The 72,089-nt window shown below is 42.2% G+C and overlaps 3 protein-coding genes and 1 long non-coding RNA gene across 4 annotated transcripts; all 4 read left to right on the plus strand.

The window, feature by feature from the left end:
* Positions 1-22,711: 22,711 nt before the first annotated feature.
* On the plus strand, positions 22,712-25,843 carry LOC133782346 (GDP-L-galactose phosphorylase 1-like). Its single transcript, XM_062221615.1, has 7 exons — positions 22,712-23,666; positions 23,817-23,938; positions 24,024-24,083; positions 24,198-24,440; positions 24,533-24,718; positions 24,846-25,094; positions 25,212-25,843. Exons 1-7 carry the CDS (start codon positions 23,549-23,551, stop codon positions 25,566-25,568), a joined length of 1,335 nt encoding a protein of 444 aa, XP_062077599.1. The 5' UTR covers positions 22,712-23,548; the 3' UTR covers positions 25,569-25,843.
* Positions 25,844-30,563: 4,720 nt separating this feature from the next.
* LOC133784101 (uncharacterized) lies at positions 30,564-31,951 on the plus strand. The gene is made up of 2 exons (XM_062223607.1): positions 30,564-31,071; positions 31,159-31,951. The coding sequence occupies exons 1-2, from the start codon at positions 30,613-30,615 to the stop codon at positions 31,684-31,686; spliced, it is 987 nt and encodes a 328-aa protein (XP_062079591.1). The 5' UTR covers positions 30,564-30,612; the 3' UTR covers positions 31,687-31,951.
* Positions 31,952-39,885: 7,934 nt separating this feature from the next.
* LOC133784102 (uncharacterized) lies at positions 39,886-41,766 on the plus strand. Its single transcript, XM_062223608.1, has 2 exons — positions 39,886-41,033; positions 41,117-41,766. The coding sequence occupies exons 1-2, from the start codon at positions 40,179-40,181 to the stop codon at positions 41,564-41,566; spliced, it is 1,305 nt and encodes a 434-aa protein (XP_062079592.1). The 5' UTR covers positions 39,886-40,178; the 3' UTR covers positions 41,567-41,766.
* Positions 41,767-42,585: 819 nt separating this feature from the next.
* LOC133784103 (uncharacterized) lies at positions 42,586-46,159 on the plus strand. Its single transcript, XR_009871132.1, has 4 exons — positions 42,586-42,826; positions 43,478-43,582; positions 44,709-44,978; positions 45,070-46,159. It is a non-coding gene; the product is annotated as an uncharacterized LOC133784103 (long non-coding RNA).
* Positions 46,160-72,089: the final 25,930 nt, after the last annotated feature.

Below are 72,089 nucleotides of genomic sequence, written 5' to 3' on the forward strand. Positions count from 1 at the left end.
TAGTTCATGGAATAGCTGGTCGCTCTTCAAAAATTCATGGACCGCTTGGTCTGGAAACAAGAAGGCGGAGGTTCTGATTCTGAAGAAGAAGAAGAAAAGGAGTCATGCACCAAGCACATACTGGATGTTGTGCTACCATAGGAGTTCAAGATGTCGGACCTACCCGCCTATACTGGGAACATGGACCCCAGAGATCACTTGTCCCGCCACAATCGCCTGATGAATGTAGCTCACGTATGCGACAACAGCAAGTTCCTATGTTTCTCAATCACTCTGGCGGGACTCGCAAAAGAGTGGGGGAAAAGACTTAAGGTGGGATCGATCCAGTCTTGGTCCGGATTGCAGTCAGCATTCCGTAAATAGTTCATGGCTTCCATAAAGCTGGACATTCAAGTTAGTGCGCTGGCTAATGTCAAGCAACATTCCCCAGAAACCCTTAGGGCTTACATCCAGCGCTTCTACAAAGGAAGTCTTGAAAACTAAGGTGGATGACGGACAGCGCCTGGTGGCTCTCCAGTCCGGGATTAGAGTTGGGTCCCCTCTTTGGGATGACATGCGGCGCAGCAAGGCAGCCAATCTTGAAGAATTCATCAGGAGGGCCCAAGGTTTCATCAAATGGGAAGAGGCCCGAATCCAAGCCTTTGGTTCGCAGCCAGCAACCAAGTTGACTACCCAAACCTTCCTTGGATACAGAGCGCAGTATCCAACAAATATATATCCAGCACCCTAAGTAGCGTCTGGTTCTGCTGAGACCCTTGGGATGCCATTCATGACCCCGATGGTCTATGGGCCCACTCCAATGGGGTATGCTCTGGCTCCATCAGTCCCATTTTCTGGGTAAGGAGTGGCACCCATCGAGTACAGTGTCGCTCCCAGCAATGCCCAACCACCTGAGCTAAGACAAGCATAAACCCCTCTCGGGGAAAGAGATCGGGCAAGAGTCAGAACCGATCTGAGCCATCAAAGAAGGGAAAAAAGGGGTATAAGGCCCAATGCATGGAATATACCAACTTGGTGGACACCTGGGAAAATATCTACCTGGCATGGGCAACGTATTCCATTACCGGAAGCCAACCCCTGTGTTTAAAGGGGGAAAGAATTCAAGGGACACCAACAAAAGGTGCGCTTACCACAAGGACGTAGGTCACACGATCGAAGAATGTTGTCAGCTGAAGGATGAGATCGAGAACCTGATCAAGCTGGGGCATCTCCACCAATGGGTCACGATGCCAATAGGGGTTCTGGCACTGCCAGTAGCTCCCGAACAACCTATGGCCCCAAGTGCACCTGGATCATACTGACCTACTCAGAGAGGGTACGCTACAGATTTGGCAGCACAAGCCCCCTAGGGGGCCCCAATAGTGCAAGCACCTGGGCCCAGAATGCCATATCCTCCCGCAATCGCGCCTCCACGGGTAGATAGCCTCATGGCCACTATATCAGGAGGCCCACATCTGGAAGGTACATCCCAAAATGATTAGAAAAGGTACCTCAACGAGCTCAATCACGACCATGAGGTATGCGCTTTGGTCCAAACTCCGGCCCAGTGCCCAAAGTTGATGAACTTGCCCATAACGTTCATGAAAGAGGATGCCCAGAATGTTCATTTTCTGCATCATGACCCCTTGGTCATTGATTCCCAAATCGCCAACAAAAGGGTATCCCAAGTGTTGGTGGATGACGGGAGCTCCGTCAATGTACTATTCAAGCCGGCCTTCACACCAATTGGATTGACACAAACAGATCTAGCTTCATGCCCAACACAGATCTATGACTTCAATGGAGATTCATTGCTCCCAATGCGTAAGATTCAACTACCCATGACGTTGGGGAACAATGTTCAGGGCTCGTTCAAATATTGCACTTTCGTAGTGGTGGACAGCCCCACTACGTACAACGTAATTTTTTGTCGTCCCGCTTTGGTCAATTTCGGCGCCATCACCTCCATCCGCCATCTCTGCACGAAGTTAACATGCGATAATGGATGAGTCGAAATTGTGGAGGGAGATAAAATAAGCACCCAAAAATTCTATCATGTCTCCGCCTGACCAATCTTCATGGTCCACGAAGAGCCTCTTGAAGAGGAAAATGTTGATCCAATCCCACCACCACAGCCAGCATGGCGGGTGGTCCGAGAGGAGGATGAATTGGATCCACGGATAGAAGCGGAGAGGGCATTAGAACCTATGGAGGAGGTGGAAGAGGTGTACATCGATGACACCGATTTGACCAAAGCAATCCAAGTCAGGAGAAACCTGAACTTGGAGGTCAGGGCTGCCATAATCGCCCGGGTGAAAGAGAACTAGGATGTCCTGGCCTGGTCTTATTCGGATATGACCAAGATCGACTGCAACGTCATATGTCAAGCCCTGAACATTGAAGAAAATGCAACTCCCATCTGGCAGAAGCGGAGACCCCTAGGAGCGAAGAGGGCAGAAGCCCTCAAGTTAGAAGTCGAGAAGTTGTCCTCGATCAACTTCATTCGGGAGGCCTTGGATCCCGTTTGGCTGGCCAATTCAATGTTGGTACCAAAGCCAAACAAGACATGGAGGACTTACATCGACTTCACCAATCTTAACAAGGTTTACCCGAAAAATTGCTTCCCACTGCCCCAGATTGACCAGATGGTGGATGCTACATCCAGGTATGAGTTGTTGAGTTTCATGGATGCCTACTCCGGCTACAACTAGATCTCAATTCATGTAGCAGACCAGGAACACACCAGCTTCCAGATGGACAAAGGTGTATACTGCTACATCATTATGCCCTTCGGGCTTAAGAACATTGGGGCCACCTATCAGAGGCTGGTCAATAGGATGTTCCGGAACCAGCTGGGGAAGAGCGCGAAAGTCTATATAGATGACATGTTTGTCAAATCCCAGACCTCGGCCGAACATGCAGATGACCTGACAGAAGCATTTTCCATCATCCAGAAATATGGGATGAAGTTTAACCCCAAAAAGTGCGCCTTTGGCATGGCATCCGGGAAGTTTCTGGGCTTCATAGTAAGCTCGAGGGGAATAGAAGCCAATCCGGACAAGATCAGAGCGTTGATCGAGATGCCTTCACCACGAAAGCACAAAGACATTCAAAGCATGACGGGAAGAATAGCAGCTTTGAGCCGCTTCGTCTCGAAGTCCACTGACAAGTGCATCCCATTCTTCAATATACTTCACAGAAGCCAGAGGTTTGAATGGAGGGTCGAGTGTGAATGGGCCTTCCAAAAATTGAAGGAACACACCAATCTTGTCTAAACCAGTGGAGAGGGAGCCATTATACCTATATTTGGTAGTGTCGAAACACGCCATCAGCGCCGCTTTAGTGCGAGAAGAGAGAAAGGTCCAGCTCCCGGTCTATTACGTAAGCAAAAGGTTGTTGGGCACGAAGTCAATATACCCATTAATTGAGAAGCTGACACTTTGCTTACTGACTGCCTCCAGGAAGTTGAGACCTTACTTTCAGGCCCACGCTATTAAGGTACTGACGAACCACCCCCTATGACAAGTACTACAGAAACCCGAATCGTCGGGGAGACTGTTGAAGTGGGCCATGGAGCTTAGCCAGTTTGACATAGCATATGTCCCTAGGATTTCTATCAATGGACAGGCCCTGGCCGAATTCATCTTAGAATGCACTAGGATAACCGAAGATGAAGAACCCGTCGACCCCATAATGCCTCTGTGGAAAGTCTTCGTAGATGGAGCTTCAAATGAAAATGGGGCCAAGATCATCTTGATATCCCCTCAAGGTCACCAGTTGCAAAGCACCCTACGCTTCCAGTTCGAAGCATTAAACAACGAGGTTGAGCACGAGATCATGTTGGTCAGACTACGCTTGGCCCAAGAGGTAGGAGCAACAAATATAGAAGTCCACAGCGACTCCCAACTGGTGGTCAGGAAGATTTCAGGGGAATACCAAATGAAGGGGGAGAAGATGGCTGCCTACGTGACACTAACTCGGGAGTTACTCCAATCTTTCAAGAAATACTTCATCTGCTAGATCCCCAGGGAACAGAATGTGTTTACAGATACATTGGTAAAATTTGCCACAGATGTTGAAGCAGAACTCTCAGGGGTGGTCCCTATCGACCATCTACCCACGCCTAGTATTCAAGCCCCTGCAATCATCAACGTCGTTGATTACTCTACGTCCTGGATGGGCCCTCTCATCTAGCACCTAACCACTGGGGAATTGCCCATGGATAGGGCTGCTGCCAGGAAACTTCAGTGCCAGGCTTCCAGATACGTCATGCTGGATGGAAAACTCTATCGCAGGGGGTTGTCCATTCCCTATCTTTGATGCGTATCCGGGACAGAAATGAGTGCAAACATGCACGAAGTGCACGAAGGTTTTTGCGGAGATCACACAGGCGGACTCAGTTTGTCCAAGAAAATCCTAAGGCCAGTATATTTCTGGCCAACGATGAAGAAGGATTGTGTTGATTACATCTGCAAATGTGAATAGTGCCAAAGGTATCTGAAGATCCCGCGAGCCCCTCCAATGGAAATAACCCTGATGACTAGTCCTTGGCCTTTCACAGTGTGGGGAATCAATTTAGTAGGATCGCTCTCGACGGGGAAGGGTGGAGTAAAATACGCCATTGTAGTCGTCGACTATTACACCAAGTGGGTCAAAGCAGAACCAATGAGCACCATCACCTCCAGAAAGGCCCTGGACTTCGTCATCAACAACATTGTGTGCCGATACGGCCTCCCTCACAAAATTGTGTCTGACAACGGGAAGCAATTTGATAGCGTCCACTTCATCGACTTTTGTGAAAGACATGGCATCATCAAAAGCTTCACCACAATCTCAAGCCCTTAAGCAAACGGGTAAACAGAGGTGGTGAACAAGATTTGAAGGGGACACTAAATAAAAAGCTACAAGCATGCAAGAGAAAGTGGCCGGAAGAGTTGCCACGCATCCTATGGGCATACCGGACCATAGAAAGAACGTCAACTGGACATACTCCCCATTCAATGGTGTACAGATGCGAAGTGGTCATCCCAACAGAAATGGCGATCCCATCTCACAAATGAGACACATGTGATCCCCTCCGAAACCACACCTTACACCAAGAATCCCTAGACCTCATCGAAGAGATCCAAGAGGAGTCACAGGTGAAACTATAGATGTATCAGGGAAAGATCGCCAGGCACTTTAATTCTAAAGTTAAGAGCTTGAGGTTCGAAACCAGCGATCTAATCCTTAGAAGAGTCTTCCCTACAACTCAAGATCTAGGAGTGGGGATTCTGGGACCAAACTGGGAAGGACCATATGAAATTCAAAACAAAATATGTTTGGGAACGTATCGCTTAAGGTGAGTAGACGTAACGGAGGTCCCAAGGGTCCAGAAGGCAGCACACCTCCATCGGTACTATCAGTAGTTGGGAGGATCCAATTCTGTTCTTTTCTAAAAAAAATTATGTATGCCCCAAGGAGATTTCTTTTTTAATAGAAATGGTGTATACAAAACATCATAAAAAATGTTGTAAGGATAGAAAAGTTCGCGTCCGTCTTCATTTTTTACACAAACAAGTGACCTAAGACTACACTCTTCAGTCACTTGGGGGGTAAGGCCATCTATATAAGTCAAGGAATAAAGACAAAAAAGGATGCAAAGCTCAAAGCTTAGTCCTTGTCCGGACTCGTATATACTGGGGGTGCAAAATCCAACTCCCAATAAAAAAGGATGCAGGGTCAAAGGACAGTCCTAACCAGGACTTGTATGCTCCGGGGGTTAAAAACCCAACCCTTAAAAATTGGTCTAGACCTAACGTGGTCCCAGATAACCAAATCCTTATTCATGTCTTCCTTACAATGGCCCAGAACCATTGAAATGTGAATTTTATGTTTAAATTGGTTAAAGTCAGTCTTATAAATGGCCTAGGATGTTGGAACCTGAACCTCAGTTTTGAAATAAGCTAATCAATTTATCTCTGATTGTCCAGACCATTGAAACCTGAACACCAGAGTCAGGACAAATAAATCAGATGACAGTTATTAACTCCTTAACGATCCAGACCGTTGGGAACTTGAACCTCAGGTTCGGAACAAGTTAATTGACTAGGTCATATCTAAAACAAATCTTTAACGGTCTAGGCCATTGGGACCTGAACCATAGAGTTGGGATAAACCAGTTAAGTTATATTGGTTAAGTCCAAAATAGTCCAGGGTGTCAAGACTCGAATGTGGGTATCAGGACAGGTTAAATACCTTCTCCAATATTCCTCTAGTAGTCCTGGACATTGGAACCAGGACCTAATATTCAACTTGAATTCATGTAGAGTGATAAATCCCTTAGTGAATTTAGAAGAAAAAATAAACGAATATAAAGTGGAAACCATTATGTAGAGAAAAATCAATATATAACAATACGGATGATAAAAATTGTCTTGGACGCATCTGCGTCCATAAATATAATACAACTACAAAAACATAAAGGAAGCCCTAACTAAAATACAGAGGCCCAGGCCTAGGCTTCGTTCTGATCCGGAACATCTAGAGCATTCTCACCCTGTTCATCCCCAGCTAGGAGCACCGCATCAACTTTCTCCTTGCCTTTGAATTCAGCCCTATTTGAAGTCGGATCCAGATAAAGGAGGAGATTCATGTTCTTGTCTTGGAGCTACGCCATGTAAATGGCCTCGTAAAAAGTGACTACCAACATCTCCTATACTTGCTCCTTCTCCAGGTGAGCCTCCTCACTCTGCTTCATCTCCAGTTCAACCATGCCCTCCAAAGCCTGGTTCTGGGACTCAAGGTTTGCCACCTTCTCCCGCTCCTGGCAAAGTTAGACATCAGCCACCTCCAGAAGGGCTTTGATCGAAGCCTCCGAGCCAAAAACACGACATAGCTCCGCCTCCAGGTTGTCCACCAACTTCTTATGTTCGGTGTCCTTCCTGGACAAAGCTTCCTCGTGTTGAGCCCGAACCCGGGCGGCCTCCTCGCACTAAGTCTCAATCTGAGCAGCCTCCTTGGCCAGGGCTTCCCTGGTGGCTTCCTATTGATTAACGACCCCCTCCAACTCCATCTGGTTCATTTCCAACTTCATCGCCATCTCGACCAACAGATATGCGTTCCTATGGGCCAACAAGGCATCCTAGAACAAATCAATGTTAGAAAATTTACAAGGAATCACGATGGTAAAATAAAAGACTAGACGGGCATATGGCTTACCGCGGTGGCCTGATGACGAATGGCCTGGGAGATGAAAAGGGAATCCTGGCTGCCCAAGGTGGCATATCGCTTGAGCTAAAGATTGGTTATTGTAGGCCCTACCTAGGCCAGCAAATCTACAGCAAGCAGAGTCGTGTCCTGCCCAAACTTAGGCCAAAACTCGAACTCAGCTACAAGTTAGTCCGCGATCTATTGGGGAGCATTGAAGGCCTCCGAACGTTCAAAAAACTCCACCTTCCGCCGGATGGTCAGGGCCCAGTACACCTCGTCCCGTTTGTCTCGGCTGTCGTCCCAAGCCCGGGACACCATTTTCATCCTCTCCTCCTGGAGGACCAAGTCCCCTTCCTCGGGAAGGACTGGGTTGACAGGAATCCCTGGAGCCTCCTAGACCTCTTGCGTAACAATGAAGCTTTCCCCAGAGGAATGCTCTTCAGCTAGGGCTGGATCCTTGGTCTTGTTCCTCTTGGCCTGCTTTGAAGACCCCGCGGCAATTGAGTCCATTTTCCTCTTGGCCATTCCTCCTCCTTCGAAAAGCTCATGCTCTAAATTAATAACTTGGGGAGGAGCAAGCTGGGGTAGGACTGTTTTGGCGTGTGCCACCGGGATGGAACTTGCAGCTGGACCCCTTTCAAAAGCTTCCCGGACTAGCTTTGAATCCCCAAGGATTAGCTCCATAATTTTATTTTTGGTCTGGCCCTTGGCAGCCCTCTTCACCAAAGCCTTGGCTGCAGCCGCCTTGGCCTCGATCATCTCCTTCATCTTGGCCACAGGGTTGGACATCTCCGGATCACCTGAGATAGATAGAAAAAGAAAACTGATCAGTAAAATACATGAATGGGGATAAAAATAAAAAAATAAAAGAAACATTTAAGTCTAAAGTCCTTCAGAATGAACCTTCATCTATGGAATGGAAAACATTTAAGTCTAAACAGCCCACTCGAGTACCCAATAAGCCTTTTTCGTACAGACAGAACGTCTCAAGAATTGCGTTGACACCCATCGGTCACCTGGGAAATCAAAAGATTTCTTCCAGATCTTTAGAGCACGAGTGGCGCAGACACACCATCAACCTGAAGACACATGATTGAAATGTTGAGAATTTGAAAGGAGGGGGATCACCCAAATGGCCCCTAAGTAAAAGAACCCAACTCTTTGTAAATGAACCGGGATATTTGAGATTGATCTGGGAGAGCGAGGCAAGTCTCCACCATGCGAACACGGATGAAGACTTGGGGGGTACATGTTATCCCTGTTTTCCACCCATGACACGTGGCATGACACAATGGGTCCGTGGGCCCTCTTAAGAGGTCCGGGCCCATCCTAAACCTGGTAAACAGGGAAGGATGAAACCTCAGATAGCCCAAGCACCATCGAGCCCAACAACATTCAATGGGCATGGACATAGCAAAGGAACCGGGACTAAGGTGCAGGCCCGACTCCTTTTCCCGGCCCCGACCAACCTACATCCTCCGAGATGCCAATTAAGGTGGTAGACTAACTAGTCAATGGAGATAGACCTTATCAAGAATCCAGGGGATATACCCAGTGTCATGATGTCCATCTTGGAAAATGAACCTGAGTCCTAGTGAACGAACTAGGACTCTGGTAAGTGAACCGGGACATTAGTAAACGAACCCGACCAGACGTCCAGATAGGACAAGCCTAGCTTTCCCCAATGCTGACCTGTCCCTGTGAAATTCGGCAGTTGGTCTCCTCAACTAACCTATAGAAGAGGGTACGCACAGAACGTACAATGTTCCTAGGAAACAGTACTGCCACTACTCTAACAGATCATGTCCCTAGGATCCCCTTAGAAGCCCACGCGGACAAGTCTGTGCTAACATACAATGGGCAGTTATAAGGCTTGGCCACGCCTAAGCCAGCCCAATGGGTCCAAATCAACTACATCTGATCATGTAACATTCTTTGTATTATGGCTCCATTAGCGAGCAAACTGTAATTGCATCCCTATTGGGCCCGGATTAATCCAACCCAAGCCCACTACGCTTGACTGCCTATAAATAGGACCAGTTGTGCACTGTAGCAGGGATCCTAGATTTTCTTTTGTAAGCAATTACTTTGGTAAAACTTGTAGAAAACTCCATTGTCAAAAACTCTCTTAGGCTTAATTCAACTAACTCGTTGACTAAGGCTCATTAATGCCCCAACCACATAAAACTTTGATTGTTCATCTCTAATTCTTTCTTTTCAGCTCTTACTTTTTAATATATTTCTAGTTTCCAAAAAAACTCGGTAAACACCAACGATTTTAATAATTGCCCAACCTCCAAAAATCATCCCAACACCTGATTTTACTCACAATTAACCATGAAAATGGTCTCAGTAACTCATAAACATCAAAACTAACCTTAAAACTCAATCAAAACTCCATTAAACTTCGAATTCAATAAAACTATAAAAAAAAAACTTTAAAACCAAACCTAAACTCAACAAAACTTGAATTTTTACCTCTGTTACACGATTTCCCCACCTGGTTCCTAAGCTTTAGAGCTTTTAAACTTTCCCCAAAATCTCCTAAATCCCTTAACAAGTGTGCTCCCAAGCTTAGAATAAAGAATTATCTTCCAAATACAAATAGAGCTAGAGAGAGAGAGAGAGAGTTTGTTGTTTTGTTTTTGGAAAGAATCTGAGTTGATAAACTCAGCTAGTCAAGATAAACCCATGGTCCCTGTAATGCCCCAAAATTCCTAATGAGGTTTAATGGTCAGATTAGTAGGCTGGGAGGGTCATAATTGATTTATTATGCTATTAAATGATTATATGCATGTTTATGTGAATAATATTATTATATGATGATAAATGCATGCATGTGGGTCCACTTTTCATTATAAGGGCATTTTGGTAATTTGGCTCTTTGAGGGCGTAATTGTATATTTTCATGCATGTTGGTGAATTATTGATGAGGCCACATTATAATGTGGATTTGTTCGAGCTATTCGGCATGAGACGATCTTTTAATGCAAGTTAGCAGTTTGATCATAACGGGGTTAATTTCGGGGGTCGGGGTGAGTCTCGGGGTAATTTGATGATTAGTACATTACCGAGAATTAAAGGGTAATGGGATATGATTTATTAGAATTGGAGAATATTGTGAATAACGGGAATTGGAGAACGTTAATTATAATTAACGAGATAGACGGGAAATGATGATTTTTCCCTTGGTGGTTGTTAAGGGTTTTACTTAAGCTTGGGGGTATTTTGGTCTTTAGACCAAGGGATTATATCAACTTGAGAAGGTTGTAGAAAGCTTAAGAAAAACAGAGCATCTTACTCTTCTTCTCCCGGTCGTTTTTTCCCTTCTTCTTTCTTTGGAATTTTTGAACTCTATTTGAGGAATCAAGCTAGGGAACCAAGCCTTGAGGGTCTAGGGTTGTGTTCTACCATTGAAGAGGGTGTAATTTTGAGCTTGAGGTAAGATTTTAACCATAGAAACTCTGGTTTATACTCTGTTTTCCTATTGATTTTTAGCTGGAACTTTGGATTGGATAGTTGAGACCTGATGGAAGTTTTTGGCAAAGATTGATTGGGTTATGATGCCTAGGACTTGTATAATGGGTATGTGGGTTCATTTGTGAGTTTGTTTGAAGTTTGGAATCAAGTTTTGAAGGTTGGAAAGTGGAGAAGTCGAAGGGGAAAAACAAGGGTTGAATCTCCCTGGTTCTAGCGCTACAGCGCCCAAGGGAGGGCGCTACAGCGTTGTCCAAGGCAAAACATCCCTGCTTGTAGCGCATAGGCGCTAGGGGGGCAGCACTACAGTGCTAACCTATTTTTCCAGGGTCCTATTTTGGGCACTTTTGAGGGTTTTTGGCTCGGGGTTTCAATTCCTAAGGCTCGGGATCGAATCTACTAACCATTTTGGTACAATTCGAGGTCTCGAGAGTGAGGTTTAGGTCAAGAACCTTTTATTGCTCATTTTCATTGATGGGAGTTATATTTGGTTATGTCTAGGTGACCACTAAGGAATCAAAGGATCGATCGTTCTCAAGGGTTTCTCTTTAATCTTGTTTCACGCTCAAACCAGAGGTAAGAAAACTGCACCCAGCATGTGACATGCATGATTTTTGATGTAGCATGTTGAATGCTCTATTTGTATATCTAGAATGCATATCAAATGCTTAGCAGGTTGCTTATCGGTGTATGGCACTGACCTATGAGTCAGGAATCAGCAATGGTGTCAGTATTGACTGTGAAGCTGTGACTCATTAGTCAATTTCGGCAGTAGTACTGAGCACTGGTCGTATGGTATTGGCTTATGAGTCAAGAACGGTATTAGCGTGTTTAACGCAAGCCAAAAAGATTAGATCTAATAGATATAAGCATTATCGTCATAAGCATGAAATGCTTGACCGACCTTAAGTTTGATGAAACAAAAGCGCTTGTCTAGTCTAAAGGCTAGTTACTTAGAGCTAGCCAGAAGGCCCAAGTGATTGCATTGTCACATGGCTATGGGTGCGTTGCCCAAGTTTGTGACTCACTCATCAGTCACTTATCTGATTCAAGTTTGTGACTCCATAGTCACTCATCTGATTTAAGTTCGCGACTTACTCATCGGTCACTTACCTGATTGAGGCTATACGCCCCAGCATGATTATTAGAATCTCGATATTATCTGATTAGGGCTACAAGACCCAGCATGGTTACTAGAATCTTGAAGTGATATTCACTTATCTATTTAGGGCTATAAGCCCAGTATGATTATCATAATCATCAATTGATATTGTATACATGTAGTAATGAGTTTTCTTGTTGAGTCTTGGCTCACAGGTGCTATGTGGTGCAGGTAAAGGGAAAGAAAAACTCACCCAGCCTTGAGTGGAAAGCTTAGGTGGCGATGTGTACGCCGCTTGACCACCACGACCAAGGTATTTCTGAGAGGAACTAGGGGTTAACCCTATTTTTGCCGCTTAGGTCGGCGGGTTGTAATTTTTACATTGTAATGACCATTTTGGATTGTAAATAACTTGTAAACGCTTTTATGGGCCCATGTACAGTTTTATGTTTTAAATAAAATATATCCTTTCCTTTTGATCGAGATTTTTCACCTTAGCCTATTAATAACACCTAGATGCATGTTTATAACCAAATGACTCATTTAGCGAGTTAAGCACGGTTTAAAGTTCACAGTAATGGTCTTGGAGTAACGAGGCCTTTACAGTCCCAATGACCAAAATACCCACTCACCTAAATCTCTCTCAAAGCCCTTCAAGGGCAAAAACATCATTTTACTCTCCCGTCTCACATTACACTTATGCTTTAAAAGAAACGCATAGGTCTATCTACTAAAATCAAGTAAGAACATATCATTTACCACCTCTAGTGAAAACACAATTTAATTAACAAAGATTAAGTAAATTAGATGATCTTTCTACATTAGGAAATGGTTTCTTTATCATTTTTGCTTTAACATATGTTTCACATTTTCCATAGCTTTTAATGTTGCATGCAATCATACCACATTTTACTGCTCTTTTCATGGTTGAAAAACCTATATGAGATAGTCTAAGATGCCATAAAAATAAAGAATCATACTCAACAATATAAGCAAAATCAGCATCTTTATTGATAACATTGAAACTTACATCATTGGTGCACAACTTAACCATACCCTCACAAGAGTACCCCTTTCCCCAAAATACATTGGACTTGTTAAGAATAAGTTTACCTGACTCAAAAACGATCTTAATGCTGGGCTTGCCAAGCAAAACTCCACTTACCAAAATTCTACTCATTTCGGGAACATAAAGCACATTCACTAATGTGACCTTGCTGAAGGTGAAAAAGACTTCAATGATACCTTTGCCAAGTACCTTGGATTTGCCCTCATTGCCCATTTGAATCTCATGGTTGCCCTTTGACTGTTCAAAGGTATTGAACAATGATTTGTTATAGGTGACATGGACGGTGGCACATGTGCCATACAACCACCCCTTCACCTTGCCTTGGACCGCATTCACCTCACTAAGAGTAGCAACTATATTATCCTCTTGAGTTGCATTCACCTTAGGTCCTTGTTGGTCTTTTCTATGCCTAGATTCTCTAGCATAGTGACCATTTTCCCACACACAAAGCCATGACCTTTTTTGCCCTTAAACTTGTTTGGGTTGGTTTTTGGACCCAAAGGTTTCTCATTACCCTTCTTGCATTTCCCTTTATTTTTGGGATGTTTTGGTTGTGACACTGCATTTGCTTTGGAAGTCTCTCCATTAGACCATTCCACAAGTTTATCTCTACATATCGATTCCTCCTCGATTCGAATATGTTTTTGGATTTCCTCCAAAGAAAAATCTTCATTTTTATGAAGGATTCTTTTCCTATAGCTCCTCCAAGTTGGTGGTAATTTTGCCACTATTGCACCAACTTGAAAGGCCCCGATAAGCTCAATCTTCAAAACTTTCAATTTGTTAACAATTATTTGATGCTCATGAATTTGAGGAAGAATAGGTTTATCACCCAAAAATTTGAAATTAATGTATTGAGAAATCAAAAACTTTTTGGTACCTTCCTCTTTTGCCTTGAATTTTGTCTCAAGTGCATCCCAAATCTCCTTTACTGACTTGGTCTTGTTATAAAGGTCATAGAGCCTATCGGATAGGGCGTTGAGGATATGACCCCTACAAAGAATATTTTCCTCCTCCCTCTTCCTTCTTTTCTCCACCACCTCGGGAGTGTCTTTGTCAGATGGCATTGAAAGAGGTTCAAGGGTGGACTCTAGGATGCAGGTGATCTTGAGAGTGGTCAAGAGGAATCTCACCTTGTCTTGCTACCTGGTGAAATTGGATCCATCAAACCTATCCAACCTCACTAGGTCTTGGTTCATGATCTTGATGGTCTCACCTTCCATTATAACAAACAAGGGATAAGCTTTTGAATGTTAGAGATAATTATATTGTCTCAATGGAAAATAGTAAGACTCTTACAACTCTAAACAAAATAATACAAATGACAAAGTGATTGATTAAATAAGTTACAGCTCTATTGCAAAAATCACATGTAAATATAGAAAGATGTAGATGAACAAAGTAATAGAAAATACAACTCTATAACAAAAGGAAACAAATAGACTAAAGGATGAAGAACAAGAGATATAGATGGAAGTACAAATCTATAGCATAAAGATACAACTAAATATGTAAATAGATAAATAAATAGAATATGATAAAAAGCAATTGAAGAAAAAAAGAACAAGAACAATAAACAAACACTATCACTCACACAACCAAAGTGAAGAGCATTGGGGATCACCAACTTGAACAAGGTTTACAACCTTTGTCCAAAAGCTTAATTTCCCCTGTCTCAAGCACTAAGGGATCCTCTCAAATGGAAATAGCTCTCTCGAATGAGCAAGCCTCTAGGTGATTTTCTAGCTAAGTGCTTTAGTGGATAGAGAATAGTGTGTCTTACAAGTGAGCAATAGGCTCTTATTTATAGAGTTTTGAGAAATCTTTTGAATTTCAAATTCTACCAACCCCCATGGATATTACCAATGTTTAATTGGATGTTTATGAAATTAAAAAGGAGTTTTGGGAGTTACATGAGTTGTTAGAACCATTCAAAGTGGAAAAAGGTAATTGGGTTTGGCTGTTAGCTTCTCTGGCCGTGGCCAGAGCTATTCCTGGGCATGACCGTGAGTCTCTGTTCCCAACACTTGTGGCAGCGGCCACAGTCCAATTTCACCACATTATTTTTATGCAATTTTCCAAACGACTCTATACTCTTCCCACATGACTTTGTAACCTATAAACACATTATGGGGTTTAAAATCATGTTTTCAACATCCATATCTCTTATGGTTTTGACAAACTCAAATCAAAATATATAACATCAAATCTACACATTATTGGGTAATATTTGAGGTTACAAACTTATAACTAAATTTGTAACTCCAAATATGTTACATATTTGAATATTCACATGTATCCAAATATTGTAACTCTATTTTATATGTTACAATATGCGACACTCATTGTAACATTATTTAATCTAAATATCATATTAGAAAATAATATAACACATAGAATAAAGGAAGAGCTTGGAGTGATGTTAGAGTTAAACATTCTCGTTGCACAAAGTACGAGTAAAGACTTGTAGGGCAATTGTTGTGCATGGTTTTAGCATATCCAAAATGGCACATAACATGGTCCAGAATTCGAGTACATGAAGAACGCGTAAGGAAAGGAGAAGATAGATCTGTAGATATTCTTTTGCTCGGGTAAAGTTGTGATTAAGAAGTAAAAATGAATGCTTGTGGCTAGCATACATAGATGATGTACTTGGATAAAAGATAGTCCTTGAATATATAGTTTATATTTCCATAAAGATGCATAATTGAGTGAGAATTGATATTTAATTAATTCAATAATGATTTTGTTCATTTGAACTAGATATTAAAAATTGATTTGTCAAACTCCTATAAATTGGGATATTTATTTGTAAATTAGTTAGTTTCCTTTTTCTTTTTCTTTAAATTAATTATGTTTAGAACAAATGAGTACCTACTCAAAGTTAGAGAAATTAGTTGTAAAGACTCATTGTAATAGGTAAGGATCTTTTTGTATGTCAAAAGGTTGTAAAAATCTTGACTTTAAAGAAAGAAAAACAATAAAATATTTCAATAAACTTAAGCGAGCGTATTTAGGACTAAAACATATTAAATGTGAAAAAGTCACACATGGAAAATATATAGGAACAACATTATCCTTATAAAGGAAATTGTTACTCCACTTAACACCAATTGATTTTAAGATGGAACTTCAATCCTAGTTCTAGTGGTCTTTTCCCCCTCAAATTGTAATATGGTATCAGAGCCAGGTTCGACTTCCGCTGCACTTCACTCTTGACCTCGGTTTGAGACCTTTTCAATGTATGTCGATTCATGTTGGATTCTATGACGGCGTGTATACCCACAAATTTCTCAACCCGCCTTGTGATGTCCTATATTCCAACAAATTTCCTGAGTCGACCTTGTGGCATTCTATCAAATATTCACGTTCGATCTTGTTGTATCTAATGTCGTTCATAATGTCCAAACTTTCAGACCCAAACGTAAGGGGCATATTAAATATAAAAAAAGTTCCACATGGAAAATATATAGAAACAACAATATTCTTATAAAGGAAATAGATACTCTACTTAATACCAATTAATTTTAAGATAGAACCTCAATCTAGTCAAACAAGCTTCTTTTTCTTCAATATGTAATTTACAATCACAATTTAATCTATTATTGCTTTCACAAAACTTTGTTAAGTCGTCGATATTTATTGATTAAGAAACAATTATAAAATCATATTTGTATCATGCAACTATAAACTAGACTTGTTTATATCAATCTAAATCCTTTTCAAACATTTACCAACCAACGGAGGTATATTCCTATTACAATTTGAATACTTTTAGTTTTATAATATTATATTTAGATGTAAAACTACTGAAATATAGAAATATGTAAGTGAACCACCTGTTTTAGTTTTTAAAAATGATAAATGGTCTGAACATTAAATTAATAAACTAGATAAATCATTTAAAATTTTTGATAAATAACACTAATAAAAATAATAATTAATAGTTTGTCTGATAAGCACATGTATTTATGAGATAAATGTCGAATTTGATGGAGAAGCTGGTCCCGAGACCATGCAAATGCGGTGTAGCTAATAATAACTTTTATTACTTATGTGACTCTCATTTATTTACTCCATGTGTAACGCCCAAGGGTCTCATGAGCTAGCGTTTCATGAGCATCTAGTAATTTAGTCAGTTCCTTACAATACTCATTTTGTTTACTAAATTAGAAACTTATTATACTAAGAGTACAATAACTAAATATGTAAAATTATATCAAAATGTACTAAAATAAGTCTCCAATGAATGTTTTATCCTTTAAAAAATCTTACCTTCATTTATAGTACATAATTATATTTATAACACACTATTTATCTATGTAAACATATAATATTAATTTTTTATATTCTCTTACATTATTTACAAATACATAAAAAGCTATATATATTTATGCTCTTCTCCCTTTTTCTTTTTATATATTTATATATATATGGAAGACTTCTTAATGATTACTACCCATAATTAAATATCTAGTAAATGAGTTTTATTTATATTTTATAATATTATTATATTTCATTTTTCAATAAATTTTTATTTTTATTGTATTTTAGCACAACATTACATATATATTATATTAATATTTTTTTTTATATAAAAAATGTGTAGATAATAGAAATTTTTGGTTTTAACCATTTGTAACTATAATAAAATATTATAAATATTTAATGAAATATACTTTTAAAACTAACTAAAAATAGATATTTATTAATTATATTAATATAAATTCAAATAATATACAATACAAGATTAGATATTTAATACTTATATTAATATAAATTTAAATATTATAAAAATTCTTTATAATAATATATAATACATAACCTGATTTTTTTTTTAAGAAATTATCATTTATGTTTGAAAAGGTTATCATGTTATATATATTTTAAAAAAAATTATAAAAATGTTTTGGTTTAATTTTTCATTCAATATGTTTATGTCATTCATTTAGATATAATATTTTTTTTATTTATATGACAGCTGTTGACTCGGTTCTTCGCCAACAGGTAATTAAGAAATGAAAAGAAATGGATTAGTGCTAAGTGTGAACCGAAACAGATATAAGATTTTAGAAAAGGAAAGAGGTGACACAAGACACGTTTTTGAGTGGTTCAAAGGTTAAAATCCTTCTACTCCACTAGTCAATATTATTGCTATATTCTGAGTATACGATTACAGGGTATTTCTTACAAGAGAGAATCCAACCCTTATTAAGTCACATGGTCTCCATATTTATAGGAGAAGACACCTGGGAGTTGGTAAGAAGGTCATCACGTGACTCTCTTATCTATCACATCAACTCTGTGACATTCATGATTAATTCCTAAACCTGACACATTAGTATGGTCAAATCGATAGGTAAGGAGATAATGGGCCGCACGGCCCAACCCAGTCGTGGGTGTCTGAATGCGCACGTTCCTGCTGCGTGTCCGAGAAGTCAGGGGCATATCAGACACGTGATGTCTGATATATGCACGTTTACCTTGCGTGTGTTGACTTTACAAAGGGTCGCAACCTTCATACTTAGTTCGTACTGCGAGCTGGATACTTAACTCGACCATAGGCCTTTAGAATCCGGGGTCAAGTCTTGTGCAATCTTGGCGAACCCTTGAGTTTCCTCGAGCTAAGTAGGTACGACCTAATGACAGAAGCTCCGGTCTGCGGGACGTCCACGAGATAACTATGATTAGGCCGCAGCTCGGCTCGCTAATCAGCCCGTGGGAAAAACAGGGCATACAACAGTGATACAAATTTAATAAAATAATTAATAAATTCTATAAATAAAATTAAGCAAACGTGCATTGTATGTTGCTTGTATATAATATTATAATATACTTATGTGATATGATATATGAGTAGATATTGTAAATATTAAAAAATATAAGGATATTATTAATAGTTAAAGAAAATATTTAAAATGAATAGAAAATATTTTAAAATATAATATTTAAATAATATAAAAAAATCTATAAAAATTAATATATAGTATAATATAAAAATTAGAAGTAAAATAGTAAAATAAGTTCCGGACAAATCCTTTAAAAATTGGACAATTCTGATACCATGTGGGTACAACTCACACAAATAGGATTGAGTTGTGTGTATTGTTAGTCCTATCTTCTGATTTTATCTAAATTTAACTTTTCCTTTGGTAAAAAAAAAAATATATCTTTATAGATTTGGTCGCTAATTTTAATTTTCTCTAAGAGGACTTCCTTTATTAATTTTTTTTACTTTAATAAATAACCCAATTTTTTTTTAAAGAAGCCTGCAAATCACCATGTGGCTCTGCTGCTCCATAAAGTAGGAATCAAAATGAGAAGGTGTAGGATTTGAAGATGGATCGACATCATACTAACTCAAATGATTCCCTCAAAACAAAATAAAAAATAAACTCAAATGATCCTGAATCTGGTTCTATATTTTTCTAATACCCACTTTTGTCTACATGCCCCTGTCATTATTTCAGTCCCAATTTCTTCCCAATTAAAATACATTTTTCAATTAAAGACCATTGACTTGACTCATTGTCATTATTTTCATCACTTTCCAATTATCGATGGCGTATTACTATATTAACGGCCAAACGTGTTACATTTGAAGATGCATAAATAGAGGTAAAAGAACAATCCAAGACCAAAAGGCATGGGCAGGTGGGGCCCACTTTTTAAGGGAATTATCTTTCATAATCACACATCACTATTTAGTATTTATATATTTATTATTTTCTTTTATGTGAGCCAATGGAAGAGTGCCATGCAAGTGGTTGGGACTTGGGATTGTTTGTGGGGTGACTTGGCCGAAGGCTGACCCCTTGGAAGTGATGGGCTTGGGGCTTGGGCCTTCGTGGGAAATTTCCGGACTTGGACTCTTCTGTTTTGTACCACAGAAAAAGGTCAGATCATGTTGATGCAGAAGAATTTGATTGGTCAATTCCAAAGCTTTCATGGATTTAATATCCATATTAATGACATATTTAATGTCTATCTTTTTCCTTTTTGGGTTGCTTACCTAGCAAAAGACATTTTTTTTGGTCTTTTACAAGAAAGTTAGTGAAAAGTACAGCTCGTTTAGCTACTAATCCAGTAAAAGTAATACAAAATAATTTAAAAAACAAATATATATTTTTTATAAAAGAGTAATGATACATAAAAACTTGAAAACTTATACGACACTAATATCTATAATTTAAATTTCTCCCCCGAAAGAGAATAACGTAAACGCATGGTTTATTGAGTAATGATAAATAGCAAAATCATAATTAGAATTAGTTATTTTCTAAATAGAATTCAAAACTTGTAGAAATTGAGATGTTATTTAACCCATCGGCATGTTTGTCCAGCCGTATCATATATACATCAATGCTTTAAAAAATAAAGTAATTTGAACTTTAAATACTTCATATTTTGAAAATATTATACTTTTATACATTTGGTTTTTTAGCAATAAATATATTTAATATTTTCAAAATATTACACTTTTATATTTTTTTTTGCTATACCTACTTTTATATTATTTGAGAAATAATAAGAGAATTGAGAGAAAATATAGGTATTTCATTATTTTTTAAATTTTAAATTATTTTCTCTTTTTTATTATTCCTCAAAATAACTATTTTAAATTAAAAGATAATAAATATTTAATTAAAATTAATAAAAATGATTTAAAATAATTAAAAAATAAATTTCCATCAATTTAAAATATAAGTTTTTTTTAAAAGTGTACAAAAAATATAAGTTTAATTATTTTGATTAATTTTAAATTCTTAAATGATTTTTTAAAAGAATAAGAAAATGAAAATAATTTAAAATATAATTAAAACCCTATGTTTTTCTTTCACTTTCCTATTATTTCTCAAAATAATAAAAAAAATAAGTATTAAAGCGCAATATTTTAAAAATATTGAGTATATTTACAAAAAAAAACGTTTGGGTATTGAAGTACAACATTTTGAAGATATTGAGTATATTTACTGCCAAAAAAAATATTGGGTATAAAAAGTACAATATTTTGAAAACATTTATTATTTTAGCCGCAATTTCTCAAAAAAAAATATAATCACATCATAAAGGATCTTAAAATTTAATAATTATAATTTTTTTATTTTTTATTTAGTTAATAGGTTGAAAGTGCGTGGGAAAAAATATAATTTTATTGTTAAATAAGTATTAAGAATATTTGTGTAAATTTATAACAAAGATATATTCAAAAATAAATAATTCATTAAGAATTGTGTATAAAGAGAAAAGAATGATACCATATATATTTATATTATTTATTCACCAATCATTTATCAATGTTGTTGTTTATTCTATGAGTAATGATATGTGCACACAAAATATATACTCAAATATTACCTATAGTGACATGATAGTACAATCTAGTCAATTACATTCATCAAAATTGGGACCTACTATTTTTAAAAATAGTGTCACATCACGGTGTGTAATGTTTGTGACCTACTATTCTTCGTATTCATATCATTTGATTATAATTTCATAAGACATATATATGTTGATTATGATTCATACAACAAATCAATGTTAATGTATGCTCTTTTTTAAAATTATAATAATTAACGAAAATATTGCATGCTAATTTTTGCAAACAAATTCTCTAAAACAAAAACTCTTCTAATGAAAACAATTATATAATTAACTAATATTCGAATTAGATATTTCTTTTTTGTAATTGTATAAATATCAATACACCTAAATTTTAATTAATAAATATGGTTTATACAGTGTCTTCAAAAAAATTTAATATTAATTTGGACTTTTATTTTCAAACAATTACAAATATGATTTTCTGTTTTTCAAAAACTTAACATTTTGGACTCTCCATTCTTACTCTTTTTTTTCTTTTTCCTATTATGAACTCAGCTTTATAAGAGACCAACAACGAAAATATATACCATTTTTAGTTCATTCTTAACTAAATTTATGTTTTTAGAATTCTTTTTATTTAAAAAAAAGTACCAGTGTAAATCCTCATAAATATTTTAGTAGGTAAATATTACTTGTAATACCAAACCACTTTTCCATATTAAAAAACATATACGTTTTACAAACATTAAATGTCTTATCATAATAGTTTAATGTGATACAAAAGAAAGCAATATTCATTTTTTTTTTACTTAAAGCACCTAATGATACTAAACAAGCCACCATTATATGATATTATAAAATATTTTGTATAATTAAATTTAAAATGTAGTCCTACTTATTATAATTTAATAGATAACTTCGACCATCCTAAATTAGGGATAAAATATTACCTAATAATATGTTGAAAAGCTCAAAGAACAATACTAAAATTTAGGAAAAAAAATACGTAAAGCATCCATGGTTCACACTTCACACTTCATCGAAAGCTTTCAAATTTAAAACAATAATGATAAAAACAAGTAAGCACTAGTGAAAAAGCAGCCACCTTTGACAAACATTTATAAGAAAAACAACTCTTTCTAGTTTTTTATTCATTTTTCCTAGGAAAGAAAAATATATTTGCAACACATCATTAGATAGAATCATTAAGTACAATAAATACAATTGGTGGTGGAATATACTCCAACCAAAAAAAAAAACTATTCTTATATTGTTTTTCTATATATTTATTCTTTAATAATTTGATCGAAAGATGTCCAAATAATGAGGGTAATATAATATATCCAAGTTGAGGAAGAATCATAATTGAGGGAATAACAATAGGTATCTTCTCTGATCCATACGTTCTTTTGTTCTCCCTCTTCCCAAACCAAAGGCCAAAACACCGAACCCACTAAACCCACAAGCCATAGACACAAAGCTTTTTGGGACTCGCAACTCGCAACTCGCAACCTCGACTTTCTTAAAAATATTGGGTTTTTTTTTTTTTTTTAGTTTGGTTCAATAATTGTCTTCTTCACAAACCAAGGCCACGAAAACTGTACAAGAGACCCTAGGCTGAACTACAGCCACAACAACTCACCAATCATTCACACGTCCCCAAACATCTTATCTCTATCTATATAAGGTATCCTTCTCTACCTCGACTTTCTCCACCACACCAACCATTTCTCAGACATTACCCATTTGCCAAATTTGCCTCCTTTTTCACAATCTCCTAAGATTCCCATCTGGGTACCTTCCAATTCAACCTGAATCTCTTTAACGAGGTGTGAAAGAAGCATTTTTGGGAATTTTGTCATCTGGGTTTGTCCTATTTTGTCTAGAGAAAAAAGTTTTGTTGTTGGGTTGAGAAAGAGTTTTATTTGGGATTCGTTGGAAGATAAAGAGAAGATAGATTTTAAATCTTTGAGAGGGGTAAGACCCAGGATAGACAAGTTGTAGACATCACGGCTATACACAGAGTTTCTCGGCCTCTCATTCATGTCCGCGCTGTACGACGCAGGGGTTGTATAGTTGAGAGCAACCCTTCGCCGCACGGCGGGCGTGGCGCTTTGCCATCCGAAGGCGGTAGTCCTTCTGACCTTCTGTTCCTTGCGGGTGGTGGTTCTTCATCTTTCTCGACTTACTTAGTATTTTAGATTAGATTGTCTTTTTTCCTTTGTTTAGATTTAAGACTAGTAAGAAGAAAAAAAATCTTATTTAGAGCAAATAAACTTTATCTTCTTTGATTTCATTAAGCCAAGTCTCTGTGTTTTTTTGGGGTTTGAGTTGAGTTGAGTTGGGTTGGGTTGTGTATAATCTACTGATATATATAAACCAAAAAGAGAAAATAAGCCAAGATGATGCTAAGGATCAAGAGGGTTCCTACTGTTGTTTCGAATTATCAAAAGGATGAGAACGAAGAGGCCCGCGTAGGAGGCTGTGGTAGAAACTGCCTCAGAAGCTGTTGCCTGCCAGGTATTTTTTTTCCTCCATTTTGAAACTCCTTTTCACAGTCTTTCTTGAAAAAGGGTTTTTTTATTATTATTTTTTTAATAAAATCAAATCTTTGTCCTTGTAACTTGGTCTAGGATTGAACTATAGCTGTGTTTGCTGTATGTTTAATAGGGTCAAAACTTCCTTTGTATGCTTACAAGAAGCTAGACAAGGTTGCTTGTGCTAAGGCCTCACCGGAGCAGGAGAGCGAAGAGGCTTCCATTGCCTTTCTTGACTCACTTGTTCTTGGGCAGGTAAATTAGTTAAAAGTAGATGAAGACTGAATTTTCAAAACTCTTGATTGTTGTGTGTTAATATTAGTTGTGTGCTTCCTTGCAGTGGGAGGAACGTGTGCAGAGGGGTCTGTTTCGATACGATGTCACTGCCTGTGAAACCAAGGTTTATTCTGGATTCCTTATCTTTTCTCCTCAGTTTTGTTACCATTGGATCAATATCCGAGCTGCATAAACTCCATATGAACTTAATGAATTGATTCTGTTTTCTTTTGTTCAGGTGATTCCAGGTCAATATGGTTTCATTGCCCAACTGAACGAGGGCCGCCATCTGAAGAAGAGGCCAACTGAGTTTCGGGTTGATAAGGTCCTTCAGCCCTTTGATGAGAGCAAGTTCAACTTTACTAAAGTTGGGCAAGAGGAGGTGCTCTTCCAATTTGAAGCAAGCGAAGATGGTGAAGTCCAGTTCATACCAAGCGCACCCATTTATGCTGAGAATTCTCCAAGTGTTGTTGCCATCAATGTATGTTAGTTTTCTTGGTCAATTATTGGATTATGAGAAATATCATGAACATGATTTTGATGAGTTACTGCTTGTTTTCTTTACCCTAACAGGTCAGTCCTATTGAATATGGGCATGTGCTATTGATTCCTCGCATTCTTGATTGTTTGCCACAAAAGATTGACCGAGAAAGCTTGTTACTTGCAATTCACATGGCTGCTGAAGCTGGGAATCCTTACTTCCGGCTGGGTTACAACAGCTTAGGTGCTTTTGCCACAATCAATCACCTTCATTTCCAGGTTTTCAACTTACTGCTTTGGTCATAGCTTCTCGAATTTTATATCTGACATTGATCCTCATTTCGTATGTTACAACCTGTTAAACTTGATTATAAGGGACTTAAATGCCATTTTGATTACTGAACAGGCTTACTACTTGGCCGTACCCTTTCCCATCGAGAAGGCTCCCACCAAGAAAACAACCACTCTAGATGGTGGTGTGAAAATCTCTGAGTTAGTGAACTATCCAGTTAGGGGGCTTGTCTTTGAGGGTGGAAATACTGTGGAACATTTGTCCAACTCAGTCTCTGATGCCTGCATTTGTCTTCAAGACAACAACATACCATACAATGTCCTTATCGCCGATTGTGGAAACCGGATCTTTCTCTTGCCACAGGTAATTAGTTCAAAAACCTTGAACATTTTATATGACTTCAAGTCTGTTATATTCAATATTAGTTTTGATCGCATAATTGGTGCAATACTCATACTCATGGTTTCTATTAACGTGCAGTGTTATGCTGAGAAACAAGCTCTTGGGGAAGTGAGTGCTGAGCTTCTGGACACTCAAGTCAATCCTGCTGTGTGGGAAATTAGCGGGCACATGGTGCTAAAGAGGAAGAAGGACTATGAAGAGGCATCTGAGGAAAATGCTTGGAGGCTGCTCGCTGAGGTCTCCCTCTCGGAAGAAAGGTTTGAAGAAGTCAAGGCCCTCATATTTGAAGCCATTGCTTCTGTTGGCCATGGGAGTGAAGATGCAACTCAGGAGCAGGAAGCTAAACCTGAAGCTATTGAAGAAGTGGCTACCACCAACAATAGCTCTCGCCCTGATGTGGTTGCTGGGACACAAGAATGCCTGGTTCTGCAGTAAAATTACACTTAGAATAGTGGATTAGTACCAATCCTATTCTAGACTTCTGGTATTTGCTCTTAGTCATATGGGTTTTGCCTCTGTACCTTCACATGATGCAAAACCAGTATCTAAATAAGCAAACAGTGTTTGCAGTTTGCATTGTAATTGTAATCTTGTTTGTGTTTTCTGCATATTTGGCCTTTTGGCTTGTTCCCACGTACTTTAGTGGGTGTTCATGTAAAATATTTGCAGATTGTTTGCTCGTCTAATTGATTTAATGCTTTGATGTATAATGTGTTTGAATATTCTTGCAAATTATTGTTACTGTGGTAGTTTGTTTCATTTCTTAGATACTAAGCCGGGGTGAGAAATGAAGGGAAATAGTACCATAGTTTGTCAATCACGTTCAATATCTTATTAACCATGTTTCACCACCCTCAATATCACGCATTATCACTTTCCAGGGTCTTTCTCAAATTTTGATATCTTGTTACTATCTCACGCTTTCTCACATTCACACTTGGTTAATTCTTGTTACTATCTCACCCTCAATAAAGGTACCAAAAAGAATGTACAGGAGACCTAATAATTGGTTAATTCTCTTTCCGAACACCAAGGGACTGTCAGTTTGCAATAATTTGTTATATGTTACTGTTAATGCAGATAAATGTTTCATGTTGAAAACATGCTTTACACATTTATTCAAATATCTTTGGTAAAACATAGGTACTATTTTTTTAAAATGTCAATAATACCTTCTGTATATAAATATATATATATACATATATATATAGGGAAATTTCACTTTTTATCTCTAATAATACCTAATATTACCAAAAAATCCCAACATTAATAATATTTTCAAATTAATGCTAAGCTTTTCCCTCCTACCGAAAATACCCTTCCCATTCAATCTCACCCTTCTCTCTCTCAGTCTCGGTTTCTCTCTCTTTCAGTCTCACAAAAATCCCCCAAAAACCATCGAACCCCCACCTCCGTCGAGCCGCCATCTCCGTCGAGCCGTCGAGCCCGCATCTCTGTCGAGCTCCCACCTTCTCCGTCGAGCCCCCACCTTCTCCCATTTCTCCGGCGATCTCGAGCCCACTGCAAACTCCCATTTTTCTGTCAAACCCGAGACCCACGGAGCATATTTCCTTCAAAGTTTAAAAAACTAAGGTAAAATCTTGAACCCAAGTCCATATTTGCTTTATATCGTTGTTGAATCTGTGATTTGTGGAATGGGTTGTCCGATTTTGTGGGAAATTTTTTCTGGGTTTGAACCAGTGGCTCGATAGGTTCGATTATGGTTCGATAGTAGGCTCGATAAGGTAGTTTGAACAGTTCGATGATGGATCGATTATGGCTCGATATGAGCTCGACATGGAGCTCGACATGAGCTCGATAGGAGCTCGATAAGAGCTCAGTAGGATATGTTGTATTATATTACAAGGGCTCGATAGGTTCGATAATGGTTCGATATGAGACTAGACTGTAGCTCGATGGTTATTTATCTAGACAGACAGCTTTTTCCTAGCTCGATAGGTTCGATAATGGTTCGATATGAGACTAGACTGTAGCTCGATGGTTATTTATCTAGACAGACAGATTTTTCTTAGCTCGATAGGCTCGATGCTGGCTCGATAGGCTCGATAAATTTAGGTTGTTGATATTTCTCGATGGAACTCGATAGTTTTTCGATAGTGCTCGATAGGTGTTGACGCGGTTCTTCGGCAACAGGTAATTAAGATAAGAAGAGAAAGAGATTAGTACTTAAAAGTAGAACCGCCGCAGATATGAAATCTTTGTGAAAAGAACTAGGTGACCTTAAACACGTTTTTAAGTGGTTCGAAGGTTAAAAATCCTTCTACTCCACTAGTCAATATTATTGATCTTTTCTGGGTAATTGGTTTACCAAATATATAGTTCTTACAAGACTCTTTTTTCCAACCCCTATCAATTCCCAGGGTCTCCATATTTATAGGAGAAGGCACCTGGAAATTGGTAGGGAGGTCATCCCGTGACCTTACCATTTGTCATATCAAGTCTGTGATATTCATGATTACTTCCTAAACCTGACACACAAGTGTGGTCTAATCAGTATGGAAGGAGATAATGGGCCGCACGGCCCAACCCGTCCGTGGGTGTCTGAATACGCACGTTCCTGCGGCGTGTCCGAGAAGTCAGGGGGATATCGGACACGTGATGGCAGGATTATGCACGTTTATCTTGCGTGTTGACTTCCCATAGGGTCAGAGCTTCCTGAGAAGCTCGCTACCGGAGCAATCCATAACCCGAGCTGATCCGTCAGTGGTCGCCGGATGTTGTTCCCAGCTCCTGGAACAACAAGAGGGAGCAGGAAACTCCATCCCCTCGAGCTAGAAAGGGCCCGTCCTGAAGAGAAAGCCTCTGGCCTGTGGGAGCCTCGGGCTAAATCATGTTTAGTCCGAGGATCGTCCTGCTAAACAGCCCGTGGGAAATCCAGGGCGTACATCTGCCCCCCAAGCTCCTGCTCGTGGTCCATGACGTCAGACATGGGAGACCACAGTAGGAGCTTTTAGACTTCTCCCACAACCCTTCGCATTCCCTGCTTTTCGCATGCGTCTGATACGTGGAACGCCGTGGGTGGCGACGGTACACTCTACGAGAACCGCATTAAATGGCCTAGCCTACTGTCCAGCCGTCGTTTCACATTTCGAGTGGAGGGTCTCCCAGGAGCCTTTTACACGTGATCCCCCCTTGTATAAAAAGGGGGTGGTCATCCCACGCACGGACCACCTTACCACTCAGAACCTCTCAAATTTCCTTCTTTTCTCTCTGACCTTCCGAAGAACAAAACCCTCATTTCCATTGCTCTCATCTTCTCCGTTCACGAAGCTTAAGCGTGCGAGTTCCTTCAAGGCCTTGGAGACTACTGTGCCAACGAAGCTCCTACCAGCGCAGCAACCTCGCTCACCATCCAACCCTATACTGTAAGTCTTCTGTCCCTGTTTATTTTTGAAAGCATGCCACTGTAGCCTAGGTAAAAATTTTTACTGTAGCCACATGCAGAGGTTTTCTGGGTCGCGCGGATATGGAGGGTGATGGCCCTTCTTTGATTAGGGCACACTTGCCATGGGACATTGCCTTAGAACATGGGTTCCATGATTCTCTCTTAGGAACAATTTCTGGGTAGGATCCGTAGGAACTTTGGGTGCAAAAACCGGGTAGCTTAGGGAATACGCCTTAAAAGCGGTTTTGCCACGCCTTGCCTGTTGAAACTTTCCCCCCAAGGCAAATTTTTTTCTTACTCTGAGCCATCTGACACACGAATTCCGAGTAATCTGGGATCTGTTGAGGGCATAGGCGCGTGTTCCTTGGAACGCGTGGCACCACTCTCCACGGGCTGGGCTTACCCCAGCTCGTGTACTTAATGCTTGCCTCACTCTCCTGCTTGGGTCGCCTTTTCTAAAGTGTTTTCTTTTGTTCGATAGGCGACCAGATGGCTCCAAAGAGAAATTTGCCACAGAAGAATGTGGGAAGTTCGGCCTCCCAGAAGGATAAAGGAAAGGCGGTGGTGACCAGCTCGCCAATTCCTCACTTTGGACCGGCGGTGGAGAAGCAGGCCGAGGTGGCTCCTGACGCGTTTTTCGAGGCGGAGAGAATCGTCTCGAAGATAACCAGCCAGGCAAAGATCACCAAAATCTTCCTTAACCACAACATTCCTCTGGGGAAGACCTCCGTGATCGCCCGACCTGCTGCGGATGGGGAGAGGAGCTGCACGCCGCTCGACGAGTCGTTCGCGGCCTGGAGCGGGGAACACTTCAAGGCAGGGGCCTTCCTCCCCCTAGATCAGTATTTTGCTGATTTTCTGAACTATGTGGGGTTGGCCCCATTTCAGCTCCCCCCCAATTCCTACCGTCTGCTGGCGGGACTGAGGTATTTGTTCCAAAAGCATGAGTGGGAGGTCCCCACTCCTGCTGATATCTTATATTTCTTCTGCCTCAAAGCCAGCCCGGACCAGCGGGGGCGAGGCGACGGGTTCTATTACTTAACCCACTTCCCTAACACAGCAGCAGTGATCGAGCTGCCGAGCCATCCAAACGACTTCAAAGACCAGTTTTTTATGTCTACTGGGTTCCGAAACTGCGATCATCATTATTTCAACCGCCCTCGTAAGTAATCCTCCATTTAGCTCGCCTTTTAACGGTTATCTTATTTTAGCTCGTCCCTTATTCCAATTCTGATTTCAACCAACCTTGCAGCCATCTACTCGAGGACCAAAAAGTCCGTGACCCTCGGGGGTCAATACGACACACTGGCGAACCTGCCTCCCAGTGAGAAAGACTACCGCGTGCTCGTGACAGACGAGGCGATGGTATTCTGCAAGCTGATTTTCCCAAATCAGACTTTGAATTTGAAAAGGCCCCGGGGTCCTCCCCCAGCCCGCGACAACAGGCCGACCGTCGCGGAGGAGGTCGCAGATGACGAAGGCGAGGAAGAAGGTGAGGAAGTTCCTCTGGTGAGGAACAGGAAGAGGAGCTTGGAGGTTGCCCAGGGGATGATCGAGGAGAGGGCCCAATCCGGAGCAGCCGCGGGTCCTTCCGGTCAAGGTAACTTTTACTTATTTAAGAACGTAGATAGGGCCACTGCAGACCCCCGGCTGGTTAGGTTCAACCCTAGGCAGCTCGTCCATCGTCACCCAAGGAATCCGAACCTGGACACGCTTCTGCTCCACTGCGTTGACCAGCTCGTGCTGGACAACCAAGAGAGTCGGCCCAAGGGTACCGTAGTAGTAGATAATACCCTAGCCTTTAGGTCGGCCATTTTTGAGGAGTACGGGACCAATTTACGCACGTGGCCTGCGCTCCAGAGGGGCGTCTACGCTCCGGGGATTAGGCAGTACGTAGAAGAGTCCAGCCCCGATTCAGAACCGGACCTAGAACCTTCGCCAGTTCGTGAGATAATCGTCCTAGGCTCTTCCAGCTCGGGGGGTAAGGCTCCCTTAGTATTTGCTTTCTTATTGCCTTTATTTCTGTATGATTGCTGATAACCGTGTTTTTTTTTTTGCTCTTTGGCAGAAGAGATGTCTCAGCCCGGGAATAGTCTGCGGGGCGTTGTGTTTGGTGGGAATCCCCCAGCGGGGCCGAGGTTAAAGAGGCTTCGCGAGTCCAAGAGCTCGACCGGGGTCTCCACCAAATCCCCAGCTACGGAGAAGGAGAGAGAGCCGTCATCCCAGGTCGCGGGGGCGAACCTCCCTGTCGCCAGGACAGGACTCATGCATCCGCCACCCCAACGATCTCCACTGGCCGCCCAGGACGGGGTAATAGAGGTCGGGAATCTGGCCGCGGCAGCCCCGGACGTGCGTATCCCGGTCGACCCCCGGGCTCTGGAGAAGATGCCCGAAGCATCCCGGGGTACGGTGTACGAGTCGGCCAGCTACGCCGTCAGCCACTATTACAATATCAGGGAGAAGGAGCTCCGGGCCATCGAAACAACGAGCCCGGTCCGAGTTATAGAGTCCGCTATGGACATGACTTTAACGGTAAAGTGCCCCCTTCTTCTAAGGCTTTGACACTCACACGCCGCCTTTCTCCTTCCAGTTTGCTAATTTATCACTCTTTTCTTGCAGGGCATGGCTGCCGCCTATAGAGGCATCGTTAGGACCAAGGCCCAGCTCGAGGGTTTGGAAGCAGATCGCCAGACTTCCCTCCAGGAGTCTCAGGAGGCGAGGGACACCTTGGCGGCCTCAAAAGCCGAGTTAGAGAAGGTCCGCTCGGAGAACCAAGAGCTTAAACGCTCCCTGGCCGCATCCGAGCTAGAGAAGCTTCGCTCCGAGAACCTAGAGCTTAAAAACTCCCTGGCCGCATCGCGGGCAGACCTTGAGGTGGCGAAGGCCGAAGTCCAGACCTCCCAGGACGCCCTGAAAGATGAGCGGGTCGTGTCGGAGCAGTCCTTACAGGACCTATTCTATCACTGCTGGTCCCACAATCCGGACGCGGACTTCTCCTTCATGCCGCCGGACCTCTGGGCATTCCTGTTGCCGCGGCTTCAAGCCCGCCTGAATAAGGAGGCTCCTCCATCGGAGACTGGAGAGGCCTCTGCCGCGGCGGAGCAGGGTGAGACCGCGACCTCCAAAGGGCCAGCTGATGGGGCTTAGGATGCTTCTTGTTTTCGTATTTTGAACACTTTTTTTTTTTTTATTGTAATTCTCTTTTTTATGTGAGGCGTTTCCGCCTCGAGACAATTTGCTCAACCAGTTTTACATATGTATTTTTATGCATTTGGTCATAATTTATCTCTTTATTTTTATGAACGTAGTTCGAGTTAACTTTATCCGTATCCCGGGCTCTTTAAATAAGATCCGCGTTCAACAAATTTTTAGTTCACTCCTAAGTTTTCTGACCTGGTTAAGACCAGGAACTTATTTTGAAAAAACTTAGTTCGCGTCAACTTTTATCCGTATCCCGGGCTCTTTAAAGAAGAACCTCGGTCAACAAATTTTAGCTAACTTCTAAGTTTTATGACCTGGTTAAGACCAGGAACTTATTTTGAAAAAACTCAGATCGCGTCAACTTTTATCCGTATCCCGGGCTCTTTAAAGAAGAACCTCGGTCAACAAACTTTAGCTAACTTCTAAGTTTTATGACCTGGTTAAGACCAGGAACTTATTTTGAAAAAACTCAGATCGCGTCAACTTTTATCCGTATCCCGGGCTCTTTAAAGAAGAACCTCGGTCAACAAATTTTAGCTAACTTCTAAGTTTTATGACCTGGTTAAGACCAGGAACTTATTTTGAAAAAACTCAGATCGCGTCAACTTTTATCCGTATCCCGGGCTCTTTAAAGCAGAACCACGGTCAACAAATTTTTGTTAACTTCCAAGTTTTATGACCTGGTTAAGACCAGGAACTTATTTTGAAAAAACTCAAATCGCGTCAACTTTTATCCGTATCCCGGGCTCTTTAAAGAAGAACCTCGGTCAACAAATTTTAGCTAACTTCTAAGTTTTATGACCTGGTTAAGACCAGGAGCTTATTTTGAAAAAACTCAGATCGCGTCAACTTTTATCCGTATCCCGGGCTCTTTAAAGCAGAACCACGGTCAACAAATTTTTGTTAACTTCCAAGTTTTATGACCTGGTTAAGACCAGGATAGGACTTAGTTTGTGATAACTCTTATCCATAGATAAAAATTAACACCTAAGTCGTTAAGGAGACCTGGATATATTCGGGTACCATATGCCCCCCAAGTAACTGGGAAAGGGTCTTTCGTTGTTACTTTAAAATTACCCTTGCAAATAACGAGAAACATTTGATTTTTATTTATACATGGAAGGTGACCTTCTAGGTCTTACAAATGTTTATTGATAATATTTCTTTAGGTGGATTGCATTCCAAGTCCGCGGGACCGCCCCTCCACCAAGTCGAGCTAATTTATACGTCCCTTCTTTGATGACTTCGATGACCTGGTATGGTCCTTCCCAGCTTGGTCCCAAAACCCCATCTTTGGGATCTTTCCCGGCCAGGAAAACTCTCCTCAAGACCAAATCGCCGACGCTAAAGGCACGTCTTTTGACCTTAGTGTTGAAGTAGCGAGTGATTTTCTGTTGATAATGGGCGAGCTGGAGTTGTGAATCCTCTCGCCTCTCATCCATCAAGTCTAAGGAGTGGCATAGGAGCTCGTGGTTCTTGTCTTGTTCGTAGGACCGGACCCTGTGCGACAGGACCTTTACCTCCACGGGGAGGACCGCTTCACTTCCAAAGGTTAGGGAGAAAGGAGTGTGACCCGTGGGAGTCCGATGTGAGGTCCTATAGGCCCACAGAACTTGGGGGAGCTGTTCTGGCCAGATCCCCTTTGCCTCACCTAACCTCTTCTTGAGGCTTGCCTTCAGAGTTTTATTGACAGCTTCGACCTGGCCGTTCGCCTGGGGATAGGCCACGGATGAGAAACTTTTCACAATTCCGTTCTTTTCGCAAAATTCGGTGAACAGGTCGCTGTCAAATTGAGTGCCATTGTCGGAAACGATCTTTTTGGGTAGGCCGAATCGACAAACGATGCTTTTAACGACGAAGTCTAGCACCTTTTTCGATGTTATTGTCGCCAACGGCTCTGCTTCGGCCCACTTTGTGAAGTAGTCAATGGCTACCACGGCGTAACGGACCCCGCCCTTTCCGGTGGGCAGGGCGCCTATTAGATCTATGCCCCAAATGGCGAAGGGCGAGGGAGACGATATCATTTTTAGCTCGGCCGGGGGTGCTCGTGCAATCGAGGCGAACCGCTGACATATGTCGCACTTTTTTACGTATGAGATCGAGTCTTTGGACAGAGTCGGCCAGTAAAAACCCTGCCGAAGGATTTTCAAGGCCAGGCTTTGCCCCCCAGTGTGATCTCCGCAGAATCCGTCATGAACTTCCTGCAGGATGGCCTTCGCCTCACTTGGAAGAACACACCGGAGGAGAGGTAATGAATGCCCACGTCGGTACAACACCCCCTCGACTAGCGTATATCTCGGAGCTTGATAAAGGACTCGCCGTACGTCGTTGCGCCCTTCGGGTAACTTGCCCTCGACGAGGTACTCAACAATGGGAGTCATCCAGGTCGGCCTGATGTCAATCATCTCAATATCCGCTCGATCTCCGTCTATGCTTGGTTTGTCCAAGAACTCAATTGGCACCAACCCCAGGGTTTCTGCCTCCCCCGAGGTGGCGAGCTTGGTGAGAGCATCTGCATTGGCGTTCTGCTCCCGAGGTATCTGCTCGATCGACCCTTGCCCAAACGTAGACAATTCGGATTTTACCTTAGCCAAATAAGAGGCCATCTTGGGACCCCGCGCCTGATACTCGCCTAGGACCTGATTCACCACGAGCTGGGAGTCGCTGAAGCACTGGACAGAGCTTGCCTTTAGCTCGCTAGCTATCCTAAGTCCGGCTAACAAGGCCTCGTACTCTGCCTCGTTGTTGGACGCCTTGAACCCGAACCTCAGCGCCGAATGGAATCTATGTCCTTCTAGGGATATCAGAATGATTCCGGCCCCGGAGCCGTTCTCGTTAGATGAGCCATCAACGAAGATCCTCCACGATGAGCCTGAGGATGTGAGCTGCTGTGAATCTTCCGATGGGATTTCACGGAATCTCGCGCATTCTGCCACGAAGTCGGCCAAGGCTTGACTTTTTATGGTAGTTCGGGGAGTATAGAAAATCTCGAACTGACTGAGTTCGACCGCCCACTTTAGCAAGCGTCCCGAGGCTTCAGGCTTTTGCAAAACCTGCCTTAGAGGCTGATCGGTCATGACGTGTACCGAGTGGGACTGGAAGTATGGCCTGAGTTTTCGCGAGGCCGTGATTAGGCAGAACGCCAGCTTTTCCATCAACGGGTACCTTGACTCAGCTCCGAGGAGTCTCTTGCTGATGTAATAAACCGGTTTCTGAGCCTGGTCCTCTTCTCGCACCAGAACGGCACTAGCTGCGTCCTCCATCACGACCATGTAGAGGAAAAGAGGTTCTCCTACCCTGGGCTTTGATAGCACAGGTGGCTCAGCCAGGTGCGTTTTTAGGTCGAGGAATGCGCCCTCGCACTCTACTGTCCATTCGAACTTCTTGTTTCCGCGGAGCAGGTTGTAGAAAGGCAGGCACTTTTCGGTCGATTTGGAAATGAACCGGTTCAGTGCCGCCACCCTTCCTGTGAGTCCTTGGACATCTTTCCGCGACCTGGGGGATGGAAGCTCGAGCAGTGACCTGATCTTGTCGGGATTTGCCTCGATTCCTCGGGTATTGACTATGAAACCCAAGAACTTCCCCGATGCGACACCGAAAGTGCATTTCTGAGGATTGAGCCTCATGCCATATTCTCGCAGTATGTTAAAACATTCTTCCAGGTCGGCAACGTGGTTGGTGGCAGTCTTTGACTTGACAAGCATATCATCGACGTACACTTCCATGTTCTTCCCGATCTGATTCGCGAACATTCTATTTACCAGCCTTTGGTAGGTTGCCCCGGCATTCTTAAGACCGAACGGCATGACCTTATAACAATAGACATTAGTCGGGGTCATAAAGCTGGTATGATCCTGGTCTGCTGGATTCATCGCGATCTGATTGTAGCCCGAGTACGCGTCCATGAAGGACATGAGCTCGTGCCCCGCCGTGGCATCCACCAGTTGATCGATCCTCGGCAACGGAAAGCAATCCTTGGGGCAGGCTTTATTCAGGTTGGAAAAATCAATACAGGTCCGCCACTTGCCATTGGGCTTTAGAACTAACACGGGATTGGCAACCCAAATGGGAAATCTGACTTCGCGGATAAAGCCACATTTTTTGAGCCGGGCCACTTCTTCTTCAAGGGCCTCGGCTCGGGTTGTCCCTAAACGCCTCTGCTTTTGAGACTTTGCAGGGACGCTTTTGTCTAGGTGGAGCGTGTGCATGATTACGCTCGGACTGATCCCTATCATGTCCTCGTGCGACCATGCGAATACGTCTAGGTTCTTTTTCAGAAACGCGGTCAGATCCGCCTTTCTTCTATCGCAGAGGTTCTTTCCAAGCTTCACCGTCCGTGAAGGATTTTGTTCATCGATGCCTACCTCCTCGAGATCTTCAATAGCTTGGAGCTCGGACCTGTCCTCGCCTACTCGGGGGTCAATGTCCTCGCTTAAGGCGAGCTTTTCGTCTTCGGAAACCCGAGGTTCTTTAATCTCAGGGGCCGCCTTGGGTCCCTGCGATTCCTCTTCATCCTGAATGGCCATCGCCACCTGCCCGGGTTTAGATTTTCCCTTCATGGAAATGCTGTAGCATTCCCTGGCAGCAAGCTGATCGCCCTTGATAGTGCAGACCCCTGTCAAAGTAGGGAACTTCATGGCGAGGTGCCGGACGGATGTGATAGCTTCGAAAGCAACGAGCGTTGGTCGGCCCAAAATTGCATTGTAGGCAGCGGAGCAGTCAATGACTACGAATTCGAGCAGTTTGGACACTGTTCGGGACTCGTCGCCTAGGGTGATCACCAGCTCGATCGTTCCTATCGCTGCTGACCCTTCGCCTGAAAAACCATATAGCATCATCGAGGTTGCCTTTAGCTCGGAGACGGTCAGACCCATTTTTTCTAAGGTTGAACGGAATAGGAGATTCACCGAGCTCCCATTGTCCACTAACACCCTCCTTACTCTCCGGTTGGCGAGCTGGACTGCTACAACCAAGGGATCGTTATGAGGGAATTGGACATGGCCCGCGTCCTCCTCCGTGAAAGTGACTGGTTGTTTCTCTAATTTTTGTTGTTTTGATTGACGCTGTTCCGGGACGAACTCCCCTCCATTGTGGGCCTTCAACTCATTTATGTACCTCTTCTGGGCGCCTCTGCTCGTGCCAGCCATGTGTGGCCCTCCAGAGATGGTGGAAATCTCTCCCTCGATCACGGGGGGAGGGACGTCCTGATCTACTCGGGGTCCAGGTTGACTGGCTGGGATCTCCGGAGCGGGTCGACCTGTGGGGACCCTGTTCCGCGAGTATTGCGCCAACGGACCTGCTCGGATGAGAGTCTCGATTTCATCTTTGAGGTGCCTGCAATCGTCGGTATTGTGCCCGACGTCGTTATGAAAACGGCAGAATTTGGAAGCGTCTCTCTTTCCCTTAGGGTGCTTTATTGGCTCCGGTCTTCTCCAGGGGACTCGCGTAGCGTTGGCCAGGAAAATATTCTCTCTGGTTTGGGTGAGCTCAGTATACGCTGTGAACACGGGCTTGAATTTATCCACGGACTTATTCTTCTTTTGACCGTGCTGGACGTTTTCACCATTTCCTTTTCTTTTGCCGCCACCGGGCTGGTTGCTCTGCGTGACGTCGGGAGTCGCTACTACGATCTCTGTTCCCGCCCCAGCGGGCTTCTCGAGGACCTGGCTGGTCCCCGCGGCTGAAGCTTCAGCTTCCTCCAAGTTTATCCATTCTTGGGCTCTGTTAAGGAATTCACTAACTGAGCTGACCCCCCTCCTTTGAATATCCTTCCATAGATCTCCGCCTACTAGGATTCCGGTCCTCATAGCCATGAGTTTGGAGCTGTCGTCGGCGTCTCTGGCTCGAGCAGCGACATTTGCAAATCTGCTCAAGTAGGCTTTTAGCGTTTCTCCAGGTTGCTGTCTCACGTTAGCTAGGGAGTCGGCCTGGACCCTGGCGGCCTGAGAGGCGCGGAATGCCCTCTTGAAGTCAGCCGAAAAGGTCTTCCAGGAGCTGATTGACTGCCTTTTACTTTGTTTGAACCACTGCCTGGCAGGTCCAGTTAGGGTGGAAGGAAAGATCAAGCAACGAAGCTCTGGCCCGATGTTATGAGCCATCATTAGGGTGTTGAACATCCCTAAGTGGTCAGATGGGTCTCCATCCCCGTTGAACTTTGACAAGTGAGGCATACAAAAGCCAGAAGGGTATGCCGTTGCTGCTATGTTGGGGGCGAAGAGCTCCATCTCATCCCCTGAATCATATTCGTCTTTTTCTTTCTCTGACAGGAGCTTCTTCATCAGCTCCTCCATTTGAGTTAAGCGCTCTAGGGTTTTGTCCTGAGATCCTGGGTTATTCCGGGGCTGTTCAACAGCTCCGGACCCGTTGTACATATTAGGCGGGTTATTGCCCCTCCTATCTGGAGATAGGTCATTTGGGGCATTCCCGCCATTACGTACTTCGGATCGGACCCCAACTGAGCGGGCCTGGCTACCATCCCTAACTCGATCCTCTCTGTGAGAGTTGAGGCGATCTCGAAGGTCGCCTCCATGGGTATTATGGTGACTTTGTGCTGAACTTAGTCGCTGTCGCAGGTCTCCTCCCGAAAGATCACTCCGTGCACTACCGGTCCAGTGACTCCTGCTGGACAGGCTCGATGTGCGTCTTTGGCGGCTCCGACCTGATCCTTCCCCCGGCACCGTGCTGCGCCGGGAAGGCCCGGCCGATGGCGGGTCTCTCCTACTATTTATGTAGGTCGGGATGTCTCGGACGGGCTGAGGAGACGGGTATCTGATGGGAGAAGGAGGATGCCTGACCGGGGAGGCGATCCTAGTGCCGTCTGGACGGACTAAATTTGGTGGGGGCCTCTCGGCCCTGCCAGCTTGATGGTTTCGCGCTGGGCGATCTGGACGAGGAACTGGACGCTCTTCGGGGACGGGCTGACGTCTCCGGATCTCCTCGGCCCTCCTTTGGGAATTTCCCCTATCTCTTCTGGGTGTCCTCGAGGAAGGCTGAGAGCTAGGGGTTGATGTCCTAACCAAACGGCTGTACTGCTGCGGTTCGGTCTGAGGCATTTCCCTGAAGTTCGCCTCTTGATGGCGTGATGAAGGGGTGGAGTTGGCTGCAGGGAGTCTACCCGAACGGCTATGCCTGGATCGATTACTCCGGCGAGACTTAGGAGCCTCGCCTTGCCTCTCTCCAACGTTACCGTTGGTTGTGAGAGGGGGTAGTCGACTCAGAATATCCTGGATTTGCTGACCAGCTGCTGCTAGCTGGCTCCTCAGTTGAGCATTCTCCATCTCCACCGCAGTATAATAACCTGGATTCGGATTAGGCGGCCGGGGCGTCGAACTACCAGTGTCGTCTTGGCCGGCCGGCTGCTTTCCTGGCCTTTGCTGGACTTCAGGAACTTGCTCCTCGGGGAGGGCAACATGGCGGGCCTCCTGCCCATCATGCTGTTCTGTCTCGTTGCCATGTTTGGATCGAGTGGTCACCATAGTTGTATGTTTGTGGTAGTACTAATTGGATTCGCTCTCAATGAAAGCACCAAACTGTTGACGCGGTTCTTCGGCAACAGGTAATTAAGATAAGAAGAGAAAGAGATTAGTACTTAAAAGTAGAACCGCCGCAGATATGAAATCTTTGTGAAAAGAACTAGGTGACCTTAAACACGTTTTTAAGTGGTTCGAAGGTTAAAAATCCTTCTACTCCACTAGTCAATATTATTGATCTTTTCTGGGTAATTGGTTTACCAAATATATAGTTCTTACAAGACTCTTTTTTCCAACCCCTATCAATTCCCAGGGTCTCCATATTTATAGGAGAAGGCACCTGGAAATTGGTAGGGAGGTCATCCCGTGACCTTACCATTTGTCATATCAAGTCTGTGATATTCATGATTACTTCCTAAACCTGACACACAAGTGTGGTCTAATCAGTATGGAAGGAGATAATGGGCCGCACGGCCCAACCCGTCCGTGGGTGTCTGAATACGCACGTTCCTGCGGCGTGTCCGAGAAGTCAGGGGGATATCGGACACGTGATGGCAGGATTATGCACGTTTATCTTGCGTGTTGACTTCCCATAGGGTCAGAGCTTCCTGAGAAGCTCGCTACCGGAGCAATCCATAACCCGAGCTGATCCGTCAGTGGTCGCCGGATGTTGTTCCCAGCTCCTGGAACAACAAGAGGGAGCAGGAAACTCCATCCCCTCGAGCTAGAAAGGGCCCGTCCTGAAGAGAAAGCCTCTGGCCTGTGGGAGCCTCGGGCTAAATCATGTTTAGTCCGAGGATCGTCCTGCTAAACAGCCCGTGGGAAATCCAGGGCGTACAATAGGGTATGTTGCAGCTCGATGATAGCTCGATAGAGATCGATAGAGCTCGATGACAACTTATTTCAGTGTTTTTTTGAAATTTTTTTTATTCTGTTTTCTTACAAATTTTTTTTCATGTGTTGTTACAGATGCCTAAGTTGCTTGTTCCGTTCAGTGATCACTTTCTTGGTCGAGTGACATATCGGGGTAGTAGTACTTTAAATCACATCAAGACCAGGTTTTTGGAGCTCGGGCTGCTTGAAAGGGCTAAGGAATCCCCTTTTAAGCAATTCTTTTTGGCTTCGGAGTTTAATTTCTCCGGAGTCTTGGTGCATCAACTGTTGCTGAGGAAAATCGCCAGCAACAACGAAGATGAGGTGCATTTTTTCTTGGGGTCGAAGTCTTGTAGATTCGGCATGGGAAAGTTTGCCCTGGTGACGGGGTTGGATTTCAGTGCCTTCCCGTCACCAGAAGAGTTGGAAGGGCGTAATCTCAGCGATCGGTTGATAAAGGAGTATTTCAACGATGCTGAGAAAGTAAAGCTGTCACAGGTGGACCATGCTTTCAAGACTTGTACGGTTGTGGAAGATGTGTACAAGCTTGGTCTATGTCTGTTTGTTGAGGGGGTTCTGAATGCCATTGAGGGCAAACTGCACATTTGGCGAGATATTCTAAAAATTGTTGAGAATGTAGAGTACTTCTTCAGCTATCCATGGGGGAAGTACTCTTATAGGAGGCTATTGCATTCTTGTAAGAAGGACATGGTGAAGCAAAAGGCCAACTATGATGCCAAGAAGGATGCCAAGGTGCAGCAAGAGTCCAAATACAGTATGTATGGTTATGCCCCCGCCTTACAGTACTGGGCATATGAGGCTATCCAACAGCTTGCGGTGGAGCTTGTTGTGAGCTCGGGAAACATGTTCCCGAGGATGCTTAGCTGGTCGCATCGGAGGAACAAGGATTTCACCAAGTCCGTCATCGCACCGATATTATTGAAGAAGAATGTAAGTTATGTTGTTTTTTTTTTATCTATATGCTTATCTTTTATCATTATTTGAGTTAACCAAATGTTTTATGTTGTTTGCAGTTAATTGTTCTTCCGATGTTGAAGCCTCGGCCAGCAGAAAAAGACTATTACTTGTCTTTGACTGAGGGAGATCTTCCCCTTTATCCTGGGCTTGGCCAGGATCCCTCGGAGACTGATGAGGAGGAGGATGCGACTTTTGAGAAAATGGCAGAGAAAGTTTCTCAGGCTGCCGAGGCAGCCAAGATATTTGTTGATGCTGCCCCGGGGGAGGAGGTTGCAGGTCCCACCCCTCCTATTCCCCCAGCCTCAGCCCCAGCCTCAACCTGTGCCCCAACATCAGCCCCAGCCTCAGCCCCAGCATCAACCTGTGCCCCAACATCAGCCCCAGCCTCAGTGTCAGCCCCAACACCAACCCCACCACCAGCCTCAGCCTCAGCCCCTGAGCTGGCCGACTTGATTGGGCGGTTGGACAGAGTCGAGGGTCGACAGGAGACCCTCTTGAAGAACTAGTCAGTGATCTTGGACGTACTCAGTCAGATCCTGACATTTGTTAAGGAGAAACCGAGGGGGTCCAATGAAGATTCAGAGTCAGAGTCATTGGATATTCCGAACCTATCGAGCCCTTGTAATATAATACAACATATCCTACCGAGCTCTTATCGAGCTCCTATCGAGCTCATGTCGAGCTCCATGTCGAGCTCATATCGAGCCATAATCGATCCATCATCGAACTGTTCAAACTACCTTATCGAGCCTACTATCGAACCATAATCGAACCTATCGAGCCACTGGTTCAAACCCAGAAAAAATTTCCCACAAAATCGGACAACCCATTCCACAAATCACAGATTCAACAACGATATAAAGCAAATATGGACTTGGGTTCAAGATTTTACCTTAGTTTTTTAAACTTTGAAGGAAATATGCTCCGTGGGTCTCGGGTTTGACAGAAAAATGGGAGTTTGCAGTGGGCTCGAGATCGCCGGAGAAATGGGAGAAGGTGGGGGCTCGACGGAGAAGGTGGGAGCTCGACGGAGATGCGGGCTCGACGGCTCGACGGAGATGGCGGCTCGACGGAGATGGCGGCTCGACGGAGGTGGGGGTTCGATGGTTTTTGGGGGATTTTTGTGAGACTGAAAGAGAGAGAAACCGAGACTGAGAGAGAGAAGGGTGAGATTGAATGGGAAGGGTATTTTCGGTAGGAGGGAAAAGCTTAGCATTAATTTGAAAATATTATTAACGTTGGAATTTTTTGGTAATATTAGATATTATTAGAGATAAAAAGTGAAATTTCCCTATATATATTTATAAAGGGACCCAATGTTGTCCCGCCCGGTACTGAGGCGGGACGGATCTCTTATTGGTGCCACTGCTGAAGGATGGTTTATTACTAATCCAACGGTTCGCAACATATGTTAATGAATATAGATCTTGGCCATTGAGATTTTTAATAGTAATCAATTTGCCATCGTGTGGTTGGAGTAAACTGACACAGGAAAGACAGTTGCCAGGCTATACTCATAGGGCAACCTAAAATTTTTGAGTGCTCTTATTACTCTCTACCAGTTACACTCAAACTATGGGGTATTGTTTTTCATTCTTAAAAAAAAAAGTGAGATTTTAAAGTTTATTAGTTTTATTATTTCAATCTGCTGTTGATAGAAGCTCACATCACAGGTATTGTAACTGGGGTGAGACATTTCTTGGGGAGGCCCTTGGAAAGTATAGCTCCGACATCATCTCACCGGTGGAGGCTTTCAGAGGTTCTTGGTAAGATGTTCTTCGCCTTGTTAAGTTTTGATTTTGTGGAAGCTTACTTCAACCTTTGAGAAAAAATGTCTTTACCTATGGGTTGTCGATCATGGTCCAAAGTTGAAGCTTACAAAATATTACTTTTTATTATTATTTCTTTTAAACTGTTTAGGGTGTGTAGAACATTTTTATTTTAGACTTAATAATTTTGTCTTTAGGTTGCATGAGTAGTATTCGATTTATTTTAAAACTACTATCGGATTTGTGATCAACTCAACATTAAGTTTGTAATTTCTTCTAGAAATTTACCAACACTTTCATCATCTACTGTCTCTATTATTAACATGATGCACTTAAAAAAGTTGGGCCTATTGAAATCGTTTGATTCAAACAGAGCTTCTATACCATTTGCAGTGTAATCAGTTTGTTTTACCTTGAAAGGGACAAAAGTTACCATCTTAATGTTGTCAATAGTTGAATACTCATCCTCTAAATAGAATACTTAGTTGAATGTGTCATGGACGTATATTGATTACATGTTCTTTTAGTGATTGTTTCTCATTCTTTAGTGACTCGAAATTAAAATTTAAAAAAATTGTAATGTATAAGTATATTTCCTCTGTTTCATTTCACCTTTCTTATGGAGAAACATTTGTATGTATTTTGCAGCCAATTGAAATATATTTGGCCAAAGAATTTTGTTAGAATCAAATTGAGATAATCACTATGGGTGAATGGTGATCAATTTCTTCAATCTTGTTCTGGATAAGAAGGGTAAACTCTTGAACTTTTCTTAATAGTTTTCTATCAAGATATGAGAGTTTATCATGTTTAATTTTATTATGTGTGCTCATTAGTTGCTCCCAAACTCCTATATGTAGAACCACGATCTTCCTTGCCTAGATTAGAATTAAAAAGTAGATTTTGAGAAAACTTTGAGTAGGTTTATGCCCACTCATCAAACTCCTAGGATAGAAGAGTCATAGCCAATGGGTCAACTTTCTTTATTCATTGTTGGGTAGTGATTGTAATCTTTTTAGTGTTAGTATTTTTTTTGCTATTTGTTTCACTGAAGGCTTTAATATTAAGCTATCATAAAGTTGAGTGAAATCTGCCATGTTTGCTCTGTAATTTAGAACTGCATATAGATTGTTTGATGACATGTCCCTGTTTACACCTAAGCTTTTTATTTAGTTTTGGATTGTAAAATTTATCACATTTGATTTTGGCAAAGTTTTTTCGTTTACTCTCCTAGCTTTCAATAAGTTTTAGTACTAGAACATGCTGTCTTTTAAAATTAAGTAAATTTTAGATTACAAAATATCTTGTTTTGAATTTTAATCCATTAATTTCAATGCACTGAATCAATTCATTGATGCTCTATTTATATTAAAGGATTGGTGGCTTGGGAAACTTCGAAACCATTTACCTTAACAATTCATGACTGCTTGACAGATGGTATACCTATTATAATTCCTACAACATTGTGAAAATCGTCATTAGGAAGTATAGCTACGATATGCTTTATTGTTACTTTTTTAAAAAAAAAAAAGTTTGGTGTTTACATTTGTCTATTCAAGGCTTAAATGGACAAGTATGTCTAGTTTTCAATATAAGCACACACATAAGTTTTTTGTTTTTTTAGTTTCTTTAATTTTCTTATTATTATCTTTGTGAATGATTTGCAGGGGGAATATAGCATTGGTACTCGAATAGAACTATATCTCATTCTTTGTGAAGTAGCTTTATTGTTAGACAATGAAATAGCATGTGTCTAGTTATACTGTTCTGTATGTCAAATTAGCTACTTATATTTCTTAGAGGATATTGAGATACTAGTTTGGGCTCAATTTTAAAAAGAATACTCTAAAATTTGTTGTTTTTTTAATTTGTTTTCTAGGGAAATGACGGTTAAACGAAAACGCAAAGCTGCAGCCAAAAAGGATGATAAAAAAGATGATGTGACTAAATTCATGTGAGTTTTCTTTGAGGATTTTTGGTTAATTTGTTTGTGGACACTGAATTTTGAAGTGATTGGGTTTTTTTTAACTATTACCTATTGTTAATCTATTTTATGTTTTCCATGAAAGAAACTATGGTTCAAATTCAATTTGAAAGAGGTTGAATTGAGACTTTATTAAGAGAGCAAAATAGGCTACAAAATGCTGAGGTATGGTTTCGTATTTAGTATTTGGAAAATTTTCACACCATACCAATTACATAGGATGAACAATTCATTGCCGTTTTGTTTTTGTTCTTAGATGGAGAAGGTTCTTGTTGGAAAGTGGAATGCCACTTTCAATTTGGGTTCGACAAGTAAGTCTCAGAAGAAGAAGGAGATTGCACCTTATGATTTGGACGAGAGTGATGGAAATGCAGAGGAGGACAACAATGAAGGCGATGAAAGGGGGTTTTGATGTAGATTTAGGCGAAATGATCAATCGATGCTGATCGTGAGGATAGTGGATACACTATTGGATGAGCGAAAGACAATGGTACGAGGGCCAAATTTGGGGCATATCTGAGGGCAGATTGTTATGATTGATTAAATACATAAAGATAAACATTAAAATAGAAGCAAGGTATAAACATTTAGTGAATTTCACATAGTAAAGAAGTGAAATTTGAGTTCAATTGTATGCACTTTAAAAATGTGTTTTTGGATCCAAAGTGATGCATGAAGGTATCTAAGGGTCCCCAAAAAGTTTGGTAGCATTTGGATTATTTTTAGGACCCTTGAAGAGGTCCAAAATCAGAGAGGGTGGCGATGCAAGTGGCTTAGCATCACCTATTGCTTAGGGTTTCAAAAACCCTAGCAGGAGATGAGGCGATGCGTCCCCTACGAAGTCCGTACGACTTACGTAAATTAGCTCCAAATGACGTGTTTTACAAGTCTAATCTTATTGGTTAGACCTAATGACAGTGCCTACTCTATATAGTGTCAAAATAGAGTTTTAGAAAACTTGATCACTCTCTCCAATCCCTCTTTAACCTTTCTCTCTCTCTAGCTCCAAGAATCTCAAGTTTTGTCCAATAACTCATAAAGAAAGTGCTTAACTTTGTGAGTTTAAGGCTTGTTCAATCTCAATCCTCATTTCCTTTTAAAAAATACTAAGCATCAATGGTGGCTAGGAATAGAGTATTAGGAGAGCGTTAAGAAACGTGTATAAGCTTTGGAATTGTGTTTTGCTTTTGTTCTAAGGATTTTCTCAAAGTGGTGGTTCTATATGGGTTTTCAAGGTTCATCAAGGTTGAAGAAGCTCATTCACCAACTTGGGTTTGCATAATCTTTCTCAATCTTTATTTAGTCTATGTCAATCCAATTTTTATGTAGATTCTAAATTTATAGGTGGTGTTTGTAAGCCTTGATTTTCCCACGGGCTGATTAACGAGCTGAGATGCGGCCTAATCATGACTACCACGTGGACATCCCCAAGACTGAAGCTGCCATCCTACCTCTTTAGCTCGAGGTAGCCCAAGGGTTCGCCAAGATTGCTTAAGGACTGAGTCTGGACTCTGAAGGCCGCAGGTCGAGGGAAGCATCCAGCTCGTGGTACGAGCTAGAGTTGGAGCTGTGACCTTTTGTAAAGTCAGCTACGCAAGGTAAACGTGCATATATCAGACATCACGTATCTGATATATCCCTGACTTCTCGGACACGCAGCGTGAACGTGCGTATTCAAATACCCACGACTGGGTTGGGCCGTGTGGCCCATTATCCTCTTACCTATTGATTTGACCACACTTATGTGTCAGGTTTAGGAATTAATCATGAATGTCACAGAGTTGACATGATAGGTAAGAAGGTCACGGGATGACATTCTTGCCAACTCCCAGGTGCCTTCTCCTATAAATATAGAGACCCTGGGAGTTACAAAGGGTTGGATTCTATATTGTAAAAAATACCCCGTAAAAGAATACCCATTATATAGCAATAATACTGACTGGTGGAGTAGAAGGATTTTAACCTTTGAACCACCTAAAAATCGTATTTTGTGTCGCCATTCCATTTCCAAGATCATTCATCTATTTCGGTTTAACATAAGCACTAATCCCTTTCTCTTTCTTTTCTTAATTACCTGTTGGCGAAGAACCGCGTCAACAGTTTGGTGCTTTCATTGAGAGCAAGTTCGAATGGTGTTGTCACAAACATCCAACCATGGTGACTACTCGATCCAGACACGGTAACGAGACGGAACAACATGATGGGCAGGAGGCTCATCATGTCGCCATCCCCGACGAACAAATTCCTGAAGTCCAACAGCGGCCAGGAAAACAGGCGGCAGACCAAGATGACACTGGAAGTTCGGCGCCCCGGCCACCTAATCCAAACCCATGTTATTACACTGCTATGGAAATGGAGAATGCTCAGCTGAGGAGCCTGATCAGCAGATCAAGGATGTGTTGGCCCAACTACCCCCTCTTACAACCGACGCTAACGTTGGAAAGAGGCAAGGCGAGACTCGTAAGTCCCGCCAGGGTAATCGGTCCAGACATAGCCATTCGGACAGACCTCCGACAACCAACTCCATTCGTTCATCGCACCATCGAGAGGCAAACTTTGGAGAAATGCCTAGAGCCGGACAACAGCAGTACAGCCGTTCGGTCAGAACTTCAACTCCTAGCTCCCAACCAGCCTCGAGCGCGCCCAGGAGAGCTCGAGGAAATTCCAGAAGGAGATACGGGGAGAGCTCGCAGCATCAGCCTGTCCCCAACAGCCGTCCTGCGCCTCGCCCTGATCGCTAGGCGCGGGACCCGCAGGTTGGCAGGGCCGAGAGGCCCCCACCTAACCTCATCCGTCCTGACGGAACCAGGATCGCCTCTCCGGTCAGGCATCCTCCCTCTCCAATAAGATATCCATCTCCTTCTCGGCTCGTTCGAAATATTCCTGCCTATGGAAGTAGCAGGAGAGACTCGCCTTCTGCAGGGCCTTCCCGACGTAGCAGGGCGCCGAGAGGAAGCTCGGATCTTCACCACCAAAGGCGGACTCCGAGCCTCTCTAACGGAAGCTACTGGACCGGCAGTCGCCGGAGTGACCTCTCTGGCGGAGACCTGCGCCAGCATTTAAGTTCGGCACAAAGCCCTCGAGCCACCCAAGGGGGCAACCTGCGAGATCGCCTTAACTCTCATAGAGGGGAGCCAGCAGGAGGCGACAACCATGCTCGCTCAGGGGGGCCCTGTCCGAAGTACGTAACGGCGGGAATGCCCCAAATAACCTATCTCAAGATAGGAGGGGCTATAACCCACCAAATATGTACAATGGATCCGGAGCTGTTGAACAGCCTCGGAATAACCAAGGAAATCAGGACCAAACCCTCGAGCGCCTGGCTCAGATGGAGGAGCTGATGAGGAAGCTCCTGTCGGAGAAAGAGAAAGATGAGTACGATTCAGGGGATGAGATGGAGCTCTTCACCCTCAGCATAGCAGCAACGGCGTACCCACCTGGTTTCCGTATGCCGCACCTGTCTAAGTTCAATGGAGACGGAGATCCGTCAGATCATCTGGGGATGTTCAACACCCTGATGATGGCCCACAACATTGGCCCCGAGCTGAGGTGTTTAATCTTTCCTTCCACACTGATTGGACCAGCCAGGCAGTGGTTCAAGCAAAGCAAAAGGAAATCAATCAGCTCCTGGAAAACATTCTCGGCTGATTTCAAAAGAGTATTCCGAGCCTCCCAGGCCGCCCACGTCAAAGCCGATTCTCTGGCTAACGTGAGGCAACAACCCGACGAAACTCTGAAGGCTTACCTGAGCAGGTTCGCGAACGTCGCTGCTCGGGCTAGAGACACGGATGACAGCTCCAAGCTCATAGCCCTGAGAAATGGAATCCTCGTCGGAGGGGAGCTCTGGAAAGATATACAAAGGAAGGGAGTTAGTTCGGTGAACGAATTCCTTAATAGGGCCCAGGAATGGATCAACTTGGAGGAGGCTGAAGCCTCAGCTGCAGGAACCAGCCAGGTCCCTGAGCAGCTCGCTGGAGTGGGGACAGAGGTCGTGGCAGCGATCCAAAATGTCGCACAGAATAACCAGCTCGGTGGAGGCAAAAGAAAAGGGAACGGCGAGAATGGCCAGCACGACCCAAAGAAGAATAAGTCCGTAGAGAAGTTTAAGCTCGTCTACGCGACTTATACTGAGCTCACCCAATCGAGGGAGAATATCTTCCTAGCTAACTCTACTCGCCTCCCCTAGAAGAGGCCTGAGCCGTTGAAGCACCAAAAGGGGAAGAGAGACACCTCCAAGTTTTGCCGTTTTCACAACGATGTTGGCCATAATACTGATGATTGTAGGCATTTGAAAGATGAGATCGAGACTCTCATCCGAGTCGGCCCCTTGGCCCAGTACGCGCGGAACAGGGTTCCAGCAAGTCGACCTGCTCCAGAAGTCCCGGTCAGTCAGCCCGGGTCTCGGGTAGATCAGGACGTCCCTGCTCCCGTGATAGGAGGGGAGATATCCACCATCTCTGGAGGTCCGCATATGGCTGGCACGAGCAGGGGCGCCCAGAAGAGGTACGTAAACGAACTTAAAGCGCATAATGGAGTAGAGTTCGTCCCGGAGCAGCGCCTGCCAAAGCAGCAGCGATTGGAGAAGCAACCGATCATTTTTACAGAGGAAGATGAGAACCATGTCCAGTTCCCTCATAACGACCCTCTGGTCGTAGCAGTTCAGCTCGCTAACCGGAGGGTTAGGAGGGTGCTGATCGATAATGGGAGCTCGGTCAACCTTCTATTCTGATCCACGCTGGAGAAGATGGGTTTGACTGTCGCCGAGCTGAAGGCGACCTCCATGATGCTGTATGGTTTTTCGGGAGAAGGATCAGCGGATTTAGGGACTATCGAGCTAGTGATCACCCTAGGAGAAGGACCTCGGACAGTCTCCAAACTCCTCGAGTTCGTGGTCATCGACTGCTCCGCCGCATACAACGCAATTTTGGGACGACCTACGCTCATAGCCTTTGAGGCCGTCACTTCCATTTGCCACCTCGCGATGAAATTACCTACTTCCACGGGAATATGCACTGTCCATGGCGATCAGCTCGCTGCCAGGGAATGCTACAACATTTCCATGAAGGGAAAATCGAAACCCGGGCAGCTAGCAATGGCCATCCAAGATGGTGGAGAGGAATCTCAGGAACCCTTAGCTGATCCTGAGATTGAAAAACCTCAAAGCTCCGAAAGGGAAAATACCGTCTTAAGTGAGGATATTGACCCCCGAATAGGTGAGGACAAGTCCGAGCTCCAGGCTATTGAGGAGCTCGAAGAAGTGAGCGTCGACCCGCAGAACCCTTCACGGATGGTCAAGCTCGGGAAAAACCTCTGTAGCAAGAGGAAGGCGGAGCTGACTAAATTTCTACAGGACAACCTGGATGTGTTTGCATGGTCGCACGAAGACATGGTGAGAATCAGCCCGAGTGTCATCATGCACACCTTTCATCTGGATAAAAGTGTTCCTTCAAAGGCCCAGAAGCAGAGACGCCTAGGAACAACCCGGGCTGAAGCCTTAGAGGAAGAAGTAGTCCGGCTCAAGAAATGCGGCTTTATCCGTGAAGCCAAGTTTCCGATTTGGGTCGCCAACCCCGTGCTGGTCCCGAAACCTAACGGGAAGTGGCGGACCTGCATCGACTTCTCCGACCTGAATAAAGCCTGCCCTAAGGATTGTTTTCCATTGCCAAGGATTGACCAATTGGTGGATGCCACGGCGGGGCACGAGCTCATGTCCTTTATGGATGCGTACTCAGGCTACAATCAGATCGCCATGAATCTGGCGAACCAGGAGCACACCAGCTTCATGACCCCGACTAACGTCTATTGTTACAAGGTCATGCCATTCGGCTAAAGAACGCCGGTGCTACATACCAAAGCTTAGCAAATAGAATGTTCACAAACCAGATTGGGAAGAACATGGAAGTGTACGTTGATGACATGCTAGTCAAGTAAAAAACTGCCGATAACCATGTTTCCGACCTGGAAGAATGCTTCAAGATACTACGGGAGTATGTCACGAGGCTTAATCCACAGAAGTGTACTTTTGGAGTCGTGTCGGGAAAATTCCTGGGTTTCATCGTCAATACCTGAGGAATCGAGGCAAACCCCGACAAGATCCGGTCGTTGCTCGAGCTTCCCTCACCCAGGTCGCGCAAAGATGTCCAAGGCCTGATAGGAAGGGTGGTAGCCCTCAATCGGTTTATTTCAAAATCCACCAATAAGTGCTTGCCATTCTACAACCTGCTTCGAGGAAATAAGAAGTTCGAATGGACAGAAGAGTGCGAAAGCGCTTTCCTCGACCTGAAGGCACATCTGGCCGAGCCACCCGTATTATCCAAACCAAAAGCAGGAGAACCTCTTTTTCTCTACCTAGCTGTCATAGATGATGCAGCTAGTGCCGTATTGGTCCGAGAAGAAGGCCGGATTCAGAGTCCAGTCTACTACATCAGCAAGAGACTTCTCGGAGCTGAATCTCGGTACCCGTTGATGGAGAAATTGGCGTTCTGCCTTATCGAGGCCGTACTTCCAGTCCCACTCAATACACGTCATGACCGATCAGCCTTTAAGACAGGTTTTGCAAAAACCTGAAGCATCGGGACGTCTGTTAAAGTGGGCCATCGAACTCAGTCAGTTCGAGATTTTGTACACCCCACGAACTGCCATAAAAAGTCAGTTCTCAACTTCGTGGTTAAGAGCATTATCTGCCGATTCGGGCTGCCCAAGAAAATCGTTTCCGACAATGGGACTCAGTTTGACAGCGACCTCTTCACCGAATTTTGCGAAAGGTACGGAATTGTGAAAAGTTTCTCCTCTGTGGCCTATCCTCAGGCGAATGGTCAGGTCGAAGCTGTCAACAAGACTCTAAAGGCAAACCTCAAGAAGAGACAAGACGAAGCGAAGGGGGTCTGGCCGGAACAGCTCCCCCAGGTTCTCTGGGCATACCGGACCTTGCATCGGACTCCTACGGGTCATACTCCTTTTTCCTTGACCTTTGGGAGTGAGGCAGTCCTCCCCGTGGAGATTAAGGTACTTTCGCATAGGGTCCAGTCATACGACCAGGATCGCAACCACGAGCTACTTTGCACTTCCTTAGACTTGATTGATGAAAGACGAGAAGATTCGCAACTCCAGCTCGCCCATTATCAGCAGAAGATCACTCGCTATTTCAACTCAAAAGTCAAGAAGCGCGCCTTTAGCGTTGGCGACCTGGTCCTCAGAAGAGTTTTCTTAGCCAGGAAGGATCCCAAAGATGGAGTATTGGGACCGAACTGGGAAGGACCATATCAAGTCATCGAGGTCATCAAAGAGGGAACTTATAAATTAGCTCGGCTTGATGGAGGGGCAGTCCCACGGACTTGGAACGCCATCCATTTGAAGATATATTACCAATGATTTCCTTGTAAGGCCTTAAAGGCCATTTTCTATGTATTACGCAATGAGAATTAACTTTTCGTTTATGATTGTACATATTTACGAGTGTGATCTTAAGTAACGACGAAAGACCCTTTCCCAGTTACTTGGGGGGCATATGGTGCCTAGATATAACCAGGTCGCCTTAAAAGGCTTGGAAGTTAATTTAAATTGATTGATCGTTGTTCTTCTTAAAGAGCACGAGATATTGATGAAAATTAACGCGAACTAAGCTGTACCCTGGATACAACCAGGTCATAAAACTTAGAAGTTAATTTAAATTGATTGATCGTTGTTCTTCTTAAAGAGCACGAGATATTGATAAAAGTTAACACGAACTAAGTTTTCAAATTAAGTCCCTGGATACAACCAAGTCATAAAACTTAGAAGTTAGTTTAAATCTATTGATCGTTGTTCTTCCTAAAGAGCACGAAATATTGATAAAAATTAATACGAACTAAGTTTTCAAATTAAGTTCCTGGATATAACCAGGTCATAAAACTTAGAAGTTAATTTAAATCTATTGATCGTTGTTCTTCCTAAAGAGCACGAGATATTGATAAAAATTAACACGAACTAAGTTTTCAAATTAAGTTCCTGGATACAACCAGGTCATAAAACTTAGAAGTTAAATTAAATTGATTGATCGTTGTTCTTCTTAAAGAGCACGAGATATTGATAAAAGTTAACACGAACTAAGTTTTCAAATTAAGTCCCTGGATATAACCAGGTCATAAAACTTGGAGGTTAATTTGAATCGATTGATTGTTGTTCTTCTTAAAGAGCACGAGATATTGATAAAAATTAGCGCGAGCTTTTTTATAAAATAGTAACTAAAGTGCACAAAGGCAAGGAAATAAGTCAATTAAAAATAAAATTGATAAGTGAATTGTCTCGAGGTAGAAACACCTCGTGCAAAAGTTACACAAAAAAATAATAATAAGAATAAAAGAGTGGGGAGCAAAAAAAAGGAAGGCCCTAAGCTCCGCCAGGCTGCCCGGTGGAGGTCGCGGTCTCGCCCTCCTGCTCAGCTGCGTCGGAGATTTCCCCGGCCTCGGAAGGTGCCTCTTTCTCGAGGCGAGCTTTAAATCCTTCCAGCAAGGACTCCCAAACATCCGTTGCCAAGAAGGAGAAGTCGCCGTCCAGGTTATAGGCCCAGCAGTTATGGAGCATGTCCTCCAGGGCGGTGCCGGAGGCCGCCTGCTCGGCTTCCAGGGCGGTTTTGGCCCCAGCCTTCGTAACATCTAGCTCCGCCCAAGCAGCGGCGAGGGCAGCCTTGGCCTCCTCGGCCCCAGCCTTCGCGGCGTCTAGCTCCGCCTGCACGGCGGCAAGGGCAGCCTTGGTTGCCTCGACCTCCTGAAGCTTGGGACGGGCTTCTTCCAGCTCGGCCTACGTGGCCGCCAGGGCGTCCTTAACCACCTAGTGCTCGCCCCGCATATCTTCGAGCTGAGCCTTGGTCCTGGCTATGCTCCGATGGAGGGCAACGACGCTCTGCGAAAACGGAGAGGCAACTGCCTTAAAAAAAAAAGAGAAGGGAGAAAGGAAAAACAGGGCAAGGCATGATAATTAAAAACCATAAAAGGATGAGGTCAGCTTACTGTTAGGGCCATGCCCAGTGAAGATTCCAGCACGCCCACCGGGCTCCTTGTTTCGATGGCCCTGAGCTCCTTCTCATTGAATTTGTAGATGTGGCTGACGGCGTAGTTTGCCGTCTTATACACCGTGTAACGCCCTACTTCCTTAGAGCCGTTACTAAGTGAGTTTTTAAGATAAAACAGTGTGCAATGAACTCGCTAACCGAGGTTTTGAAACAAAAGTGTGATTAATTAAAAGTTAAGGCTGTAATCTTTGAAAATGCGTCGTTTCATCAATACTTCTATTATTAAACTGTTGGGATCCCAAAATAAGGTTTGAAAACTAATTACATCTTGAAATAAGGTTACAGTTGAGAAATTATAAAATTATAGATTATTACAGCCATTTTCAAATAAACCCCCAACCAAAGCAGTCGGGCAGGCCAAACATGTACACGTCGCTTCACGCTCTCCGTACTCATGGTTGGTTGACTCAGTCATTGCCCTTACCTGCAACACAGAGCACCCGTGAGCCGAAGCCCAGAAAGAAAACTCATGCAGGACATAACATATGCGTTTATACAATTTATCATAACAGATAATCCACATATAAACAAGTCAACCATTAGACTAAGCAAACACGGCCATGCCGCCCCAGAGACCTTACCAAAGCCTTGGGGTATCGGTTCTCACCGCGAGGATAACTCATGTATCCCTTGGGTCCCACCCTGAATATAGCATAATACATGTATCCACCGGGCCCCGCCCTGATTATAGCATCCCATGTGCTAGGTGTTACTTTCGGCCCACGGCCGCCCCGGCCTACGCCGTACTCGGCCCTTGCCGTTCATTTCATCATAATCACACATATAGTACGTTCGAAATAATCATTCACACACATCATGATTCACTTAAGGTTAAACATTTGCAAATAATACAATCTGGGGCCATGCCCTACAATCACACAGTGGGGCCATACCTTAACCTCGGGTGTTACGGTTTTCTTACCTGCATTCCGAGCCTCCTGATGCACTAAAGCCACGAGCACGGTCCTCTAGCACGAGCCTCACCAACAACCTAGTCACAACACACAAGAAACATCCCTCATTACTAATCAACCCAAAACCACTTCCCGGGACCAATCCCGCACTCTCGGGACTCCCAAATCCCTAAAACAATTCGCCGGAAACATCCCCCGAACCCCCGGAGAAAAAGCTCAAAAATGCAACTTTCAAGTCCTGAAAATGGCCTAGCGCCGCGGCGCTATCTAAGAGGGCCACGGCGCCCTGCCCAATAGGGCTGCGGTGCCCAGCAAGTCAGAAGCCTCCCTCTGCCCAGAAATAGCCTTGCGCCGCGGCGCCCAAGAACAGGGCCGCGACGCTCCTACGCGAAACCCAGATTTCTGGGTTTTTCCCTGCGTTTTCCCCGAGCTAACTCCACTCCAAATCATCCCAAGCAGGTACCCAAGCCCCAAAACCAAATCAAAACCCCACATAGACCATCTAGTAACCCATAAACACTAGATTCAAGCTCAACACACAAACATATCCAACAATCCACCCTTTGATTCCTATTTTCAGCAACTCAAACCAAAAACTCAAACACACTAACTCAAGCTCTAGATTTTACAAATCAAAACAGAAATCAAAACTTAGATGTGCACAAGATCCTTACCTCAAATGGAGAATCCACTTAAAAAGCTCCCTTGATCCTCCTCCCAAGCTCCTACTTCAGCCCTTCACCTTCTTCTTCTTCTCTTTTCACTTGCCCTAGCTCTTCTTTCTCCCCCTCTTTCTTCTCTTCAATTTCTATCAATGCCACAAGTGACCCCAAATGCCCAAACCGTACCCCCTTAGATCACAGCTGAAATTTTCATAATCCCCTTGCCAAAAGACCAAATTACCCCTTCCTATTAACCTTTCCAAACTAAACCTTCAAGGGCACTTAAGTCATTACTCTTCTATTTCATTTCTACCATTTTCTTTCTAAAACTTGTTACTCTCAGCAGTAACTAATGGTTACCCAGGTTACTAAATCTCCAATAACCATTACCCGCTAAATCTCAATTTAACTATAAAATTCCCGAGGTACCCCTAGGCTCCTCCCGAGCCGGGTACGGAATCCCGTTGTGACTCTTAAGTTAACTAGCTCTCTAGGACCGTCTCGGCACGTGCATCACAACAATAACACAACACTCACGTGCTACAAATCACGGAATACAATTATCACATATCAATGCAGTTATGCCCAACAAGGCCAAAATTACAGTTATGCCCTTCTAACACGATCCGGGCCTACATGCATACTAATATACATAGTCATGCATCTCAGATAAACAAATAATCATATAACATGCTTTAAATCATAATCATGCATTTAATTCATAAAAATCACACATAATTCCCATCATGCCCTCTTGGCACGCTAATCAAGGCCCTTAAGCCTTATTAGCAAATTTGGGTCGTTACACACCGTCCCCCGGAAGGCCTCTGGAATCTTCTTCAGGTCCTGGGGGTCGACCGGGATGTGCACCTCGGAGGTTGAGACTGCCAAAGTCCCGAGCTCCGCCCCTATGTCTCGGACGAAGGCCGGAGCTCGCGGAGGGGGTGGGAGCATGCTGCTCCCCCCTGCAGCAGGAGGAACAGTTCCCACGACCTGAGCGGCTGGAGGCTGCTCTTTCTCCTTGGCAGGAGACTTGGATGGGGTCCCGGCGCCTTTCTTCAGCGTCCGGAGCTTCTTCATTTTGGGCCCAGAGGCCCCAGCTGAGCAGTTCCCCCTAATGAGCGCAGCCCGCAGACTTTGTCCCTCGGATTGAGACATCTCTTCTGTCAAAACAAAGATATGGTTAGTACAGAAGTTAGCAGTCATACAAAAACAAAGGAAAGAAAAGAAAAAATGCAAAATTCAAGTATAAATATGTACTAAGGGGGAATCCTACCCCCCGAGCTAGAGGAAGAGTCTACGGTTACGACCATCGGCCACGGAGCTTCTTCAGGGGAATCTAAGACAATCACTTCTCGAGCTGGCGCGGGTTCTGGATCCGAGGCCGGCTCAGGACTAGACTCTTCTACATATTGCCTAAGTCCCGGAGCTACGGCACCCCTCCGGAGTGATGGCCATGACCGAAGGTTGGTCCCATACTCCTCGAATAGGATCGACCTAAAGGCTAGGGTGTTATCTACGACTACGGTACCCCTAGGGCGGCTATCTTGGTAATCCAGCACGAGCTGGTCGACACAGTGGAGCAGGGTTATATCCAGGCCCGAATCACGCCGGTGGCGTTGGACGACCTGTTTGGGATTATACCTAGCTAGCGGGGGATCAGCAGTGGCCCTATCTACATTCCTAAACATATAAGGGTTGCCTTGGCCTGAAGGACCCGCGGCTGCTTCGGACCGGATCCTCTCCTCGTCCGTTCTTTGGGCGACCTCCAGCGCCCGCTTCCTCGTCCTCACGAGGGGCACTTCGTCCTCCTCATCTTCATCCCCCGCGACCTCCTCCACAATGATAGGCCTGGTGTCACGAGCTGGGGGAAGCGCCTGGAGCCTCCTTAGGTTCAGAGTCCGACCTGGGAAGATCAGCTTACAGGCCACCATCGTCTCGTCTCTCACGAGCAGACGATAATCCTTTTCACTGGGGGCAAGCCCGCCAGTGTCTCGTACTGGGCCCCGAGGGTCACAAATTTCTCTGTCCTCGTGAAGATAGTTGCAGAATTAATCTAAGTCAGAAAGGGATACAGGAGGAGCTAAATGGTACTTAACTTACGAGCTAAGGTCGAAAAGCACTTACGAGCTAAGGTCGTAGTTTCGGAACCCCATCGACATAAAGAATTGATCTTTGAAGTCGTTGGGGTGGCTGGGCAGCTCGATGACCGCAGCCGTGTTGGGGAACCTGGTTAAGTAGTAAAACCCGTCACCTCGCCCCCGCTGCTCCGGGTTGGCCTTGAGGCAGAAGAAGTACAAGATGTCCGCAGGAGTGGGGACCTCCCACTCCTGTTTCAGGAACAAGTATCTCAACCCCGCCAATAAACGATAAGAGTTGGGGGGAGCTGGAATGGGGCCAACCACACGTAATTGAGGAAATCAGTGAAATACTGATCCAACGGGAGGAAGGCCCCCGCTTTGAAATGCTCGTCGCTCCAGGCCGAGAACGCCTCATCAAGCGGCGCACAGCTCCGCTCGCCTTCTAAAGGAGGATGGGTGACCACGGATCCTCTCCCCAGCCCGATGTTATTGGAGAGGAATATTTTGTTGACCCTCGCCCGGTCAGTAATCTTTGAGACGATCCTCTTCGCCTCAAAGAATGTGTCGGGAGCCACCTCGAGCTCCTGTTCCACTGCTGGCCCGAAGTTGGGGATCGGAGATTCGGCCATCACCTCCTTTCCTTTGTCTTGTCGGGAGGACGAGCTGCGTACAAGCTTCTTGGGAGCATTCTTCTTGGGTCCCATCTGGTCGCCTAGCGAACAAAAAGAAGAAATTTTAGAAGAAGGCGACTTAAAAATGGAGGACGATCTGTTTCCTTGACACGAGCTGAGGTAAGCCCAACCCGTGGAGAGTGAGACCACGTGGTTCTATGAACACGCGCTTGTGCTCCCAACAGATCCCCGATTACTCGGAATTCGTGTGTCAGGAGGGTCAGGATAGAATTTTGCCTTGGAGGGAAAGTTCCAGTACGCAAGAGAGGAAAAACCGCCTGTGAAGCGTGTCCCCTAAGCTACCCGGTTTTGCACCCAAAATATTATATACTTTAAACTAGTATCCCAAAAATCCTACCCAGAAATTTTTCCTAGAAAATGCATCATGTAAACCATGCTTCTAAACGGTTTTCTACTACAAACAATACCCTAACCTAAAAGGCTTTCACCCTTCATGCCCACAAAAAACCAGCAAACCCTTGCATGCGGCTATAGTAAATATTTACCTAAGCTACAGTGAAAAATAATTTCAACACATGCACGGTCAGAAGACTTACTGAGTGTTCTGGTTGAGAAGAGGATGAAGGAATCGCCTGGGTTGGGGCTTCGTCGGAGCTGTTGGTTCCAAAGCTTTGAAGGAGCCCTTGCACCTGAGTTTTTGGAACACCGAAGATGGTAATCGGAAAGAGAAAAAGGGAGGGATTTTTTAGAGCAAGAAGAAGAAGAAAATTTATGGAAAATTTCAAATGAACGGGTGGCCCATGCGTAAGGTGGCTACCCCTTTTATATACATGAAGGGCCACGTGGGGAGGACCGTTGGATTACCCTAATGTGGGATCCAAGGCCCTCCACTCGAAAGACGAGACGACGGCTGGGCATAGGCTAGGCCATTAATTGCGGTTCTCGGAAGACGTACCGTCACCAACCACGATGTTCCACGTATTCGGCGCCTGCGTAGAATGTGGAATATGAAGAGTTCACGGGGAAGCCTAAAAGCCCCTACTGTGGCCCTACACGACGTCGTGTACTACGAGCAGAGGCTTGGGGGGCAGATGTACGCCCTGATTTTCCCACGGGCTGATTAACGAGCTGAGATGCGACCTAATCATGACTACCACGTGGACATCCCCAAGACTGGAGCTGCCATCCTACCTCTTTAGCTCGAGGTAGCCCAAGGGTTTGCCAAGATTTCTTAAGGACCGAGTCTGGACTCTGAAGGCTGCAGGTCGAGGGAAGCATCCAGCTCGTGGTACGAGCTAGAGTTGGAGCTGTGACCTTTTGTAAAGTCAGCCACACAAGGTAAACGTGCATATATCAGACATCATGTGTCTGATATATCCCTGACTTCTCGGACACGCAGCGTGAACGTGCGTATTCAGATACCCACGACTGAGTTGGGCCGTGCGGCCCATTATCCCCTTACCTATTGATTTGACCACACTTATGTGTCAGGTTTAGGAATTAATCATGAATGTCACAGAGTTGACATGATAGGTAAGAAGGTCATGGGATGACCTTCTTACCAACTCCCAGGTGCCTTCTCCTATAAATATGGAGACCCTGGGAGTTACAAAGGGTTGAATTCTATATTGTAAAAAATATCCTGTAAAAGAATACCAAGAATACCCAGTATATAGCAATAATACTGACTGGTGGAGTAGAAGGATTTTAACCTTTGAACTACCTAAAAAACGTATTTTGTGTCACTATTTCATTTCCAAGATCATTCATCTATTTCGATTCAACATAAGCACTAATCTCTTTCTCTTTCTTTTCTTAATTACCTGTTGGCGAAGAACCGCGTCAACAGTGTTATCTCACTCTCCCCCAACAATCTTATACTCTATTTTATGAGATAGTATATCATGGAAGAATCTCTAGTTCTAATTATTTTCATTTTGTGTATTTGCATAATCAACAATGAGAGAAATTTGTTCATTTTCTACAACCTTCAAATCCTTGTTTCAAGATTTTGTTTGTGTTGAACACATAATCATGACAGATCAAATAAATTTCTATTTGGAAATGCTCTACATGAATGTGGAATGAATTCACAGTCTTCATCAACAAAGGATGAGACAACTTAATGAGATTACATGCTTAATGAAATTGGTATCATCAAATTCCTTATTTCTAAATGTGTAGATCTCAAGAATTTGAATGAAATGTGTTTACTGCTATATTTTTGTGAGTTTGAGATTATTGTTTATGTTAAGAGTACAATGGTGAATGTTAATAAACAATTCAAGGGTTATTGTTATACTTGTTTTGTTTGTAAAGTTATTTATCATGTGAGTTATGGTAATTGTAAAATTAACCAAAATGAGATTAGGGTTAAGGAAATTGATGTTGAGATCATTGCACTTCTAAGTAAATTTAATTTGGTCACTTTATTTGATGATGTGATTTTTGTGACTTTGATTAAATTTAATGATTTAACGAGGAATGAATTGTAACCCTAATTGAGAATAATACATTCGATGAGGAATGTATGATAACCCTAAAGAGAATTGACATAGTTCATGAATGTAATAATGAGACCATTGCCAAAAGAAGGTGAACATGTCAATGTAATTGATGATGAGATCATTGCAAAGAAAGTGAAGATACTAAGGTCAATGCATTTGATGTTGAGATCATTGCAAACCTAAGTAAAAATACCAATGTTAATGCATTTGATGTTGAGATCATTGCAACCTTGAGTGAAGTTAATGCAACCCAAGGAAAGGGGAAATGATGGTGGTATGATACTTGTGCCACCATTCATGCAACCTATGATAAAACTATGTTAAAAAACATTTGAAAGTACAAAGGTGGGACTTGAAGTCCAAATGGGAAATGAAAAGAGATCCAAGGTGTAACGACAATGTACACCTCGCCCCCAGAACTCTCCAACTCATGGTTGATTCAGTCTACCCTTGCCTTTACCTGCACCACGTAGCACCCGTGAGCCGAGGCCCAGCAAGAAAGCATGATAACATAGCAAGATCAACATCATTTATCAAATATTTCACAGTGCACAACCAGGAATTTAGCATTTCATAACATTTACCCAATCAGTGATATCACACGACAGATTAACAGTTTGTTATCCAAACAGCCAACAAATCATGTTCATAACGCAATATTCACGATCATAATCAAATGATATTCAGGGTCAGCGCCCTTAATCGCACCCTCTATTTAATACACTGTCTTCGGCTCACTTGGGCTGCCCCCAGTGTAATACTCACTGACTCCGGCCAGCTTAACCGAGCTTAAGCTGCCTCAGCTACCAGTGGCCGAGCCGCGCCCTGTGCGTAAATATTGATTCCGACACTCTTAGGCCGGTTATCGCATGTCCCATGGCATAATAATACCACCTCATGACATGATATACAAGTGTAGGGAGCTCTTAGTCCCATCGTGTCCACATGGTTAATCACATTCACATAACAATGCAGACAAACATAGGGAACACTTAGTCCCAACCTAGCCACATAATCAGGTGCAGCTTTCTTACATTTGGCTTTCAAACGAGCTAGTTATAAGCGATGCTCCTTGAGCGCGATCCGATCCCCGAGCCCCAGCTTAGCGCCTAGTCACAACCAAGATAACAGATACCATTAACAATCTTAAATGAGCTTCTAAACCAAGTTCTAGTCCTCGGAACATTGAACTTCACCAAATATGGTAAAAGACTCAACCCTGAGCACCCTAGGTTAAATTCCCAAGCCTAAATTCTCAAAATCCCAAAATCCCTTAAGCGCCGCGGCATGGGCCACCCATGCCGCGGCATGGCCCCTGACATAACCCTCCATGGGCACAAAAACAGGTAAGGGCCGCGGCATTGCTTGGACCATGCCGCGGCCCGCCCTCCTTCCTCAGCATACAACAACTTTGAAGGGCCGCGGCTCACCAAGAACCATGCCGCGGCCCGACCCTTCGAACCCAGAAAAAACCACCATTTTCAATCTCTAAACCTCACCTAAAGCCATCCTAAAGCCCCCAACTCAAAACCAATTAATAATAACAACATTAGAATGATTTAGACAACACAACCCAACCAAAAATCCAGCCTAAGACTCACCAAAATCCCAATTCCAACTTCTGAAATTTCAAACCCATAAACTCAGAACCAGCCATGAAAACTCTCAAATTCAACCATCAAACTTCAAATTAATCCTTACCTCAGCTGTAGAATCGTTCTAGCATCCAACCAGCTTCAAGCCCTTCAACTCCTCAGGTTCATATCCCTTTATTCCATCCAAAACTCAAACTTAAAAACTATCTCATTAAAACCTAGAAATTCACATCAGAAAACCTTAAAACTTACCTCAATTGACTGGCTTAATTCTGCTAGTTCTTCAAGCTTCACCAAAGTCCCTAGCCCTAAGCTCCATCCTGAGCTTGCTCTAGAATTCCAGCTTCAAAACCCACAAGGAATGGTGAAGAGATGACCCAGCCGGATGAGAGAGAGTGAGATAACTCTAAGTGTTCTGTTTTTCTTTCTTTCCTTCTTCTTTTCTTTTCCTTAAGTTTCTAAGTTTATCTACAACCTCCACTAACATCAAAAAGCAGAATATAGCCTAACCTTAAGTAAGCCAAATGACCACCTTGCCCTCCCAATAATAACTAAACCTTTAAACATTCTAAGGGCATTTTAGTCATTGCTCCCGATTCCCACTAATTCCACAAGTGTCTTAAATATTTACCACTTAATTCCCGTCATCTAGTTAGTCACCAATTATATTTCTCAATATCAAATCATCTCCAATATATTCTCCAAATTCCCAGATACATCCCCAGGCTCACACCGAGCTGGGTATAAATCCCCGCTGTGACTTTCCCGCTAAACCGCTTGTTGGATCGCCTCAAGCCACAAGCTGCAGACATACCGACATAATAATGTGGTCTCAACATTAACCTACCAGTATACACATAAGTATGCAATTACGCTCTCTGTGAGCCAAATTACCAAAATACCCTCACAACAGAGTATATAACCCCATGCATGCCTTTATCATCATATAATAATATGACCCACATAATCATGCATATAATCATATAATAGCACAATAAATCAATTATGGCCCTCCCGGCCTTCTAATCAAGGTCCTAAACCTTATTAGGGAATTTGGGTCGTTACACAAGGTACTTCGAAAGAGCTGCATTGATGTGCTCTTCACTAATGGAAAGAAAGTGACCCTAACTAATGTTTTCTATGTTCCCGATATGACTAGAAACATTATGATTTGAAGTCTATTGAGTAAATATGGTATCAAAATGGAGTTTGAATTCGGTAAACTCACTTTGACTAAATTGGACACTTTTGTGGGAAAGGGTTATACATGTGATGAAATGAACAAACTTTGTGCTCTTGATAGTGACAATGATGATATGACATCTAAATCTTGCAATGTGGTTAATTACAATTCTATTACTTTGTGTCATAATAGACTTGCTCATATAGGTTATAGCACAATCAAAATAGTTTTTAAATATGAATTGATTAATTGTGATGTGAATGAGCATGATAAATGTGAATTATGTGTTAAATCTAAAATGGTAAAGAAACATTTTCCAAGTGTTGATAGATGTTCAAACTTGTTAGATTTAATACATAGTGATTTATGTGAATTGAATGACATGTTGACTAGAGAAGGAAATAGATACTTCATGACTTTTATAGATGATTGCTTTAGGTATACTTATGTGTATTTTCTTAAGAGTAAGTTCTCCCTTCCACTTTTCTTGAAACCTTCAGGCTGAGACATATAGACCCGCTAATCCAACTCCCCATTCAGAAAATCAGTCTTTACATCCATTTGATGCAACTCTAAATCAAAATGTGCAGCTAAGGCCTTAATAATCCTGAACGAATCTTTTGTAGAAATAGGTGTGAATATTTCAGTGTAATCAATACCTTCTCTTTGAGTAAAGCCCTTTGCCACTAGACGTGCTTTGTATCTTTAAATTTTACCCTTATTATCCTTTTTGGTTTTAAAAATCCATTTACATCCCATTGGTTTAAAACCAACAGGTAACTCAACCAATTTCTACACATCATTATTCTTCATGGATTCAATTTCATCTTTCATTACTTCCATCAATTTAAAAGATTGTTCACTTTTAAGAGCTTCACTATAAGTCACAGGATCAACAACATGACCAATATCACATTCTCCTTCTCCAAGATAAACCAAAAAATCATTAGAATTTGCTGACATCTTTGCCCTCTAAGATCTTCTTAGAGGAATTATTTCTGGAATTGCTGCTTGTTGTTGAACGCCATCTTCAATGATGTCTTCAGCAGTTGGAACTTCTTCAAAGACAGGAGCCTCATCTATAATGGGAGCATCAACAACAGGAGTAGGAATAAGATCATTATGAGTATCATCTGTCTGTATTATATCATCTCTTGAAAGAGATAAAGGAATGAAAATTCCACTAGATGACTCCTCTGTTTCAAGAGATGGAGTAGAAACTTTCTCAACAATATCAAATTCCAGAAATTTGGCAGTTTGAGATTCAACAATTCTAGTACCGCGAGTAGGACAGTAAAATTGATAACCTTTTTGAATGAGTTGGATAACCAGTGAAAAAATAGCGAACTGTTCTAGGGTCTAACTTTTTCAAGTTAGGATCATAAATCTTCACTTTAGCTGGACAACCCCATACGCGAAAATGGTTCAAACTAGGCTGTCTACCAGTCCATAACTCAAAAGGAGTTTTGGGTACAGATTGACTTGGAACCCGATTCAGGATATAAGTAGCAGTCAAAATAACTTCACCCCATAAGAACTTTGGCATATTAGATCTACTCATCATACTTCTGGTCATATCCATAAGAGTACGATTTCGTCTTTCAGCAACTCCATTTTGTTCAGGTGTACTAGGCATAGTGTATTATGCAATTATACAACTATCCTGTAAGTACTTAGCAAAATGCCCCATGTTTTGTCCAGTCTCAGTGTATTTTCCATAATACTCACCTCCACGATCTGAACGCACAATCTTGATAACTTTTCCTGATTGTTTCTCAACCTCAGTCTAAAATACATTGAATTTATCAAGAGCATCCGATTTTTCTTTAATCAAATAAGTAAAACCATATTGAGAAAAGTCATCAATAGAAGTGATAAAATATTTCTTCCTACAAAGAGTAGTAGAATAAGGCCCACTAATATCGGTATGTATTATATCTAATAGATTCTAACTGCGAGTGACACTTTTCTTACGAGTTTTGATTAACTTCCCTCGAGCATAATCAACACAATTGTCCAAATCAGAAGCATCAAGATGAGGAAGAATATTAGCTTTAATCAATCTATCAACTCGTTCTTTTGAAAGATGACCTAACCATTTGTGCCATAAAAGTAAAGAATGTTCCTTTATACAAGATCTCTTAGCCACATTATTCTTAACATTAAATGAGGAAACCAAAGGAGCCAAAGATAATTTGTAGAGACCATCAGAATAAAACACAATTTCCAATAAATTTTGAGTCAAACATAATGTCAAATGTAGAATTTTAAAAACGAAACGAATATCCTTGTTTATCCAAAAGCGGAAGCGAAACTAAATTTCTCTTAAAAGTAGGAACATAAAAAGTATTGTTCAAAACAAGCTTAAAACTAGTCTGTAATTCAAGAATAAAGATGCCAACAGAACAAACTTCAACTCCAACATCGTTTCCTACTTTAAGTTTTGACTCCCTCTGATTTGGTTTCCTGAGATCCCTTAGCCCCTGCAAGGTAGTAGTAACACGAACTGTGGAACCACTATCTAACCACCAAGAATCAATAGGAACATCAACTAGATTAGATTCAAAACAAATACAAGCTAAATGAGTCCCTTCTTGTTTTTTCTTCTTTTATAGCAAAATCTTAAATTTGTGACAATCAGTTCTTCTATGGCCCATTTTATGACAGAAGAAACACTTAACATTAGCATACTTCGATTGAGCATTCTCCTTTTTCTGTCCATTGGTATGCTCCTTCTTATTATCAGTGTTCTTAGGAGTGTTGTTCCTTTGATTTTTGAATATCCCTTTTCCTTTATTTGGCTTGAGTTGAGAAACATAATGAACTGACTCATTCTTCTCCTTTTTCAGCTTGTTTTCCTTAGCAACACACTTCGAAATTAGGTCATTTATGCTCCATGTTTGATTATAAGTGTTGTAGGCTGTCTTAATGAGACTGAAAGATGTAGGAAGAGCATTGAGAGCATGATGAATAATATAGGAATCAGGTAGAGGAATCTTACGATCTTTTAGCTTTGACTGAACATTGACAATTTTTAGAATGAAGTCCCTCACTCATTTAGTTTCATCATACTTGATGGTTTGAATGTCATCCATAAGAGATCCAGTTTCAGCATTCTCACCAGTGTCATACAATTTTCCCACATTAGTTAAAAACTCTTTGGCATTAGTTGTCTCAGGGCAGACCACTCAAAAGATGTTTAGGAATCAATTTTTTCATAGCTATAAGACTGAGACGATTTGACTTTTCACATTGTGCATGGAGAGTTCTCTGGGCAGTAGTGCTTGCATCAGTAAGAGCAACAGGTTGATCTTCACGCATGCATAGGTCCAAGTCCATGATTCCCAAACTAAAATCCACATCTCGTTTCCACTTCTTGTAGTTGGACTCAGTCAGAATTTGAATAGAAGCATTTTTGTTGTTCACAGAAAAAGAAACTACAAGATAAAAGAAAATTGACAAAACTTGAAGAAACTATGAGCATATCAAGAAAATATATAAAGAGTCAAGATGGTCATCACAAACTCCCCTTTGGGGTGAGAATATAACACACATATGATCTATTTCCATGAAGTTAAACAGAAAAAATATATATAAATGAAAAATTTATTACCTTTGGGCAAATAAATTTTCAAAGCATATATATTAATTCAAACCAAACAAAATACACATGAAATATTATTACCTTTGGGCAAATAATTTTAAACATGCATTATAATCAACACACTTCATGAGACATTGATTAATATGTATAATTACCTCATTTGGGAAGGTAATTATACATATCAATTATCCAAGAAAAATATTTTCTATAAACTGATGAAATTTGGCGATAAAAAAATCATTAAAAAATAATATAATTAAATCACTTTGATGATAATAATTATAATATTTTCAACCGAATTCCCAAAAATTAAAAAATATTGCTCATTAAATTTATGAATGATCAAAACAATGTGTCCCACCATAACACATTGTTTAGTCATCAAATAATCAAGTTTGGCACTTTAGAACAACAAAGAATGTAGGATATTTTTGTTTTATGAAAATTAAAACCTATTGTTTGGGTGGAGAATATAGGAAAAATAAAGGTTGTTCCAGAGAGTGAGTATGTTCAAAGGAACGAACAAATACCTAAATAAATTTATGTGATTCAAATTTTTTGAAAAAATAGTATAAATTATTTATTAATGTTTTATGACAGCGGAAAAGAGATTAATTCCATATTAATTATTTTAACATTTCAAAAAATTAAATAAAAATCACAGAAAATTCAGAACTTAAATCCCATTAATACTGGAAAAAAGAAAAGTCGAAAAACGACGTCGGGAGATGCCACACGCGCCCCACGCGCCGCCTTCCGCGAGTGGGCGTCATCGGAGAAGGTTGTCTTCAACCTCTAGCAGTTCTAAAAACGGGTCGTGCGACCCGGTTGGCGACCCGGTCAGGTCCGACGGGTTTCCGGCCAAAAAAAGGCTTGTTTCGAGCGTTTATTTGAGGGGTTATCATCCACGGATCATGATCAATAGATTTATGGGGTTTATATGGAGAAAAAACAAGAAATTAAGTGTAGATCTAAGAGATTACATGTGAAAAAATGTTCAAAATTTCAGGTAAAATATTGTGTAAATGGCCGAATCTTTACAAAATTAAAGCATGGCATATCTTCCACAAACAATAATAAATACATACAATAATTAAATTTGGAAAAATAACCATTAAATTGAGATATAACAATTTTTTAATTTCGAAATTTATGAAAAAACCCTAAAATTTCAAATACAAAATTCTTCATCAATATGTAACGAAATTAATCATATAATATATGAACTGAAAGGTAATTTCGAGATAAACAAAAGCCCTAATATTTTAGGATCTAACGATAAAAATTTCAACATAAAATAATAACGACAATTATTTAGGATTCATCATTGATTAATCTCAATTTAGGTTAAACAAAAAAATTATAAGTCCTAAATCGTATACAATTGGCAATCTGATACTAGACATATAAGTGTAATACATGAGTATTTGAGACAATTAGTTCGAGGAGGAATCATATCGATCTCATATATAAAGACAAGTGAGAACTTAGCGGATCCATTTACAAAACCTCTTGCGACGTGGTTAGTAAGTTCCACTTCAAAAGGGATGGGACTAAAACTCCTAGAATAATAGATTTACCAATGATGGCAACCCAACTCCCAAATTGTACAAATAAAGGGAAATAGTTCAATGGGTAAGAACAAGTCATTGATAAGTGAATAGTTTCAACACTAAAATTATGCTGAGCTCCATCAGAGATGGCTAGTATTTGTTGCTACCATGTTAGGGTTAAGCCTAGGGCTTTTAATGAAGTTTAGTTGAGTGTAACAAGCATATATAAAAGTAGCAAAGATGCTGTAAGAACTTCACCTATGTGGACTTAGAGGTGGTTCCACCTCTCATGGGAGTTGGAGTTTCTCCCCGGGAAGTTCATGAAGAGATGAGAACATGGGCATGATAGTGCTAAGCGAGATGTGGTGGAGGTGCGTGAGGTATCACCAATTTTATCATATGGAATACTTGGTTCAAGCTTTTCAGCAACTAATGATTTCGATAGAACTTTGTGGTATTTTCACTAAGGTAAAGTTCAAACCAAAAGGTACTTTATTTTATGCACCAAAAATGTTTAAGCTAAAGAATGAGACTTATATTTAACCAAGTGAGGGATTGTTATCATAGGTTAAATACAAAAAGATAAGTGTTAAAATAGAAGCAAGGTATAAACACTTAGTGAATTTCACATAGCGAAGATGTGAAATTTGATTTTCAATTGTAGGCATTTTAAAAATAAGTTTTTGGGTCCAAAGTGATGCACGAAGGTATCTAAGGGTCCCCAAAAAGTTTGGTAGTATTTGGAGCATTTTTAGGACCTTTGGAGGGGTCCAAAATCAGAGAGGGTGGCGATGTGTCGCCACACAAGTGGCGTAGCATCGCTTGATGCTTAGGGTTTCAAAAACCCTAGTAGGCGATGCGTCGCCTACGGAGTCCGTATGTCTTATGTAAAATAGATCCAAATGACGTGTTTTACAAGTCTAATCCTATTGGTTAGACCTAATGATGGTGCCTACTCTATATAAGGGTCAAAATAGAGTTTTTGAAGACTTGATCACTCTCTCCAATCTCTCTCTTACATTTTTCTCTCTCTAGCTCAAAGAATCTCAAGTTTTCTCCAAGAACTGATAAAGAAAGTGGTTGACTTTCTGTGTTTAAGCCTTCTTCAATCTCAATCCTCATTTCCTCCTAGAAAAGGCCTTAAGCATCAATAGTGTCTAGGAAATAGTGTACTAGGATAATGTTAAGAAACATGTATAAGCCTTGGAATTGTGTTTTGCTTTTGTTCTAAGGATTTGGTCAAAGTGGTGGTTCTACAAGGGTTTTCAAGGTTCATTAAGGTTGAAGAAGATCATTCACCAACTTGGGTTTGCATAATCTTTGTCAATCTTTATTTAGTCGTTGTCAATCCAATTTTTGTGTAGATTCTAAATTTATAGGTGGTGTTATCTTACTCCCCCCAACATGGGTTACCCTTATATACAATGAGCTAGTTAAATGGCTCTTTGACTGTGTAGATGTTGGTGGAAACTGCCTTAATATATATGGGAAGAAGGTGCCAATGTCCCCAAGGATTTTCCAACGTGTTATGGAGATTCCTAATGGGAATGTATTGATCGACATTGAATCAAAGGTTGATGAGACTGAGTTGAAGGATAAATTAATGGGGGTAAAAACAAAATCAACTTGACAACTTTGGAGTAGCCACTGCAAAATTATAGTGAGGCTGATACTTTTTTCTTGGAAAGTTTTGTCCTTGTCATCCTTGTGAGCATCTTGGTTCTAGGAACTGGGAACACGATGCGTTCTAGTTACATCAGCGCTTTCACCAATCCCGACAAAATCAAGTCTCAATACTGGGCAACTCATGCATACAGTGAATTAATGAAATTTGTCGGGAAGTATCAAGCTTGCTGTTTAATTCATACAAAAGGATGCAACGCCAATCTCCATGTAGTAAATAAATTTTGTTTCTAATTCTTGGACTTGTGAATGCAATTTTTATTGTGTTATTTTGGTTAAACTTTGAATTTTTTTATTTCTCTTTTTAATTTTTTTGCAGTTGCTGCACTTCAATCATATTGATATTCTAAATATGGTTGTCAACTGTAGTGTTTCTCTGATAAGATTTTGGATGGACAAGACAACCAAGTGAGTGAAGACTTATGTCTGTCACAATGGAGGTTATAGTGGCTACAAAACAGTAAGTTTACTCCTTTTTTATTGATTTTTTTTAATAAAGTGTAAATGATTAAATTTTTAATCTAATTCAATTTGTTTATTTGCATGTTCTTGTTGTTGATGAACTTCATGAACCCCTAGAAATGCATCCAAGTGAGGATTTTGCAGTGAAAGAGGCTGTTAGTTTCTTAACCAAGAAGAATGTGAAAATGACTTGTCAATGGGATTCATTGATGGTTGTGGTTGGTGGATTGCCTGAGAAAATCAGGGATACGATTGCAAGTGAGGTTAAGGGTGATATGGGTGGCGAATGCCCCAAAAAAAGAGGTTGATATGGGTGTGAAAGATAACGAAAGAAAACTTGGGCCTGAAGTAGAAGTAGATCCCATTATGTATTTGACACATCTTTATGATGATGTAAACATTTTGGGTGATCATTTTAAACAACCAAAAGAATGACAATTTTCGGTCACACGACGGGATTGTAGTTGGCACTTTAAAGATTTTCGTGGTCGTATCAATGCAGATGTTCAAATTGGTTGAGTATGTCTACAACTCAGGCCTTCAAGACTTGTAAGTGTCGATTTGTTAAACTCATTTTCCTTTTATGTTGGTTAAATATTTTTTTTTTGAGATTATTTCTGGTTGTTGCTCTTAAATTTGACCATTTTTGTATTATGTTTTCAATGGTTTCCATCTTCACATGTGGCAGCTACATAGTGTGTGATTACATGGATCTTTTATTGGATTGTGTATGTATAAGGTCACTTGAGCCTGAGAAAATGGTGCAGGAGAGGCAAGTGTTCAGAATCAAACTTTGGGTGTTCAAGTCTTTTTTTTTCATTGGTCATATGTATTGTTTATAGGGTTTTATAATCTTAGATGTTTGTCTTATTTATTCTCAGATAATATCAGCCTTTGCTAGAGTCATGACTTATAAAGAGCGCTTGAAATACCCAAACACCACACCTTTGGTGTGGTTCATGCCAGCTAACATTTCAGTAATGAATTAATTTTTTGGTTTTGTTAATTTTTTTTATCGTAGATTGGCTCATTTAGAGTCAAGTGTACTGGTCTTAACTTCTATATAAAAATATGCTATAAAACACAATTCATTATAATGCAATACGAAATAATACGTCGCATCAAATGTACCCTTAGTAAATTATTGTGCACATGTTAATCCCTGTTTATTAAAGAGGGTCCAAATGTGGTATATTGGTTCATGGCAAGAATGGATAAGGCCAACAAAAAAAACTACAATTTGAGACTCCAAACAATCTGAATATGGGAAGGAAGTCATAGAAGAACATACCAAAGAAATGGTAATGTTTTAAATTTTATGAAACTAGTTAGGCAATAATATTTTTTTATA

Source organism: Humulus lupulus, chromosome 6, assembly GCF_963169125.1.
Source record: "Humulus lupulus chromosome 6, drHumLupu1.1, whole genome shotgun sequence".
Classification (NCBI taxonomy): Eukaryota; Viridiplantae; Streptophyta; class Magnoliopsida; order Rosales; family Cannabaceae; genus Humulus; species Humulus lupulus.

Bases quoted from the DNA above. Each gene is read 5' to 3' on its own strand.
- LOC133782346 (XM_062221615.1), top strand. From the start codon at position 23,549: ATGATGCTAAGGATCAAGAGGGTTCCTACTGTTGTTTCGAATTATCAA. The intron at 23,667-23,816 runs GTATTTTTTTTC...TATGTTTAATAG, and splicing joins CAGAAGCTGTTGCCTGCCAG to GGTCAAAACTTCCTTTGTAT. The intron at 23,939-24,023 runs GTAAATTAGTTA...GCTTCCTTGCAG, and splicing joins ACTCACTTGTTCTTGGGCAG to TGGGAGGAACGTGTGCAGAG.
- LOC133784101 (XM_062223607.1), top strand. From the start codon at position 30,613: ATGTCTCAGCCCGGGAATAGTCTGCGGGGCGTTGTGTTTGGTGGGAAT. The intron at 31,072-31,158 runs GTAAAGTGCCCC...CTTTTCTTGCAG, and splicing joins CTATGGACATGACTTTAACG to GGCATGGCTGCCGCCTATAG.
- LOC133784102 (XM_062223608.1), top strand. From the start codon at position 40,179: ATGCCTAAGTTGCTTGTTCCGTTCAGTGATCACTTTCTTGGTCGAGTG. The intron at 41,034-41,116 runs GTAAGTTATGTT...TGTTGTTTGCAG, and splicing joins CGATATTATTGAAGAAGAAT to TTAATTGTTCTTCCGATGTT.